The sequence below is a fragment of the Callorhinus ursinus genome, unplaced genomic scaffold (assembly GCF_003265705.2).
Source record: "Callorhinus ursinus isolate GAN/ISIS: 27379988/994484 unplaced genomic scaffold, GSC_fseal_2.0 scaffold36, whole genome shotgun sequence".
NCBI lineage: Eukaryota > Metazoa > Chordata > Mammalia > Carnivora > Otariidae > Callorhinus > Callorhinus ursinus.
The window spans coordinates 11890139-11962227 of record NW_027397098.1 but is presented as its reverse complement, the minus strand read 5'-3'; the positions used below and the strand labels follow the sequence as shown (position 1 = coordinate 11962227).

The window sequence follows — 72089 nt, the reverse complement described above, 5'->3', positions numbered from 1 at the left end:
TCCATGCATCAGTGGCAATTCCAGTCTTCCTCACCAAGGACAAAAGATTTCACTCCTTAGAAACATGATATCCAAAATGGTAGGTTTTACAAGGAGAGCACTAGTTCACTGAAAAACCAGTATTGTCGAGCTAGAAGACACTGTAGGACTCCTATCAGCCTAACATCAGACTGAATGCTGGGGATGCCAGTGACTAGCCCAAGGATGCACACCTGGACCTACAACCCAGACCTTATTTGGAAGTCAGTCTTGCCCTGCCACAGTGTATTTCCCTGCAAACTACCCTTGGAGATTTTAGGACAACTGAGTGGAATAACACTATATGCTTAATATATATGTCTCAACATTATTTTGTTTGTTGGTGTGTTTATCAGCATATATCTTCCTCTATTTTTTGGTGCTAGAGAGTGTCTTGGGTTTTTTCCCTCTACTTTTGTATCATTTCTTTCCTTTATAGCACAACTTCTAATAGCCCTTGATTTCTACTACAGATGAAAATAAGGAGGACTTTAAGGTGCTCTTTTGTTACAGAATTTTAAATGACACTTTGAGGGACTGGTCTATATTATGAAGCCTAAATCACTCTTTGAATTGTTGGTTTCTGTAAACTGAGCTTGGTTTAGTTCCTTTTAACATAGAGTTACAGGTCTTAGTGGAGACATATGCTTTCTCTTCTCTTGGGAACATGCCTAGGAATGGAATGGCCTCATCATATGGTAGGTTTATGTTTAACTTCTAAGGGACTGCCACACGTTTTTCAAGGCAGATGTACCATTTTGTGTGCCCACCAGCAGCAGAGAGCTCCCACTGCCCACATCCTCATCAACATGTGGTGTGATCACTCTTGAATTTAGCCATTCCAGTGGGCATGTAGGGGCATGTTATTGTGGTTTTAACATGTATTTCCATAATGATGAAATGTGATGAACATTTTTCTTGTGTTAATTAGTCATCCCTGCACCATCTTTGTGAAGGGTCTTTTCAAATCTTTTTTTTTTCCAAGTTATTTTGTCTTCTGGTTATTGAGTTGTAAGAGTTCTTTATATATTCTAGATACAGATTTGCTCTTGAAAATCTAGTTCACTCATATTTTCTTCTACTAAGTGGCTTACCTTTTCATTTTCCTAAGTGTCATCTGAGGAGCAAAAGTGTCTTATTTTTGATAAGGAGACTTAATTGATATGTTTTCTTTCAAAATCCTTGATTTTTACTTATCATTAAGAAATATTTGCCAAATTAAAATTCACTAATTCTCCCCTATGTTTTCTTTTAGAATGTTTATGCTTTGAGCTCTTACATTTAGATCCTGAAGTGTTTGTAACAGCTTTACTTGTGAGAGCCCAACCTGTAACCACCCCCCCAAATGTCCATCAACAGATTAATACATAAATACATCCCATATCCATAAAATGAAATCCTATTCAGAAATGAAAATCACTGGTATACACAACAAAATAGATGAATCTCAGAATAATTATGTTGAGTGAAAGAAATGAGCCCGAGAAAGAGTACATGCTGTGTCATTGCATTTCTATAAACACAGGATGTGCAAGCTAATGCAAAGTGACAGGAAACAGTCTGGTGGCTATCTGAGGATGGGCACTCAAGGGGAGCAGGGAAGATTTTGGAGGCCACTACCGACAGGCACAAGGAAATCTGGGCGGAAGCCAGATATGCTCATTGTCTTGATTGTGAGGATGATTTCACACCTAAAATATGTGCAATTAGTGGAATATCAATTACGCTTCAATAAAGCTGTAAAACATAAATAATAAATACAAATCTAAATGAAAATAAAGAACAAACCAAGCCACAATGCTACCTTAAAAGTGAACTCGGTTCCTTTGTACTGCTGTTTTTTAAGGAAGAAAACAGATTTGGAGTCTCACTGGATGGCAGGCTTGGGACTCAATGCTTCATAGAATTTACGTTACTCTCCACAGCTATTCCATAAAATAGGCATTAATAGGACCAGAGAAATTAACACCAGAGAGGAGTTGTTGACAGTATGATGTCAGATAAGAGAGCCAGGAACGATCATAATAGAGTAAGAGAGCCTGTTTCACTAGTCACCTCCCACTCTCTGTACCTGGCATGAAGACCTAGGATGCAGGAGAGGTAAGAAACAAGGCATGGGGAACTCTGGTTTTGCAGATCTCACAGCTGTGCCCATGCTGGCTTGGGGAACCCAACTCTGTGTGTCTGCCTTCTCAAGAAACCAGACGTGCCTGGAGAACCAAGAGCTTCTGCAGGGCACATGCAGCTGCACTTTCATGTTAGTCCTATGTGTCAAGAAGGAAAGTTCTGGAGACAAGATGTGTCTGACAGGGCAGCTGCAGGCACAGCCAATGGGGACAGGCCATCCTTGTGCCCACAGTGGTCAAAAGGATCATCCAGGCAGTGGTTCCATTTTGGGCTTGCAGACTGCAGCCCTGGGATCCAGTATATTCCAGTGGCCTCTGGGAGGGCTGCATCCTGACAGGGTTTGGCTTCCAGATCCCTAGAGAGATTTTTACAGGGTTCCTGCCCCACAGCAGACTTGGGACCAGATGTCCAATTAAGGCAGAGCCTCCTGCCTGGACATCTGTCCTCATTCCAGAAATCTTGTCAGAACCTGCTGGGGGTGATATGCACTTGACGATGGCCCTTGGAATTAGACTGAAGTGTCTTCACATTGCCCTTGGATACAGAGTGGATGAACTTTCAAGTCAAGAGCAAATTAAATCTACTGGTCAGAATTAAATAGGTTCAAACGTAAGTTGAGGTGGGTGACAAGAGACAGTTTCCACAAATATTTCATATTTTGGCTGAAGGCACTTGAAAAACATCAGGTACAAGAAAGGTGCTCTGCCCTCCCCTTCTTCTCCTGGAAGCAGGAGGAAAGATCCCACATGGACAATGTACTCCTGTGCCTGGGGGGGGGGCAGGGGGGGCGGCGGGAGTAACATTCCCATCACCAAGGATGAGGAGTGGAAGCCGAGAGAGTTCTGTGCAAACAGACCTTGTTAAAAAAAAATCCCATCTTCCTTTAGCATCCTTTTATATTGCGTTATTTTTTCCAAAATTTCCTCTCTTTGTTCAGCCTGTTAGAAAAGCATTTAGTTTTGCTTCTTCTTTGGGTCTTCATTCCTTGTGAAGGCTGTGTCTCACTAAACCTTACACTAAATGGCCCTGTGTGCTTTTCTCCAGCCAATCTGTGTTGTGTCAACTTAGTTCTCAAGCCCTTTGAAGAGAGAGCTACAATTTTGCCTCCTCTATCACATGACAATTATTTTTTCTCACGTATAGTGCTATCTTTTAAGTATATCACTATATAAAACAAATTAATCAACAATAATATTGAGTATTTACTAGTAAATGTAGTTCTGTAGTTAGCTTTGTGGGAAAAAAAAATACATTTGTAAGCCACACCATGACTGAACTCTGGGGCCATATAGGGCCAGTTGGTGATCATTGCAAAAGGAAATGTGAAATAATATACATGCCATCCTTGAATAACTGCTACTCTCTAGATGAGAGATCATAGCAATTAAATGACCTGGAGGGATTTTGGAGGCCTTCAAGGAGGAGGTGAGCCTGGAGCGAGGCCATGATGGTGGGGCAGGATCCCCTGAGGCAGAGAGCCGTGTCTGCCACACAACGCAAATGAGAAGTGAGCCCCCGTTATTTTAGAATTAAGGCAGAGAACTCTGACATGGGTTAAATAAATGGTGTCTTGATTTCTGAGGAGCAGATAAATTATCTGTAGCAGATGGAATTTGAGACATTATGGATTACCATTTTAATTTAAATGTCAATCTTTTAAATTCCATCATTTCTTTGAACTACAAATCAGAACCATGTTATATTTGTACACAGGAGAGGCCATTGGTTTTCTGACCTTGAGTCTTACCAACTGCGTCTTAGTTATAGAGCTTTTGTAGTGCAAGGTAAGGGCTGGACAGAAGCATGGCACATGCACCAAAAACCAGCTTACATGTTGCAAAATCATTTTTTTCATCAAATTGCTATAATGAAATCAAATGTGTCCATTGCCAAAGGTAAACATATTATTTGTTATATCACACAGGCTGGCCTGAACCTCAAAAAGATAAAACCCATGAATTCTTGAAAGTATGTAAACACTTTAGCAAATGCTATATAAGAAGGCAAAAGGAAGAAAAAGAACAGAAAACTAACAATTCTTAATCAGGCGTTAGGGAGAGGTTAAAAAGATGTGATATCAAGTCTTCTGAACTTTTTTCCAGCTAGTAGTTATCCTAAACCATTCTTCCATGATGGGTGTTTCTGCTCCAAAAAGAAGGGGAAAATGTCCCCTGGGTAATATACCTTGGCTTTAGTAGGTGTTTTCCCAGAAATATATAAATGGTTTTAACCCTGGTGAGGAGTTGAAGGTGGAGGATGGGGAGGGAGGCTTTTTTTTTTGGAAGGAGGGCTGCCTATTTTTGTTTTCTTCTCATGAGCCTACCCCCTTGGAATTCCCAAAAAGAAAATACAAAACAAGAAACAGACTTGGTTTCAAATACATCACCAGTGTGCTGGGAGTTGAAAACATTTAAGCATTCTGGAGGCTTGGCAGGGGAGCTAGGGCACCAACCACTGCAATCCATGCTCGGTGCAGTTCAGAATCCGAGCGCATGCCTGATCAACACAGACAGAGAATGAGCTACCTTCTGGTACACAATGCACTTTGTGGATGTTACTGAAAACAGGAGGCTGAGCTCCTTTATTAAAAAATAATAATAATTACCCAGGGCCAGATGGCTTCCCAGGGGAATTCTATCAGACATTTCAAGAAGAATTAATACCTATTCTCCTGAAACTGTTCCAAAAAATAGAAATGGAAGGAAAACTTCCAAACTCATTTTATGAGGCCAGCATTACCTTGATCCCAAAACCAGACAAAGACCCCATCAAAAAGGAGAATTACAGACCAATATCCTTGATGAACATGGATGCAAAAATTCTCACCAAAATACTAGCCAATAGGATCCAACAGTACATTAAAAGGATTATTCACCACGACAAAGTGGGATTTATCCCTGGGCTGCAAGGCTGGTTCAACATCCGCAAATCAATCAACGTGATACAATACATTAACAAAAGAAAGAACAAGAATCATATGATCCTCTCAATAGATGCAGAAAAAGCATTTGACTAAGTACAGCATCCTTTCTTGATCAAAACTCTTCAGAGTATAGGGATAGAGGGTACATACCTCAATATCATAAAAGCCATCTATGAAAAACCTACAGCGAATAACATTCTCAATGGGGGAAAGCTGAGAGCTTTTCCCCTAAGGTCAGGAACGTGGCAGGGATGTCCACTCTCACCACTGCTATTCAACACAGTATTAGAAGTCCTAGCCACAGCAATCAGACAACAAAAAGAAATCAAAGGCATCCAAATCGGCAAAGAGGAAGTCAAACTCTCACTCTTTGCAGATGATATGATACTGTATGTGGAATACCCAAAAGACTCCACCCCAAAACTGCTAGAACTCATACAGGAATTCAGTAAGGTAGCAGGCTATAAAATCAATGCACAGTAATCAGTGGCATTCCTATACACCAACAAGACAGAAGAGAGACAAATCAAGGAGTCGATCCCATTTACAATTGCACCCAAAACCATAAGATACCTAGGAATAAATTTAACCAAAGAGGCAAAGGATCTGTACTCAGAAAACTATAAAATACTCATGAAAGAAATGGAAGAAGACACAAAGAAATGGAAAAATGTTCCATGCTCATGGATTGGAAGAACCAACATTGTGAAGATGTCAATGCTACCTAGAGCAATCTACACATTCAGTGCAATCCCCATCAAAATACCATCCACTTTTTTCAAAGAAATGGAACAAATAATCCTAAAATGTGTATGGAACCAGAAGAGACCCCGAATAGCCAGAGGAATCTTGAAAAAGAAAAGCGAAGCTGGCGGCATCACAATTCCGGACTTCCAGCTCTATTACAAAGCCGTCATCATCAAGACAGTATGGTACTGGCACAAAAACAGACACATAGATCAATGGAACAGAATCGAGAGCCCAGAAATGGACCCTCAACTCTATGGTCAACTTATCTTTGACAAAGCAGGAAAGAATGTCCAATGGAAAAAAGACAGTCTCTTCAACAAATGGTGTTGGGAAAATTGGACAGCCACATGCAGAAGAATGAAACTGGACCATTTCCTTACACCACACACAAGAATAGACTCCAAATGGTTGAAAGACCTAAACGTGAGACAGGAGTCCATCAAAATCCTAAAGGACAACACAGGTAGCAACCTCTTCGACCTCAGCCGCAGCAACTTCTTCCTAGAAACATCGCCAAAGGCACAGGAAGCCAGGGCAAAAATGAACTCTTGGGATTTCATCAAGATAAAAAGCTTTTGCACAGCAAAAGAAACAGTCCACAAAACCAAAAGACAACCGACAGAATGGGAGAAAATATTTGCAAATGACAGATCAGATAAAGGGCTAGTATCCAAAATCTATGAAGAACTTATCAAACTCAACACCCAAAGAACAAATAATCCAATCAAGAAATGGGCAGACACAAACACTACTGAAGGTGGGCTGCAAGGGGCTGGCGCTGGGTAGCTACAAAATTGCTGCAAACTGAAATGTTTTCTTAAACAGATAATGTAATCTAATAATCTGAAAATCCAAACTCTGATAAAGTCCAGGGGGTTCAGATGTCCACCTGTTGTCTCAGAGCAACCCCTTCCACTGTGAAAAGTGTGCTCAGCATCCCACAGAGAAGACTCAGAAGGGGTGCTGCCACAGACTGAATGTTTGCGTCCCCCTCAATTCATATTCAAACCTTAGCCCCCAAGGTGATGGTTAGGAGGTGGGGCCTTTGGGATGCAATTAAGTCATGAGGGTAGAGCCCCCATGATGGGATTAGTGTCCTTATAATAGACCCCAGAGAGCCCCCTCACCCCATCCCTCATGTGAGGACACAGAGAGAAGACTCCATTTGTGAGCAAATGGCCCTCAGCAGACACTATGTGAGCTGGCAACTTGATCTTGTACTTCCAGCCTCCAGAGCTAAGAGAAATTAATGTCTGTTGTCTATAAGCTGCCCATTCTGTGGTGTTCTGCTACAACAGCCTGATCAGACTAAGCCAGGTGGGCAGGAGTGACATATTTAGAGGGAAAGATTATCAGGCAGGGGATCAGTGTAAGGCAAGTTGTGAGGATTGGCTGAGGGACAGTGACTAGACCACTTCTGTTGGAACAGAACACATACATGGGGCACAGGGGGTGGGCATTATGAGGGCTTGCTGGGTTCCTGAAAGTCAAGTAAGAAATCTGAATTTATCCTTGTGGCAAGCAGAGCGCCAATGAAAAATTTTGTTGTGGAGCAAAATCTTAGCAAAAAATATGGAAGTGTATTCCTCTTGCAGTGACGGGTCCCTGGGGAAAGGAGACAGGAAGAATGAAGGGTCTGCCTTCATTCTCAGCTGGTGTTAGTCTTGACCCCTGTTGTTTGCATAAAAACAAATGAAAATTACTTTAATTTCCTTCTTTTAGCAGCTTTGGTGGCAGCAAGTGGATGCAGAGTTTGGGTAGTTGCAAAAAAAGATATGAAATATCATTCTAAAATATTATTATAAAGTCAATGATATGATTCAAGATAAATTAGAAGTAATATTGGAATTTTTAATTCGCTTGGAAGCCTGGTTGGAACACATGTTCATTTGATGAAAAATCCTTCCTGGAGTCTAGGGACTTTCACCTGAGTGTAGAAACTTAAGTGTGTCTCCCAAAACAGCACTGGTGGCGAAATTGAACATCCAAAACAATGACGTGATCGTGATAATAACTGACAACTTTTATAGCATAATGTAAACAAGGCAGGAGCAGACGGTATAGCATGCCCATTGATCACAAATGAAATCTGGTTGTGGGGGCTGTGGGGAAAAATGCCACCATGAGACACAAATTTAAATGTGTTATAATTTAATCAATTTATCTACTGTCCTTAATAGGTTATGTTTTGGAAAAAAAATGAACAAGTTCTCTTTCAGTGGAAGTTGACAAGAAGATTGGAGGAACTTAGATTCATTGGCATGAAGAAATGATAATTATTTTGTGAATTCCAAGAACATCATAGATGTACCTTTAACAGACTACTAGTGAATGCTGCCACACCAATAAAGCATGATAAGTTCTTCTGGAATGGAAGGACTGGAAGCATTGTAATAGCCGTGCTTTGAAATTCTTACAGCTGCTTCGTGTCACCTTACCTTCAGTTCTGTTTGATTTGTCTACGCTTAAGTCCTGAAATGCACAATCTATGATGCCTCACTCTTTATGTTACTGCAAACACTGCCGGTGCTGATGAGATTATAAATACCATTCTCAAATTTCTACCAGTGATCAGAGGGCATGACAGAAGCTGTGCCCTTGAATGAGCTGAGTGCAATCTTTATTTTTCCATTAAGTTATTATACAGATTCTTTCCCATCTGTGCTCTGAATGCTTGTTCCCAGAGTTGGCTGCCAGCCGTCACTAGTGACAATGTACAAATGACTTGATTACGTACATCTCATTATCTGACTGTATTAACCATGAGCTGTAGAGGGTTTTAATGAACATTGGGGCTTATGTAAAAATAAAAGAAATACTTTAAAATGCTAATAGAATTCAGGTGAACCTCGGGTGGTTGTAATTAGTAAAAGTAAGGCACAGGTAATAGCTCCTTGCACTGAAACAAACATAATTGCTTAAATACTGAAAACAACTCAAGAAAAAAACACCAAAATAAAGAATTAAAAAGACAAAAACAGAGGAAGCCCTGTAGTTTAGACTCAATCACTTTATATCCCAACTCTTGTAGTTTCTTCTAATCCGTCTGAAAGCATGTTACTCTTCCAGAATTTTATTCTTTAAATATCTGTCTATTACTAGATATTTTTCTAGAATAGGCCTTGAAAATCACATGCCTTTCCTGCTTACAATTTTTCCAAGACTTTTTATTTTCAATGATGTTGGAAAGTGCATTCTCTAATTTGAAATTCCAGGCCATCTATGTCTGGGGTCATGGTGGGTCCACCAGCCTCCGTTCCTGCCCTGGATGCCTGCACTATGGCTAGCAAATGTCTTATGTCTCCTGGTGCCTCTGTCTTCAGGGATGCCTGGGCTTCTATTCCTCGTTCATGTGCAGCACAGCAGGAGTCAGCCAAAACTCTTCCCCCTAGATGCAGAAGAAGCAGGTCATGCTGCCAGGACACACAGGGAACATCCATGTAGCAGTGTCACCTTCAACCAAGAGTGACAGGAGATGGAAGAAGAAGGCTATAGTGGCCAGAGTTCTGCAAAGAAATAGAACCAATAGGATAGAGAAGAGAGAGTGAGAGGAGGAAGGGGGAGAGATTTATTATGGAGAATTAGCTCACATGATGGTGTAGGTTGAGAAGTCCCATGATCTGCCAACCTAGGAAAGCTGGTGGTGTTGTTTGGCCCAAACCCAAAGGCCCGAGAACAGGGAGCACTGATGTCCTAGGGCAGGAGAAGATGGACATCTCAGTTCAAGCACAGAGAGCAAAGTTAACCTTTCTCTGCCTTTTTGTTGTACTTGGGTCCTCAAAGGGTTGGATGATGCCTAACCACTTTGGAGAAGACCTTTTCTATAAATCCACCAACTTTATTGCTAATCTCTTCCAGAAACATTCTCACAGACACCCAGAAGTAATGTCGTACCAGTGATCGGTGCATCCCTTAGCCCAGTCAGATTGATGAAGAGAACAACCATCACAAGGCAGACAGATTTGTTTGGCCCTTCCTTGCTCCCCAACCTGGGGATTTTTACCAAATAAGAGACATTGGAGGATACTGACCCTACCTTTTTTTCACTATTTCACTATCTCCCAGATTGCAGCCCCTTAGTTAAAAATATGAGTACTTCCGTGTAAATGGATTCATCTTTAAATAGCTTCTTGTGGAAACCATATAGCTGGAGTATACCGGTGACTTCCATCCAGTAACAAAGGTAAAAAAAGAGAGAGAGAGAGAAAGAAAGACAGTCATTGCTCTAAACAATCCTTGTCCTCATCCATTATTAAATATAAAATGATTCTTACTTCCTTGATCTGTTGGTTAAAGAAGTACAATGATTAAGGCGAGAAGATCACAGTCTTTGCTGCGAAGTCCTTCAGAACGTTTGACAACTTTGGCCAATGACTGAGCTAGATGATGTTCCTTCATTAGATTCCCGGTCCATGTAGACCTGGGACCAGGGCCAGCTCCATAATCTGCATGGCCCTGCACAAAAGGAAAATTGAGAACTCATTGTTCAAAATGCAGGAAATATGTGCCATTAAAGAGGTTACAATATAGGCTGTTCTTTTCCTATGTGGTCACTCAACTTGTCATGGTGTCTTTCGTGTGTTATTTAATGTCATTCTGAGAAATAAAATACATGAACTTAAAGTGTTAACATGGAATTTACCATTCATCTTTTGTGCAATGCCAATTTTAGATACAAATATAAGACATTTAATTTGTAGGCTCTTTAACTGTGTCTTTGGAATCATGGCAGTTGTATAATTTGTAGTTCAGACACATGTATGTATTTTCTCTTACCAGAAGAGTGTCAGCACCGCAGAAAACAAACTCAGAGCCTTCATTTCCATTCGTGACATGCACACAGTCTACCAGCACTCTCTGTGTTCCACTGACTGCCACAGAAGGAAGGACAGACAGGTGGGAGACAGTAGGTTACCACTTTCTCTTTCTTTCCGTGCTGTCATTGTCCGAGGACGTGGTTGGCGAAAAGAGGGAAAAGACATGGTCGTTCAGAAAGGCTATGACATGGCTCCTTGGCCACATGCATTTCTTAGGTTTCTTTGCCTTCTTTGAGCATTCTAAGTTCTAGTTTGAATGGTGAACAGGCCTCCTGGAGCTGTCAGTGCCCCCACTTCCTCAATGTCGGGGTCTTGCTGAACTCCCACTCCTGCAGGTGCACCAGGATTCTGTGCATAGGGGCCTTGCAAACTCTACAGGCATTTGGGGACATACATCTTGTATGCTTATCTCCTCAGCTCAGGTGCAGGCTCCAGTGTCCCATCAAACTACACTTAAAAAACCCCATTCAAAGATAAAATGACTATGAATTTCAAGACGACAAAAGCAGAACATTAAACCAAGCACAGGACCTTCTGAGAGCAGGGTCCTACACCACAGCACACATTGCAGATGCCCACAGCTCTGAATGGCTGCATCCCCTTAGCACCCAGCTTACTGTGGGTGTGCATCAAGAGCTTGGTGGGCTAGTGAACCCCATGTGACCGTGCGACACAGCATCCAGAGCCCTCCATCCCTCTGTTCTTGCTCTGTGCCTCTCTTCCTCACTCCCTCATTCCACCCCTTTGTTTGTTCTTCACTTTCCTCTTTCGGCTTCGGGATTTTCAGTGTGTATTGTCATTGCAATCAGATAGATGGGGAATTTGAATAAGTTCTAAAACTTCCTGATATAATTCAATTTTTTATCTAATGCTTAAGCACCAGGGCATTGGAAATTTTATTATAGGTCTTGAAATTAGCCATGTTCAGCATTTGCATCTGGTTGCAAATTATAACCATGACCAAAATGAGAGACATCTAATCATTCATGCCTCGGAATGAAATTTATAAGCCTGCTAAACCCTTAACAGGTGCTCACTGCCAACATGAGGTCACTGAAAGCAGGGCTGATTTGGTATTTCCTGAAAGAAAAAGTGAACAAAGTCAAGAAAGGAAGAAAGAAAGAAAAAAAGAAAGGAAGGAAGGAAGGGAAAAGAAAAGAAAAAAGAAAGCAAAACAAAACAACCTTTGCCTAAAATCATGCCCACGTCTTTGAACATGCTTTTCCCTTTCTCTAGACTCTCCCCACTGGGAAGAGAGCCTGGCCTCTCAGGGGTGAGGTCACATGTATTTTTCTCCTTGCTGCACGTTGCATCCTGTCTCGGCCAGGCTCTACTCATTCACTCTCCACACTGCAGTGTATGACCTGCTGCTACAGAGAGCTCACTTGGGAACATCAGAAGCTCCACTCTCTTGTTTTACCTGCATCTCCAAACAATAAGCAAAATGTCTGTCACAATGAAGATGTTCAGTAAATTTGCCCTGAAATGAAAGGACACATACTGCCTTCCCCTAAATCCACACGGAAAGGAAAATGTGTTCTCACTGGCAGGGAAGGGAATCCAATGGCTCAGACAGGCACTCAGCCTCTCTTTCCTTCTTCTGGTACGAATCTGCTTGCTGTGGGTTAGGGCCCCAGCTGTCCTGCTGCTTCTTCCCAACTCCTGCTTGGAACATGAGAACTGAACAGTGCAAGGACCAGGTGCAAGGAAGGCAGTAAAACTGACAGCAGCAAACATAACTTGGTTTACTGAAAATCAGCATTTTGCAACAAAAATGCATAAATCTACAAAACTTCTTTAGCAATTTTACTTACTTTGAGGTTTAGGGGATCTTTCTTGTGCCATAACCTTCCAACTGCTGTTGCCTTTTAAACCTAAATATTTGGGGAAAATGAATTTTAACTAATATAGCTCCATACCCAAAAGGTCAAGAAAGATCTCAAAAAAATGGAGTAGGCACAGTTTTCCCTCTACATCTTGCTAAGGTACAGCTAAAGACTGTGGACGTTTTAAGAAACAAATGTAAGGAGATTCTGAAAAATGGAGAGAAGAAGGCAGAATCCCTAAGGACGGGGGGAAAGATGGCTTTGAGCTCCCTCGCGCATCCTGGAAAATGTGATGGAGAATTTGGCATTCTGGAGACACCAGCAGGTGCAGACAAAAAGCCCCAAGGAAAGCATACTCTCCTCAGCAGAGGGCGAGGAAATGGGCAGCCATGCAAGAAAACATGTAGATACTAACTGGTCCACTCCAACCAAAGAGGAAAAGGAGTCAGGATTTGTACCGCTGTGCATGACACAAAGTCTCCCTTGTCTTGTAATGTCACTGAAACCACATGGGGGACAGGAGGGGGGCACCCACCACCACCCAACAAAACAAACGCCCTTCACCCTGGCCATGTCCCCCAGAGCTATGAGGCAGGACCCCCCCTCCTCCCAAAGCTGTAGGAGGAGGCCTGCTAACAGAATATTTAAGTAAGATCCACAGCCTCATGACACAATGAGTTTTAGACCTGAAAATACAAACACTGAAATAAAAAATTCAGCGGATGTATTCAACAACAGAATGGAGAGGACAGAAGAGAGAATCAGTGAGTTTCCAGACCAAACAATAGAAATTCCCCAGTCTGAATGACAGAGAGAAAACAGACTGAAAAGCAAATGGACTGAGCTCCTGGGACCTTCAGGGACTCAACAAATGATCTGACACTCGCTTGTTGGGGCTCCAGAACACGAGGAAGAAGGAAGCCCTGGGAAGGAGCTCAAAGAAATAATGGCTGAAAATTCCCCAAATTTGGCCAAAGACCAGTAAACTAAAACAGGACGCACCAAGGAAATCTATGCCACCACACATCCTATTTAAATTTCTGAAAACTAAAGACAAAGGGAAAAATCTTGAAGGCAGTAAGAGAAAAAAGATGCCTCATTCTAGATGAAATACAGTCAGAATAATCAGACTTTTCTCACTAGAAACTGAAGGGAGGGACACATTTCTCATGAGCTGGAAGAAATGCACAGTCAGCCTGCAGTCCCACACCCAGCGAAAATCTCTTTCCAGCCCAAAGGGGAAGGAAGTCCTGGGGTCCTCAGACAAAGACCATGAAGACAGTTGTCACCAGCATACCTCCACTAACATTATGACTGAAAGGAAGTTCTCTAAACAGAAAGAAGATAAGAGAAGGAAACTTGGAACATCAAAGAGGAAGAAAGAAAAACTATGGGTAGATGCAATTGCCTTTCCTTCTCCTGTTATGCTTTCAAAATCATGCCTGACAGGTGGAGCACAACTTGCAACTGTCTGTAGATAGAGGAAATATTGAAGACAATTATATTATAAACGGGAGGGTAAATGGATATACTTTTTTCTATGCTTCCCTCAAACTGATTCAGTCACTCTGGAATTTTTTTTCTGAAACTAAGTATATACTTAGCATACAACCCATTGATCCCACCCCTGGGCATTTGTCCCAGAGAAATGAAAACCTTTGTCCACGTAGAAACCTGTACATAGATCTTCAAAGAAGCTCTGTTTGAAATAATCCAAAAATCTGGAAACAACTAAAATGTCCTGCAATAGCTGAATGGAAAAAAAAATACCATTACTTTGTTCCATGGAATACTACCGAGCTATAAAAAGGAACACACTTGTGACACACATAACAATTCTTATGGATTTCAAGGCATTGTGCTGAGTAGAAAATGTCAATCTCAGGAGGTCATATATCATATGTTTCCATTTATGTAACATTCTTAAAATGGCAAAAATTATACAGATGGGGAGAAAATTAATGTTTACTAGGGGTTAAGGAAGGTGGAGATGGGTGAGAGGTTATGACTATGGAGGCATAGCACAGGGGAAGATATTTGTAGGGATAGAACATTCTGTATTTTGACTGCAGGGGTGGTCACACAAACTATGTGTGTTATAATATGACACAGAGCTACACATACACAACAGCAAACTCCTGGTTTTGATATTACACTATGATTATGGAGGGAAACTGAACAGAAGTACACAGGACCTCAGTGTACTATCTTTGCAACTTCCTGTGAATCTATGATTATTTTAAAAAGAAAAGTGCTTTAGTTAAATTAAAAACCAAGATAATTTTATTAACAACTACCCTGTAACACAAATCCAGTATAACATATAGCTAACATACTGAATAAATAGCCCAAATTTATGTCAACACCCAATAATAATGGGAAAATATCACTTTCCCAACAATACTAGAATGATAAACTACATAAGATTAGCATAACTAAAATATCAATATCCTTATGAAAAAAGCCATTCAAACTATTGAAGGACAGAAAAATGACAAACATATCAATTGATCAACAATGTTCTCAAATAAAAAGATCCAACATCACAGAGATTTCTGTCTTAATTCAATGTGGAAATTTAAGATTATCCCTTCTCCTTAAATAACAACAGATTTTTAGCGAGAATTAGCTAACCTTACATGAAAGTTCATGGAGAGAGAAACAAAAGGAAAACAAAAAACTAAAATAAGGAGGACTGATTCAAAAACCATAGAACAGTAGAAAGGGATCATCCTTACAGGTATCAGAACATGTTATACAGCTTCAGTGAATAAAACAGTGAGTTGCTGCCACATGTATAGACAGAAAAACTTATGGAACAGAAAGGAAAATCTAAAAATTGGGTTAAGTTTATATAACAATGTCATAAATTTTAAAAGATGGCATTTGAAGTAGGCAGAAAAAGGCCATTCTGTTTCTGGTGGTGGTGGGCCCAGATATTCAGGGCAACTCTTCCAATGAACAGAACAGCAAAGCCAGATAAAACATCTTAGAAATCAGATTGAAGCCGTCAGAGATCTATGAAAAATTATGATGCCAAGATCTGAGAAGATAAGGCATCTCCAGGAAGTGATCAGGGATTGGGAGCAATTTTACAGCTAGAAGCATCTTCTGACAAGCAGAATATGCACCCAGGAGAGAGAGGCAGGTACATTGGCTCACCACAGAATGGTGGAGTGGGACCCCGACAATGGAGGTCATATCTGGTAAATCCTGGCTTTGAATCCAGACCCCAGAGATTACACCTGAGAAATGAGAGTTACTAAGAAAAATACCAAGCTAGCTTGAGGTCATGCCTCTCCTTCAAATTGCAAAATGTGACCCAGGATTTTGTTGAGTCACCAGCCTTCTATAAGAAGTTAAGAACCATCCTCTCCAAAGGAGATAACAAATTATTCTACATGTTTCCACTGAGTTTCACCACACCTAATTCACAATAATCAGGCAGTTGAAAAGAAAATACACATGCATACGACAAGAAACAACAGAGAACAGAAACAGAGAATACAGATAAGAGATGTAACCTTCACGGACCTGGAAATAATTAGTCTTAATATGTTCAGAGAAATGAAAGACGAGATGAAGAACTTCGCCAAAAAAGTTGGCTTTATAAAAAGCAGCAAGTGGTGATCTAAAAATGAAAAAATATAGCAACTGAAATTAAGGACTCACTGGATGGGTAAAAGTAGGTGAGACAGGAAAAAATGAGAATTAAAAAAACTGCTAGATAGATCTGCAGAAATGTGGAGAATACAACACAGAAGAGAAAGAATGGCACAGAAGCAATACTTGAAAAAACAAAGACTAGTAATTTTCCAAAAATGAGAAAGAGGATCAAGCTACCCATTCATTAAAGGAGTATATGACCAACAAGCAAATAAATATGTAATTTTCAGGAAGTGCTTTATGACATCATGATGACACGATCAAAACCAAGGGGACAAGAAACCCTACAAGCAACCAGAGAAAAAATACAGACTACTTTCAAATAAATAGCTGGCTTCTGAGAACAAGCAGTAGAGTCAAGAACACAATATATTTGAAGTACTGCTGAAAGACACTCCCAATCCAGAATCGTATATCCAACCAAGATACCCTTCAAAAGTGAAGGTAAAATAATAATTGTTTTTTAGACAAACCTAACAGGGTTCATCCCCCTTAAATTTGCACAAAAGGAAATAGTGAGGAATGTCCTTCTGGCAGAAGGAAAAATGTCCCAGATGAAGGTGTAGAGTTGCAGGAAGGTGTGAGGAAGGAAAGGTAAAGATTTGAGCAAGCCAAATAAATACCAACTACATAAAACTTTAAAAAATAATATCTTCTGGAATGTAAAATGAATTTAGACACAAAAGGAGAAACAAAAATAGTTTAAGAGTTTGGGAGAGAGTCAAATGAAGTAAGAGTTATGAGATCTTTGTCTTGTGTTGAATGAGGTGAAAGTGCCCCGCTTATGTTCGGTGTTCATAAATCAAGAATGCATACCATAGCGTCTCTGATAAACTTTAAAATGATAATAAAAATGGTTCAATTAAAAAGCTGAGGGGGGATAGAATAATAGAAATAACCCAAAATATTTACTCTGAGGGAGAAGAAAGAGCATAAAAATAGAAAGTGAATAGTCTACTTGGTGGTAAATCTAAACACAAATAAATTAGCTGTTACTTTAAATATAAAAGGTCTCTAAGAAACACGCCAAAAATTGTCAGACTAAATTAAAACACACACACTACACACTCACGCCCACACAAAAATTCTGACTCGCCATGAGATTATGTAAAGGTTCTACAAACGATTACATGAGATCAAATAAGGGTTAAAGTAAAACACTAGCGAAAGATCTATCACGGCAACACTGAACAAAAGAAAGGCCATGTAGCTAGATGCATCTCAGACCAAGTAGACCTCAAGGCAATGAGTGGTACAAGAGAGAAAGGGGGACATTTCACGTGAGAAGGTGCAATTCACTAAGAAGAGGCAACAGTTACTAAATTAAATTCATGTCCTAGCATAGCCTCAAAATACAGGATACAAATAAAGAACTTTATAAAAGAGGACAGAGACAAATCCACATCACAGAAAATGTTAACACACCCTTCAACATCAATGGTAGAATAACCAGACCCAAAATGATGACCCAGAAGGACCTAAAAGATGTGAGCCAAGGAGACCCAACTGACATACCTAAAATATTCTTTCCAATGTCTGCAAAAATACATGCTATTTTCTAGTATACATAAAACATTTACAAAAATAGAGTATATTCTGGGCCACAAATCAAGTTTCCAACTATTTCCAAGGATTAAAATAATACAAAACATGCTTTGTGAAGACAGTTGAATTAAGTTAGAAATCAGACAATGAAACAATCCCCAAACATTTGGAAAATACACACTATCCTTCTAAATAACCCACAGATCAAAGAAGAAATTACAATGAAATTTGGAAAATGTTTTGAACTGAATGCAATTTTAAAATGATCCAACCATTTCAAAACTTGTGGATACAGTTAAAGACATGCTTACAGGGTTTTGTTTTCTTTTTCAAATTGTGAATGCATATATTAGAGGGGGGAAAAAAGAAAGGCTTGCGATCAGTGAGCTAAAGACTCACTTTAAGAAAGTAGTTAAACAATGGCAGGCAAAACTCAAAAGATAGAACAACGAAAAACAGGAAAAGTAAAAGAATAATTAATAAAACAGAAAATGAATGGACCACAGAGAGGATCACCAGAGCCAAAAATGTGTTTGTTTTAGAAAGTCCTTGTGAAGCAGATCAGGAAAAAAACTGGAGATGACTCGGATAACCATCATCAGTGATGGACAAGGAGATAATGCACAAGTTCATTCAAATTGTATTAGGACAACCAGTTGCTATCTGAAAAAAAAAAAAAAAAGTAAACGTGATGTGTATCTCCAAATGCACACCAGATTAAGTTTCTGATGGACAAAGACTTAATTCTTAAAAAATGCAACCATGAAAACAACGTATAAAAACAAATAGGGCTTCTTTATATATGTGAAGTAGGTCTTTTCTAAAATCTGAAATTCAGTGCACATAAATAAAAGTGGATAAAGTTGATTACATTTAAAAACCTACTACATTGGGGGGCCTGGGTGGCTCAGTTGTTAAGCGTCTGCCTTCGGCTCAGGTCATGACCCCAGGGTCCTGGGATCAAGCCCCACATCGGGCTCTCTGTTCCGAGGGAAGCCTGCTTCTCCCTCTCCCACTCCCCCTGCTTGTGTTCCCTCTCTCGCCGTGTCTCTCTCTGTCAAAAAATAAATAAAATCTTTAAAAAAATTAAAATAAAAAAATAAAAACCTACTACATTAAAAAGGAAGTTCTTCGTAACCAAAGTTAAAACAACCCAAGAGACGAACCATGAGAGACGATGGACTCTGAAAAACAAACTGAGGGTTCTAGAGGGGAGGGGGGTGGGGGGATGGGTTAACCTGGTGATGGGTATTAGAGGGCACGTTCTGCATGGAGCACTGGGTGTTATACACAAACAATGAATCATGGAACACTACATCAAAAAACTAATGATGTAATGTATGGGGATTAACATAACATAATAAAAAAAAAAACCCAAGAACTGAAAAAAAAAATTGTTCGGGTTCATATTTCAGAAAAAAAGAATAGTTATCCCCCTAATGAGTTAAAGATGAACACGTCTAAACAAAAGTGAGGAAAGGCCATGAATGAAGAAGTCCATGGGAAGGGAACAACAGGGGCCTTTAAATAGAAGAAAAGATGCTGATCTCCCCAGATACCATGAGCAAAGGAAAGTCATGGTTATCTGGAACCCTGTTTTTCACTCTTGGCACAGTTCCAAGTGTGAGCTAAGTCCTGATGGTAAGGTTCAGTGGAAGGAATGTGTGCGTCCCTGCCTTTGCGTCTGCAAGCACATTCAACCCCCTAGGCAGGCACTTGGACAACACCGTGGAAATCACAAACACATAACTGTCTTTGAACCCACAGTGTAGCTCTTAGGATTTCCATTTATGAGTTGAAATACGTGCCCTGTGACATGCAAGCAAAGTCACGCAAAACATTGTCAACAACCTCAACTTTCATTAACAGGAGGTTGGCGAAGTCAGTTACGATGAATCCATGCAGTGCTGAACTATAGAGTGGAAAGTCTGAAAGAATAAAAAAGGACTCAGTATTATAAGGGAAAACCTCTAAGATGCCTACTTCTAGGTGAATAAAAAACAAGGGACCAGACAATGTGTCTTTTATGAAAACATTTTTTTCAAGGCCTCCTTTTAAATGTAGCACGGCACATTCATACCTGCTTGAACAAGAACCTGTTCCTAAAGAGGCACAGAAGGGGGACTAGAGGGCTAGCCTGGGAGTGCTCAGAGGAAGAGCCAGATGGCTTGGGGACAGTGACCATAAGACTTCCCTTAATGCATCTTTAAACATAAATATCAAAGGCATAACAGATATGCATGTACTTAATTATTTTTGAACAGCGTCGTGCATTGTGCAATTCCAGCCCCTCTTTGCAGATTCTGAGTGGACAGCACCCCGGAGCAAAACTGGAAGGGGAGTCATCCCCTTAGAACTCCATGTGACCAGGATCTGAAAGAGCACCCTCAGCTCACGCACTGGCAGCAAGCCTGTTTTAGAACCATGTGATATATTACATAATAAAAAAAAAATCACATGGGAATAGAAAATAATCATAAAATGAGTTCAAAACATAAGGATTGGAAAGGCAGGACAAGGCAATCATTATTCGTAAGAGATATAATTGCCTCTATTGAAAAGGCCAAAGAATCTGCAAATATTGAATTAATGTTCTTTCAATTTGCTATCAGTGCAAACAGGAATATGTTTAATGCCATGTTTTTCATTAAACCAATAAAAGCTAATTTAGTCCACACTGAATTCTGAAGAGGGAATAATTCATTCATTTTAACCCTTGGCTGTGTGTGCTTCCTTGAAGTATTCTGGAATGGTTTTCTATCTTAGCTTGTTCTATCTACTTGGACTGCAAAACCCCAGTAAACAGGGACTCTGTCTTATGCTGGTTTTTAACCCCCCTGGACCATCTCGGCATGCAGGCAAACAGTTCATGTTCAATAAACCTACCCATTTGTAAAGAATACTTGGACAAATGCAACCGGACATCAGCCTTCTAGGAGCCGGGAGGCATCAAGATCATGCAGTCGTCTGGGGCACAGCGTGGTCCCCAGACCAGCAGCCTCAGCATCACTTGGGAGCTTAGAAGCACAAATTCTACTTACCTGGAAGCTCTGGGCATGGGTTTTACCAAGCTCTCCAGCTACTCCCATGCACACTAAGGTGTGAGGGCTGCTGGTCCAGGAGCCGGAGTCCGCGTCCTCACCTGAAGAGGCAAGACAACAGAGTTATCTTTAAAAAAGTTAATGATCAGGTAGCTTGTCTCAGGCAGTAATTGTTAGCACCAGTATTCTTTGACAGCCTTGTACTCACTTGACTATTTTGTGAACAGTTGCCCTTGACCCCCACGCTTAACACTCAAGGTCACACAAAGGTACAGCTGCAGCCTGTGCAGAGTCCCCTTTGGAGCAGGGCTTCTCAATCCTCAGTGTGCAGAGACTTTCACGTGCTTGGCTTGCTCAAAACTTGGCTCTCACTTGGAATTTAGCTCCACAGGGTCTGGGGTGATCTCTAACATTCCGCATTGATTGTATTTTTTAAAAAGATTTATTCATTTATTTGAGGGGGAGTGGAGGGGAGCAGAGGGAGAGAGAGAGAGAACCTCAAGCAGACTCCGTGCTGAGCCTGAAGCTGGATGGGAGGCTCGATCTCACAACCTTGAGATCACTGCCTGAGCCAAAACCAAGAGTCAGCCGCTCAACCGAATGCGGCACCCCCCATGGGCCCCCATTCTGCATTTATTTTAAACAAGCTATCTAATTAATCTTGCTTGCCACCGAGAGACCACAGTTGAGGCCTATCACCCTGTTGACCCTGCTACCCAAACTGTGATTGTAAGCCCGTGGTTGGCATCATTTGGGAGATTATTAAAAATCCAGACTCAAAAGTCCCATCCCAGACCTACAGAATCCAGAAGATTTTGGTAAGATACCCCCAGTCATTTGTTCTGCCTGTGGAAGTTTGAGAAGCACCATTCCTTGCAGGCAGTTCATGAGGACACCAGGGGCCAAACCTCTGACAGAACATTGGCCAAAGGGAAAGTAAAACAATTTGCAAACAACTTCGCTTGATTGCCGTTCCCAACACTGTTGAATTATACCATGTTTATTCTACTTCTTGATTTCTGATTGCTTTTTTCTCCTTCATGACTGCAGTTCTGGAAAAAAAAAACCAATATGTAATATGTTTATAATAGTACACATATAAATAGCTCTGATTAAAGTGCAATGGAAAATATACAGCATTAGAGATGAAATTGAGGTAATTAACAATAATTTATGTGGAGCCCTTTATGTTTTAGTATATCGAAATAAATTAGTTGATTGTAGGAAGTTAATAATTAGAGATGTTTATGGTAAGATATTGACCCAATAATGTATTCTGTTTTCTTACTAGATTTTAATATTTATATAATTTGGAAGTTGGCTTTAAAAAGGGGGGTATTTTAAACTCTTATAATTGGATCTATTTCTATTAATTTATAGTCAAGAGGAGTACCTTTATTTAAAATAGGGAAATACCATTTGCATTGAATTAACATTTACTAAGAGGGACAAAATGTTGGTACTTATGGCTTTGAACTGATTTTTGTATAAGCAAAACTTTTTTATTATGGTTATTTGGATACTTAGCCATTTTTCTTACTCCTTGTCTTTGGAGTTATTTTTCTTCAACTATGCTCTTTTTTTTTTTTTGCTTGTGATTTTCATAATTTATTCATCCTTTTTTTCTATGTTGATCCTTACAGACAGTCCTGTAGCCCTTAGTAGTACTTAATGACTAAAAGTATCTAGATGCCTCATAATTAGTGATGTCCTTAAGTCTCTAACAGTTGTAGAAAGCTTGCTTAAACCTGGGCAGCAGCTATGGGCTGTGGGATGTCCACAGAGGAAACAAGATGGGACATAAACAAACATTTGAATAAATGTCTGGGGCCTAATGGCAGAAGCTAGAGGCAGGACGCTTTGTCTAAATTACAAACATGACCATCTCACACTGCATCACTGTAGAGATATTCCTTGAGGAAGATTGCATCCTCAGAATTGCAAATGCCCTTGAGAGGTACACAACTTAAGTTCCTTTGAGTGATCTGTAGATTTCAGAGTGCATGAGAATAAGACATCACTGGAAATGGGTCAGGGACCAGACCAGGGAGCCATGGGTATGCCGCACACCAATTATGCCTCTGTATTAGATTTTCCAACTCAAGAGTTTTTACAGTAAAAGACAGATTTTTATCAACAGGCCTTGTATTAACAGAGAAATTTGCATTTTTAAAATTTACATTTATGTTGAGAGAAAAGCACGACTAAAGAACCATAAAGTGGGGGAAAGATGAGTACTGGCTGGGATTCAGGGCCTACTCTAGACTGGAAGGCCTTCCGTCCACTCTGCCACTGATCTGCTTCATTTTAGATAATTCACTTCATCTCTCTGGGCGTAAATTTGCTCATCACTACAGTAAATTAGACCAGATGATCCCTAATATCCCCTCATTGCCTTTGTTTTCCAAAGAACAATAACAAGAGAAAAAGAAAATGAGTAATTTAAATTTTCCCTTCAACTAGTTTTAAAATTACTACCTTAGGCTTACAGATCTGGGGTTATTTTCTATGATTCAGTGAATTAAAAAAATAAAATACAAAAAAAATTGGAGAAAAGGGAAAAATGGTTTAGGCAAAGCAATAAAATCATTATTTAATATTGAAGCTCCAGGCTTTGTGGTTTTTTATAGAATTTGAAGCTGGATGAGATTTTATTTCTTACCACATATTAACCCATTCTTTAAAAGAGGTAACTTCTTGCCTTCCAACGGACTGTAGTAATTTCTGACATCTTTCAGACACTGTACTAATTACCCTATTAACTGCGTATGAATTTCATTTTTAAAAGTAGGAAATGAAATAATTGTTAACTTTTTGCCTGAAGACTTGAGAACATTCTACATAAATTTTTGAGTCCCATCAGAATGAATTTCACTATGAAAGCACACATGAATAATAATTATTGATTTAGCAATAAAATAAATCCACCTAGTTTAAAAGTGCCAGGTGGTAGTACTGAGTGACTACAGTTACACCTCGATGAAATTAGAAAGAAAGATGATTACAAATTGTTTATAAATGTAGGTTTTAGAAAGAATTTCACCCATCAGATAATTTTCTTGGAACAAATTATATTTCTTTAAATAATCCCCAGTATCGATACTTTGCTCCTTCACCATTTTAACGCTCAAAGATGATCATAGTGTTTGGTGTTTAGTCATAATACAAGGTGAGTGAATGCTACTGTATGAGATAAAAGCAAAAAATTATAGGAAACAAGATGATAAGAAGCCACTTTTGCACAGATGGGGAGTGCCCTAAAGGGGCTCTCTATCTCAGCATCAGAATGCCCTTTATCAATTTGCCAATCAACAGTTCATTACTACAGGATTCCATCACTAAATCCATAACTAATAATGTAAGACTTGAAATGAATTTATAGGTCCGCTGTTCTAGGATTTGGCAAAATTGAGAAGCTTCCTCACAGATTGACCAGCAGTGTCTCTGAGAAGGGTGTTTCAGGATACCAAGAGACAAAGAGTCAGTTCCATAGTTTGTTAAATGGTGCCTCTTTAAGGCAGTTGTGGTAACTTTTAGGTGTTATTCCTGCTGCTTTCTCTCCTCACCTCAGGAGAGCTGCTCCTTACCCCCACCCACAAACCTGTGTACTCATTCAGTCAATGGGGTAGGTGCAGGGATTTGCCCACAACTCACAGCTCAGTTTTATGGAGAAGACCAGATGACCGCTCTTACAAAAGTGTGTGCTGGGGGAAGGACACCTGACCCCATTCAACACCATTAATCTCATTGATCAGTCATGGGAGCCAACCATTCACTCCCTTATTTAATCTGAGACACATACAAAGATAACATCTGATTGAAGCTCTCTTAATGAGGCACCAAGAGACTGTATTTTTCACTGTTCTCTAATAAAAACATAGAATAGAGGCTTCTATGGTCTCCTAAAAAAGAGATTCTACAGACTTTACATTTCTTTCTTTTTATAGAAAACCTCTGGGAAAGAGGTACATCTTGGAATAATGTACTAAAGAGCAATAGACAATACTCAAAACCTATTAATTCTGATCCCACATTTTTTAGAAAAGAGACATTATAAAATGATGAATGCCAGGTTTGTGTTGTTATCATTTTAATGACAACAAAATGTATTTGGCCTGCCTTCATAACAATATCCTAGAAATATTAGCATATTACAGTGAGATCTTATATTTTATATATGTGTGATTTGCATAAGTCAGTGTTTATTAAAAATTTCTGGCCAATTTGCCCCATTCTGACATGTCAGAAGAGCAGAAATTATGGCTGGTGATTAAAAAACACTTTTTCCGTGCTATACCTAACATAGACCATGAACAATTGTGTCACACTGGTTTGTTTGGGTTTTTTTGCTTTCTTTTATATTATATTGGATGACTATTGTCAGGGAGGAAGAACTCCCTCTACCCCTCAAGGTCCTTCTAGCTGGACTAAGAATCAAATTGACATGAGACAGATTAACAGGAGAAAATGCAATTTAATTTCATACGTATGGGGAATTCACACAGACATGGAAAAATTCCAAAGACAGGCAAAATGGGCATATATGTCATTCTGGACTAAGGAGAAGGGGGTAGGGGTCTGGGACTTGAAAGGGAAGGAATGTAATTCACAGGAAAAAGAAAAAGAGCAAGAATTTAGTAAACACATGTTTGCTGGGCCACTCAGAAATCATGGGACAAAGAGAGAACTTCGATTGAACAGGCCTCGCTAGATTCCTCCCTATCTACCATACCTGCTTCCTAGATATCACCTATCTATGGTGATAGCTCTCTTCCTGGAGTAGGTCCTCTACCTAAATTCTTTTTAGCCAGTTGTGGAGGAGGTAAAGAGCTTTTCCTGAATCTGCCAGATTTTGATTGCTTCTAATTCAAAATAATCTTTATACCAAAATGACCCATCTTGGGATGGCCTGCACTTGGCCTTTACATTACTTGTGAGAATATCTAACTTATGGTTTGGAACCAGTGACTTACTAGAAATTGGTATCTCCCACTCCCGACTTTTTCATTTTTACAATGAAATTTCCAGAAACCGCCTCATAAGACCAAAAGAATAGATTTGCAGTTCAAGACAAATTGTGGGCCATTATTTTTCCAGTGGGGAAAGAAAGGAAAAATGAAGAATGTCATCTATTAACTTTATTGTACAGAGCAGCAGGAATACTAAGAAATAACCTCTGAACTTAATTTATTGATAAGGACATTCTTCTGAGTTTAAAGAATTTAGAGATATAGAATGGCTACAGAAATCAGAGCTCAAAAGAATCTTACAATCTGATAAAAATTGAACACATTTCTTTTGCTGAATTGGCAGGATCATGAATCAGCTGGTTGAGAGTGTTCATAATATGACTTTTTTTTCAACAGGTGGGTTCTGGAGGTTGGCTTGGCAGTTAATACAATTTGATCTGGAGATGAGGCACAGAAACTGTAAAAGTCAGATGGAATTCTTTGGCACATTCCAAACTGCTGGAAAATCCTACCATTTCTCCCAATCATCTCCCTGTGCCCTGTTTATAAGCTTCTCGGCTTGTGGGCAGGTATAATTGGGGCAGGGATAGTTGCGCCTGCCTCATTATTTCTTGGAGCATCTGGTTCTTTCCACTCATCCCCTGCTGTCACTTTCTGAAACCACTTTCACAGACCCATTAGCCTGTGGGCAGCCGTTTACTGCTGAGCCATTCTCCGCTAAAAGCCATCAGCAGCCCCATTCCAACTGAGAACCAAAGAAGGTTATAATAGAGAATTTCACTCTAACCAAAGTGGGAGACCATGGATTTATAGCAATGTCAGTGTGCGTGTTCTCAAGGGGGGGTTCCCATTAGAAATGCACAGAGAGCCTTAGAGCAGGGTCCCTAGCACGCATGTTCATTGACATTAGTTGACTATGTTGAATCCTTTAAAGGACACTGTCCCTTGAGCCCTCCTCGACCACATGTTTTCAAGTCCAAATTGTTTCTAAGTGATTTAGAACTGAAAGGCCATAATAGTATTAAAAACAATTTCGTAAATTACGTAGCCATCTTCTGATTGCAAAATGCTTTCAACCCCTTATCTCCCTTATTTAACAAAGCATAAAAGATGTTGGTTGTCATGTGATGGAAATAACACAATTTGCTGTGTTCTAACAGTGCCAGCCAGTCATGATATCCCAGTGACTCTCAAAATTCATATGAAGTGTATTCATTCTTCAAACACATGAAGGCCTAGAGGAAAGATGAAGGATAGATTTTTGGTGAATGGTTTTGCAGCAAACTTATATAAAAGTGGGTGGCATCTATTTTTGACCTGAGACCAGTAACCCCTGGAATCACAGGCTTAAAAGATTTCACTTGCTGTGCAATGAAAAAATTGTCACCAAACGAACATACTAACATGGGTATTTGACCTTTCCACCTGTCTTGGAAGCTTTGAGAAACAATTTTAAGTGAATAGGAAAGCACATTTATAATAACACTTTTCTTTATCTTATAAGCTTATTATGTATTTTAGAAATGAAGGAATTTCTTGTAACATATTCCCACAAGTAAAGTCACTCTCAAATTCATACAACATTTATATAATTTTGTTCGGAAGAATATATTATGGCTTATTTTAAACTGCCTAACTGTTGGAATAGTATTTGGGCATAAATATGGACAGGACAAAGTGCATAGAATATACTAAAATTTAGTCATGTAAATATTTTCTATCCAATTCCATTGGACAGAAAAGATAGAATTGTTATCCATTTATAGAATAGAAAAATAAAGCATAAAATAAGTTGGACGCCCTTCAGCAGCTTTGACCAAACTACACAGATGAGTTAAACAAGTTTTTTTTTTATATATATACTTGATACTTGGGTAACGTTACTTCCTCACAATTTTTAAAATATATTTTGCAGCTTCCTGCACTAAAAATTACAGAAGCTATGACTAAAGTAAAATAAAATTTAGAATTAAATAAAAACTCAAGAAAAGTTTTGATTTGGTTTCCTAGGCTCCTTGAAATTGAGTACCTCACCATTTTAATTAAACAAATAAATTTCAACATACTGAACTTAATTCTCTTCGCCCAGCCAGGGAAGGAGATTTTAGGACTGGATTCCCTCAATCACCCTGTTTGGTTGCGCCTTCACCCTCCCCCCACCACCCATGGGTGATCTGCTGATCAGCCAGGGGAAAACTCCAGCAGTGGAGAGAGTGGTTTAGCCTCACGAGCACTGTGTTTGGCATTGAGTTTTGTTAACAGCAGTTCTGATCTCTTATCTGTGCAGCCAAAGGGATGGAGATGCAGATACTTTAGGTGGTGAGGACATAGGTCTCCATCCTCTGCTACTGTTCTGTTATTTCTCGAGAGATTTTCAACAGCCTTTGCACATCCTCACTTGCTCAATATCTCTTACATTATCCAAGGTCAGAAAAACCATACGGCTTTATAAAGATCAAAGAGTAGAGTCAGGAACCCACACTTTTAAAAAGTAAAGAACTCCCCCACTACCTATTTTAGAATCAAATGCACATGACCCACTAACTGCAAAAAATTTATGTGGCCAAGTTAACCTACTTAGAAGAAGAATAATGTGTCCATGAGGGCCAAAAGAAGAAGCCCATCTTCCAGTGGAAAAGTAGTAGAGGGTAGACATTAAAGGAAATGAAATTAAAGACACTGGATGGAGAGACTCTGAATGGTAGGTACAAATGACAGAAAATGGAGAAATTAAATGAGAAATTAACCCCTCAGCCTCTGAGGTCATTCTTTGTGTTGAAATTCAGTTGTTTTAAAGAGTCTTTATTGCCGGAGACATGATTTTCTCATAGCCGAGGGGAAAGTTCAATTACTGTGCCCAACTAATCGTCCGTTTTAAATCATTTTTTCTGTAAAGATTGAGTGTATTGGATGGATTTGTCATACTCAGAATGAAACTGGTACAGATGAAATGCCTGTTAAGGGGCATTAACTTCACTATTTTCTCATTTGCTATAAAAGCCTAATAAGTACCAAGATTTGGGATAGACTGGGGCTTATTATCAGCCAAGTAAGGGAGGGAAGAGCTTCCTGATGGGTTTAAAAACAAGTAGCTTTTGGTTTAGAGTATAAGGAAATTAAAAAAAAAAAAGGTCTCTATCTTGTTTTCTAGGGTTAATGAGATATCTCTCTTTTGCTGTTATAACTCACTTGTTTTCTACATCCTACCGCCACAAATATTTTAATGGGTTTCTCTACATCAACTCCATTTTTCCAGTCATTACCACACATGTGCTAATCAAACAATTATCTTGTCATTCCTTTTATAAGACCTTCTGTAAAGACCCACAGAATACTTTCAGAATTATGGAGATCCAGTAATGTTCAGATCATAAACATTGTCTTATTGAATGTTTCATGGATAATTTGAGTAAAGAAACAAATGCCAAACTAGTAAATATTCTATGTAAGTAAAGAGAGTGTTTAAAAATTATTGTAATTTATTAAAAGCTGACATATGTTGTTTTTATGGTTTTTAGAGATTCTTGACAAAGGGAGCTTCTGAGCAATTTTAATTGATGTATTTCAACAGTTGTCCAGTATGAGTTCATAGCAACAAACGGAGGACATGCTGGAGCACAGTAACCAAAACTGGCTTCTTGATGATGTAGCTCAAATTATGGTTTTATGCTTGTGAAATGTGATTCCGTGTTTGACTTTGGAACTGGTTGTCATAATGCAGACGTTGACAGTCCTCATGGACACATATAGTACTGGCTAAATTTGGAAAGCTGAAGAGACAAAAAAAGGTGGGATGTTACAAACTACAAACTTATTTCTGATTCTAAATATGTCCCTTGGTGCTCAGATGGCAAGTGGCTTTTAACAAGCTACGTGTCCTCCCGGGTTCCACGTTAACATCGGGTACAAGATTTGGCATTAACCTGGCTCTTCTTGCACAAGTATGTGCCATCAAATGCAGAAATATGACAGGTTCCTTGGCACCCATTTTTGGATGGACTGTTTCCAGCAAAAACAATGACTTACCAAGCAGTTCCAAGTGACATACCCAGTGAAGAACATAAAGCTGCAATGGCTTACAGATGTCTGGTTTTAGGAAATAAACCAATCACCAATTCTAAATTGCTTGAGGTGGAACCACCGCTGAACGTAAAATCACATCCAGGAAATGAAAAGCCTCTATTGAAAACAGCCCCTCAAAATTAAAGGAAACTTGAGGCTAAGAAACCTGAAGAGCAGGGCCTGAGAAGTGGCAAGAGGCCTGATTAGCCCCGCTCCTGGCCCACAGAGCATACCATGAAAGACTGCCACTCAGCCACCTCTTGAGAGCCTGAGACAGACAAACAGATCAAGAACCTAAGCAAGAAGCTCCAAGCAATCGAACAACTGAGAGAAGCAGCAGCGCCTGGAAAACAGAAAAACACCATTTGAAGAAAATGCAGCAAGAGAGAGCCTTTCTCCAGGAGCTGGAAGACACAGATTTGGGGATTTAAAGATTCAGGGAAAGCAAGTTCTCAGAAATCAAGACAAACACATCTGTTAAATCCACTGGCATCTATGGACTACCCATGTGCCCATTCTTAATGTTCATCTATAACTTTAACCATTTATCCAAGATTTAAAAAGAAAAATAAGACAAGAAACCATAAAATATGTAAGAATACATCTAATGGGGGATGTCCAAGAACCTGCAGATTTTCCCCCCGTTTCAGAATCACCAATTTAGAAGTTGACCTACACGTACATGGTAAGTTTATTTTTGACAAAGATACCAAAGCAATTCAATGAGAAGTAGAAAGTCATTTCACCAAGTGATGCCAGAACATTAGACATAGACCCTTTACTCATAACCACACTTTTAAAAACTTGGAAGAGATCACATATATTAATTAAAACTCTAATACTAAAATATCTGGAAGAATATGTAAAAGAGAATAAAAATTTTATGATTTTGGATAAACACACACAAACACAACACACACACACACCCCTGAATCTTATAAGAACAAATAATTAATAAAATGAACTTTATTAAAATTAAAACTATTTTTCTTCTAAGAATTAAGAAAATCACACAATCAAAATAAAAAGGGAATGAACAGCATGAGAAAATACTTTCAATACAAACATCAAATACAAGACTAGTTTCCAGATTATAGGAAGAATTCTTACAGTTCAGTAATAGGAAAACAAATGACCCAATAAAATGGACAAAATATTGAACAGTCCTTCACAAAATGAGATACAAAAGTCCCCCCAATACAAATGGCCAACAGACACATGAAAAAATGCTCAACATCATTCAGCATCAGGGAAATACAAATCAAAACCACATTGAGATACCACCTCACACCTGTCAGAATGGCTAAAATCAATAACACAAGAAACATCAGGTGTTGGTGAGGATGTGGAGAAAGGGGAACCCTCCTACACTATTGGTGGGAATACAAACTGGTACAGCCACCCTGGAGAACAGTATGGAGGTTCCTCAAAAAGTTAAAAATAGAGCTACCCTATGACGCAGCAATTGCACCATTGGGTATTTATCCAAAGGATACAAACATAACTGTTTGAAGGGGCACATGCACCCCAATGTTTATAACAGCAATGTCCACAAGAGCCAAACTTGTCCATTGACAGATGAATGGATAAAGAAGATGTGGTGTATATATATACAGTGGAATATTACTCAGCCATCAAAAAGAATGAAAGCTTGACATTTGCAACAATGTGGATGGAACTAGAGGGTATTGTGCTAAGTGAAATAAGTCAGTCAGAGAAGGACAATTATCATATAACTCCACTCATATGTGGAATTTAAGAAACAAAACAGATGAAAATAGGGAAATGGAAGAAAAAATAAGATGTAAATAGAGAGGGAGGCAAACCATAAGAGACATTGACCTCTAGGAAACAAACTGAGGGTTGCTGGAGGGGAGGCAAGTGGGGGGAAGGGATAATTGGGTGATTAAGGAGGGTAAGTGATGTGATGAGCACTGGGTGTTATATGCAACTGATCAATCAGTAAATTCTATCCCTGAAACTAATAATACAGAGTATGTTAACTAAATTGAATTTAAATAATTTTTTTAAAAATCCCCCCAATACACAAATTTCCCTCCAAAAAATACACAAAAGGATGCTCAACATCAACAGCAGGGAAATGCAAATTCAAACCACAATCAGATACCACCACCCACCTTCTAGAATGGCTAGAAGGACTGACCTAGGATATAGAACCACTGGACTCTCATACACTGTGAGTGAGATTAGAAACAGTTTGACATCTTCTTAAACAAAGTAAACATACACTTATCATAAGAAGCAGCCCTTCCACTACTGGGTATTTACTCAAGAGAGCAGTAAATGTATATAAAAAAATTTATTACATCAGTGTTCATAGCAGATTTATTTATAATAACCAAACACTGGAAGCATGCCAAATGTCCACCAATAGACTCAAACAAAATATAGCATATTTATTCAATTGAAAACCACTCAGTAATAATATGCAACAACTTTTTGATACATATAGCAACATGGAAGGATCTCAAAATAATCTTGCTAAATGGAAGAAGACACAGAACACCATCCCTGCTCTATGATTCCATTTTATGAGATTTCAGGAAATGCAATCTAATCCGTAATGGTGGAGAATAGATCACTGATTGCTGGGACAGGGTTGGAGGGAGGGAAAGACGGCCTGAAGTAACTTTTGGGGGAGATGGAAGTAGTCAGTGTCTTGATTATGGTGATGGTTTCACAAAGCTCACATATGTCAAAATTCTTCAAACTGTTTAACTTAAATATATGTAGTTTACTGTGAATTAATTATATCTCAACAGAATGGAAAAAATAAAGTTAAACTTGACATACAATTTAACCCACTGAGGCAAATTGTGGTTTTAGTCTCTAGCTTTATTTTTTAACAAAGCTCAGATCATGAAATAATCTCAAGAATAAGATTATTCCTGAATGTTATACATTCCTTGAGGTTACTTTTGGGATTCTTTCCCATCATGTAGTATCATTTAGGATTCTAATATAGTCAATTGCTGCTCATAGAGGTCATGTGGTTTCCCAAAATTCCTATCACAGTTTCTAAAATTAAAACATCTGGTTAAAAAAATATCTTTTGGAATGTCACTAGCAGGCTTTAAAAAAATGTTAAAGGAGAAATATAAGAATACACACATTTTTCGGTTAAAAAAATTCAAAGAGAGTAGTTGCTAAATGCAGAAATCTAAGTAGAAATTAGTTCATTGTCATCTGATATTTGGTATTGTTCTTCATTCCCACATTAAAAGCCTTTTCTAAGGGCTGAAGATTACACCTGAAAGATATTAGCTAAGTCAAATGATATTAAAATGAATGAAATAAAGACTATTTTTAAAGTATGGTAACATGTGCTGGACATGAATTAAAACATGAAAAATGAAAATAAATTCTCAGAGATTTTTTTTAACAGAATCTCAGGAGGCAATAGATGTACCAGTCCCACATTTCAAAACAAAAAGTCTTGACCATGATGAAAGCAAATGTCAAGTTCCATCTTACAGAAACTCTTCTGTAGGATAAATATGTTCATTGCATAAATTGGAGACAATTTGATAAGTATTCTGGAATTTGGTGGGAAAAACAAATCATACTAACATCTAGGGAACTTTACTAAGATGCAAATATTTATGCATAATACCCTCTGCAAGACACATCTGACATCTGCGATCTTGGAGCAGCACTAGCTTCTAGAAAAGATGACTGAGTTACCAACGTGGCAGGGGGATCAAAACCCATAATATGAATCACCAAATTTTCCAGCAAGTACACACACACACACACACACACACACACACACACACACCCTTCAATAACACTAATAACTTGTTAGAATGAATGAGGATTCTTCTGAGGTGAAATTTTGAGGTAGATAAGATATAAGTACATAAGTTATCCACTGCAAAATGATGCTGCAGTAACAAACCACCTCAAAACCATAATAAGCTTTTTTATTTTTTATTGTTATGTTGATCACCGTACATTACATCATTAGTTTTGATGCGGTGTTCCATGATTCATTGTTTGTGCTTAACACCCAGTGCTCCATGCAGAATGTGCCCTCCTTAATATCCATCACCAGGCTAACCCATCCCCCCACCCCCCTCCCTCTAGAACCCTCAGTTTGTTTTTCAGAGTCCATCGTCTCTCATGGTTCTTCTCCCCCTCCGATTTACCCCCCTTCATTCTTCCCTTCCTGCTATCTTCTTTTTTTTTTCTTAACATATATTGCATTATTTGTTCCAGAAGTACAGATCTGTGATTCAACAGTCTTGCACAATTCACAGCGCTCACCATAGCACATACCCTCCCCAATGTCTATCACCCAGCTACCCCATCCCTCCCACCCCACCCCCACTCCAGCAACCCTCAGGTTGTTTCCTGAGATGAAGAATGCCTCATATCAGTGAGGTCATATGATACATGTCTTTCTCTGATTGACTTATTTCACTCAGCATAACACCCTCCAGTTCCATCCACATCGTTGCAAATGGCAAGATCTCATTCCTTTTGATGGCTGCATAATATTCCATTGTGTATATATACCACCTCTTCTTTATCCATTCATCTGTTGATGGACATCTTGGCTCTTTCCACAGTTTGGCTATTGTGGACATTGCTGCTATAAACATTGGGGTGCATGTACCCCTTCGGGTCCCTACATTTCTATCTTTGTGGTAAATACCCAGTAGTGCAATTGCTGGATTGTATGGTAGCTCTAGTTTCAACTGTTTGAGGAACCTCCATACTGTTTTCCAGAGTGGTTGCACCAGCTTGCATTCCCACCAACAGTGTAGGAGGGTTCCCCTTTCTCCGCATCCCCGCCAACATCTGTCGTTTCCTGACTTGTTCAATTTAGCTATTCTGACTGGTGTGAGGTGGTATCTCATTGAGGTTTTGATTTGGATTTCCCTGATGCCGAGTGATGTTGAGCATTTTTCATGTGTCTGTTGGCCATTTGGATGTCTTCTTTGGAAAAATGTCTGTTCGTGTATTCTGCCCATTTCTTGATTGGATTGTTCTTTGGGTGTTGAGTTTCATAAGTTCTTTATAGATTTTGGATACTAGCCCTTTATCTGATCTGTCATTTGCAAATATTTTCTCCCATTCTGTCGGTTGTCTTTTGATTTTGTGGACTGTTTCTTTTGCTGTGCAAAAGCTTTTTATCTTGATGAAATCCCAATAGTTCATTTTTGCCCTGGCTTCCCTTGCTTTTGACGATGTTTCTAGGAAGAAGGTGCTGCAGCTGAGGTCGAAGAGGTTGCTGCCTGTGTTCTCCTTTAGGATTTTGTTGGACTCCTGTCTCACATTAGGTCTTTCAACCATTTGGAGTCTATTTTTGTGTGTGGTGTAAGGAAATGGTCCAGTTTCATTCTTCTGCATGTGGCTGTCCAATTTTCCCAACACCATTTGTTGAAGAGACTGTCTTTTTGCCATTGGACATTCGTTCCTGCTTTGTCAAAGATGAGTTGACCATAGAGTTGAGGGTCCATTTCTGGGCTCTCTGTTCTGTTCCATTGATCTATGTGTCTGTTTTTGTGCCAGTACCACACTGTCTTGATGATGACAGCTTTGTAATAGAGCTGGAAGTCCAGAATTGTGATGCCGCCAGCTTTGCTTTTCTTTTTCAACATTCCTCTGGCTATTCGGGGTCTCTTCTGTTTCCATACAAATTTTGGGATTATTTGTTCCATTTCTTTGAAAAAAGTGGATGGTATATTGATGGGGATTGCACTGAATGTGTAGATTGCTCTAGGTAGCACTGACATCTTCACAATGTTTGTTCTTCCAATCCATGAGCATGGCGGTCTTTCCATTTCTTTGTGTCTTCCTCAATTTCTTTCATGAGTATTTTATAGTTTTCTGAGTACAGATCCTTTGCCTCTTTGGTTAGATTTATTCCTCGGTATCTTATGATTTTGGGTGCAATTGTAAATGGGATCGACTCCTTAATTTGTCTCTCTTCTTCTATCTTGTTGTTGGTGTATAGGAATGCCACTGATTTCTGTGCATTTTTATATCCTGCCACTTTCCTGAATTCCTGTATGAGTTCTAGCAGTTTTGGGGTGGAGTCTTTTGGGTTTTCCACATAAAGGATCATATCATCTGCAAAGAGTGAGAGTTTGACTTCCTCTTGGCCGATTTGGATGCCTTTGATTTCTTTTTGTTGTCTGATTGCTGTGGCTAGGATTTCTAATACTATGTTGAATAGTAGTGGTGATAGTGGACATCCCTGCCGCATTCCTGACCTTAGGGGAAAAGCTCTCAACTTTTCCCCATTGAGAATGATATTCGCTATAGGTTTTTCATAGATGGCTTTTATAATAGTGAGGTATGTACCCTCTATCCCTATACTCTGAAGAGTTTTGATCAAGAAAGGATGCTGTACTTTGTCAAATGCTTTTTCTGCATCTATTGAGAGGATCATATGATTCTTGTTCTTTCTTTTGTTAATGTATTGTATCACGTTGATTGATTTGCGGATGTTGAACCAGCCTTGCAACCCAGGGATAAATCCCACTTGGTCATGGTGAATAATCCTTTTAATGTACTGTGGGATCCTACTGGCTAGTATTTTGGTGAGAATTTTTGCATCCATGTTCATCAAGGATATTGGTCTGTAATTCTCCTTTTTGATGGGGTCTTTGTCTGGTTTGGGGATCAAGGTAATGGTGGCCTCATAAAATGAGTTTGGAAGTTTTCCTTCCATTTCTATTTTTTGGAACAGTTTCAGGAGAATAGGTATTAATTCTTCTTGAAATGCTTGGTAGAATTCCCCCGGGAAGCCATCTGACCCTGGGCTTTTGTTTGTTGGGAGATTTTTGATGACTGCTTCAATTTCCTTAGTGGTTATAGGTCTGTTCAAGTTTTCTATTTCTTCCTGGTTCAATTTTGGTAGTTGATACATCTCTAGGAATGCATCCAATTTTTCCAGGTTATCTAATTTGCTGGCTTAGATTTGCGCATAATATGTTCTTATAATTGTTAGTATTTCTTTGGTGTTGGTTGTGATCTCTCCCTTTCATTCATGATTTTGTTGATTTGGGTCATTTCTCTTTTCCTTTTGATAAGTCTGGGCAAGGGTTTATCCATCTTGTTAATTCTTTCAAAGAACCATCTCCTAGTTTCGTTGATCTGTTCTATTGTTCTTTTGGTTTCTATTTCATTGATTTCTGCTCTGATCTTTCCTATTTCTCTTCTCCCACTGGGTTTAGGCTTTATTTCCTGTTTTTTCTCTAGCTCCTTTAGGTGTAGGGTTAGGTTGTGTATTTGAGACCTTTCTTGTTTCTTGAGAAAGGCTTTTATTGCTATATACTTTCCTCTCAGGATTGCCTTTGCTGCATCCCAAAGATTTTGAACAGTTCTGTTTTCATTTTCATTGGTTTCCATGAATTTTTTTAATTCTTCTTTAATTTCCTCATGATCCATTCATTCTTTAGTAGGATGCTCTTTAGCCTCCATGTATTTGAGTTCGTTCCGACTTTCCTCTTGTGATTGAGTTCTAGTTTCAAAGCATTGGGGTCTGAAAATATGCAGGGAATAATCTCAATCTTTTGGTACCGGTTGAGACCTGATTTGTGACCTAGGATGTGATCAATTCTGGAGAATGTTCCATTCTCTAGTGCTCTAGTGCTAGTGCTCTAGTTCCAGGCACTAGAGAAGAATGTGTATTCCATTGCTTTCAGATGGAATGTTCTGAATATGTCTATAAAGTCCATTTGGTCCAGTGTGTCACTTAAAGTCTTTATTTCCTTGTTGATCTTTTGCTTAGATGATCTGTCCATTTCAGTGAGGGCGGTGTTAAAGTCCCCCACTATTATTGTATTGTTGTCAATGTGTTTCTTTGCTTTTGTTATTAATTGCCTTATATAATTGGCTGCTCCCAAGTTAGGGGCATAGATATTTACAATTGTTAGATCTTCTTGTTGGATAGACCCTTTAAGTAGGATAGAGTGTCCTTCCTCATCTCTTATTACAGTGTTTGTTTTCAAATCTAATTTGTCTGATATAAGGATTGCCACCCCAGCTTTCTTTTGGTGTCCATTAGCATGGTAAATGGTTTTCCACCCCCTCACTTTCAATGTGGGGGTGTCTTTGGGTCTAAAATGAGTCTCTTGCAGACAGCATATCGATGGGTCTTGTTTTTTAATCCAATCTGATAGCCTTTGTCTTTTGATTGGGGCAGTTAGCCCATTTACATTCAGGGTAACTATTGAAAGATAGGTTTTAGTGCCATTGTATTGCCTGTAAGGTGACTGTTATTATATATTGTCTGTGTTCCTTTCTGGTCTATGTTACTTTTGGCTCTCTCTTTGCTTAGAGGACCCCTTTCAATACTTCCTTTAGGGCTGGTTTCATGTTTGCAAATTCCTTTAGTTTTTGTTTGTCCTGGAAGCTTTTGATCTCTCCTTCTATTTTCAATGACAGCCTAGCTGGATATAGTATTCTTGGCTGCACATTTTTCTCGTTTAGTGCTCTGAAGATATCATGCCAGTTCTTTCTGGCCTGCCAGGTCTTTGTGGATAGGTCTGTTGCCAGTCTAAGGTTTCTACCATTATAGGTTACAGATCTCTTCTCCCGAGCTGCTATCAGGATTTTCTCTTTGTCTCTGAGACTCATAAGTTTTACTATTAGATGTCGGGGTGTTGACCTATTTTATTGATTTTGAGAGGGGTTCTCTGTGCCTCCTGGATTTTGATGCCTGTTCCCTTCCCCACATTAGGGAAGTTCTCTGCTATAATTTGCTCCAATATACCTTCTGCCCCTCTCTCCCTTTCTTCTTCCTCTGGGATCCCAATTATTCCAATGTTGTTTCGTCTTATCGTATCACTTATCTCTCAAATTCTGCCCTTGTGATCCAGTAGTTGTTTGTTTCTCTTTTTCTCAGCTTCTTTATTTTCCATCATTTGGTCTTCTATATCGCTGGTTCTCTCTTCTGCCTCATTTATCCTAGCAGTAGCGCCCCCATTTTTGATTGCACCTCATTTTTAGCCTTTTGATTTCGACTGGGTTAGATTTTAGTTCTTTTATTTCTCCAGAAAGGGTTACTCTAATAGCTCCATGCTTTTTTCAAGCCCAGCTAGTATCTTTAAAATCATGATTCTGAACTCTAGGTCCGATATCGCACTAATGTCCTTATTGAGTAGGTCCCTGGCAGATGGTACTACCTCTTGTTCTCTTTGGTGAGGTGATTTTTTTCGTCTTGTCATTTTGTCCAGAGGAGAATAGATGAATGAGAGAACAAAATGCTAACAGGTTAACAACGCCCCCAGAAAATATACTCTAAACAAATCAGAAAAGACCTGAAACCAGGGGAAAGAAAGGGAAAGAAAGAAAAAAGAAAGAGAGAAAAAAAAAGAAAAAGATAAAAACAAACAAAAACAGAACAAAACAAAAAAAACAGAATATGATCAAATATGTTCAGGCTGGTGTATAGATCAGTGCCACACACTAGATTTTGGGTGTATTTTGGTCTGTTAGAAGAAAGTGCCTCCTAAAATTTTAAAGAAAGAAAGACTTATATATGTACAAAATAAGGGTTGATATGATGAAGGGATGGAATATGACTGTAAAGATGAAAATTATAAAAAATTTTTAAAAAGGAATTCATATCAAGGTGTTTGAAAAAATAAAGAAGAGGATTTTTAAAAAGGAAAGAAAAAAAGAAAAAAAAGGGGGAGAGAATGTGATCAGGCAGGAAATTGGAACAAAGCCATACACTAGAGATTTAGGGTATACTTTGATATGTTAGAAGAAACTGTATCTCAAAATTTTAAAGAGAGAACAACTTATATATATATGCCAAAAATAAGGGTAACTACTATGAAGGGATAGAATATGCCTCTATAAATGAAAAATAGAAGTGTTTTTTTAAAAAAAGGGATGGATAAGATGCTGATTGAAAAAGGGAAAAAGAAAAATTCAAAAAAAAAACAGTTAAAAAAATTAACTTTGAAAGACTAATGAATCATGGTTAAAAAGCCATGAATTCTTTGTGCAGTATTCCCCTAGCACTGGAGTCCTCCCATTCTCCTTGATCGGTAAACTTGGTCTTGGCTTGCTGGCTGTTCGTGCTGATCTTCTGGGGGAGGGGCCTGTTGGCGTGGTTCCCAAATGTCCGCCGGAGGCGGAATTGCCCCGCCCTTGCCTGTCTGGGCTAAGTAATCAGCTTGGGTTTGCTCTCGGGAGGTTTTGTTCCCTGCAAGCTTTCCATACGGCTTTGGAGGACAAGAGTGAAAATGGAGGCTTCCCAATCTCCACCCGGAGGAGCCAAGAACTCGGGGCCCTGCTCCTCAGTGCGCCCCCAGAGAAAAGCAGGCAGTCACTCCCGTCTCCCCGGTCTCCGGCCGCACTCCGTGCTCACCCGGCCTGTGACCGAGCATTGCTATCTCTGGCACCCAACCCCGTGTGGAGTCTCCAAAACCAGCAGATCCCTGTGGTGCACTCCCACGCCACTCCTCCCGGGGGAGGAAGGGGAGTCTCCCCGGATCTGCTGCTCGTTGGGTCCCTGCTGGAGGAGCAGTGGCCCAACTGTCACCAATCACAGTTTGTGGCAATCCCGGGCTGAGAGTCCACGCCTCGGCTCCATCTCTGCAGCCAGCTTCCCCGCTCCGATACCTGGGAGCTCTGCCACACTCAGGCACCCCCGGTCTTTCTGTGACCTCGAGGGTCCTGAGACCATACTGTCCCAGCGAGGGTTCCACCCCCCGCTTAGCCACTGGAGCGATGTCCCTCCTCGGAGCCGACTTCTAAAAGTTCCGGTTTTGTGCTCTGCTGCTCTATCACTTGCCAAAAGCGGCCAACGGAGGCCCCCTCCCCCACCGTCTATCCTCCTGAATATCGCCTCGGATTTACTTCCCTGCACGTCCTACCTTCCAGAAAGTGGTCGCTTTTCTGTTCAGAGTTGTTGCTATTCTTTTCTTCGATCTCCTGTTGAGTTCGTAGGTGTTCAGAATGGTTTGATCCCTATCCAGCTGAATTCCTGAGACCGGATGAAATCCAGGTCTCCTACTCCTCCGCCATCTTGCTCAGCCCATAAGCTTTTATAGAAGTCATGGCTTTGTGGGTTTGCAATTTCGACTGGTCTCAGCTGAGCTGTTTTCTTAGTTGGCTCACCACATGTCCAGCTGTGGGCTGGCTCTGGGACAGGGCAGTGGGAGTATCTGGGCCCCATGTCCCTCATTCTCTCTCAAACTAGCTTGAGCATGTTCTTGTGGTCAGGGTAGACGTGCCACGGTGAGCAAGCTTCTTTGGCATGTACCTTTCCTCTGTTAGCATCACATTCTAACTTCCCATTGGCTAAAGCAAGTCACAGGACTGAGTCCAAGGTCACAGTTGGAGGAAACCTCACAGTTAGACAACAGAACCATAAGTGGGGGTCATCTTCTGGATGACCTATTTTGTTCCATCGATCTATTTGCCTATTTTTCCTATGCTGTCTTAATTATTGTTATACTTGGTAATCATGTGCCATGAGTTCTCTGACTTTTCTTCATTTTCAAAAATGTTTTAGCTTGTTTTTTGCATTTCCACATAATATCAAATCAGCTTGTCAATTTTTACAAAAATTCCTGCTAAGATTCTGGTTAGGGTTGCACTGAACTCATAGATAAATTTGGGGGAAATTAAAATCTTAAGGTTATTGAACCTTATAGTCAATGAACATGGTATATCTCTCCACTTACTTAGTCCTCCTTAGTTTCTTTCAGAAATGCTTTCTTGAATACATCTTGTATATCTTTTATTATTAAATTAATTTCTAAATATTTTGATTTTTGCTGGTATAATGAATGAATTTTTTTTTATTTCTGAAACTCGTTGCTAACACATATACTTTGTTATTATATTGATTTTTTTCTTGTGATCTTGCTAAATTATTTTTTCTAATGGCTTTGTAATATTTTTCTTAGGATTATATATATATGTATATATATATAATCATATCATATGTGAGTGAAAATTGTATTTCACTCCCCCATTTTTTTTTAAGATTTTATTTATTTATTTGACAGAGAGAGACACACAGCAAGACAGGGAACACAAGCAGAGGGAGTGGGAGAGGGAGAAGCGGGCTTCCCTTCAGAGCAGGGAGCCCGATGCAGGGCTTGATCCCAGGACCCTGGGATCACGACGTGAGCCGAAGGCAGATGCCTAACGACTGAGCCACCCAGGCACCCCCTTCCCTCCCCCATCTTATGATTCTTGTTTCTTTTGCTTGCTTTGTTATAGTGACTAAGATTCCTAGTACAATGATGAACAGAAGTTCTGGGAGTAAAAAATCTTTGCCTTATCTCTGTTCTTCTATAGGAAGCATCCAGTTTGTCACCATTAGCTGTGATATAAGGTATGCATTTTTCCCAGATGCCCTTTACTACTTCTATTCTTATTAAGCAGAGAGTTTTTAACACTAATGAAAGTTGAATTATGTTAATGCATTTACTGAGATTTCATAGGATTTTTTTACTTTATTTTGTCAATGGAGAAAACTAATATTGGCTATTTTTTAATGTTAGACCAATCTTTCATTCTTGAGATAAACTCTACCAGTCACAGCATATAATCCTTTCCACATCCTGCGGTTTATATTTGTTAACGTTTTATTAAAAGTGTTGCCTCTATATATATGCATTGGACAGAGTTTAAGGTGGCCCCATTATCCCACACTATTCATCTTTGTGAATCTGACCATCTTTGTGAATCCTTTGTGTCTCATCCCCTCACCTATAGGTGTGTCCTGTGATTTGCCGTTATAAGCAAGAGAGTGCAGCAAAGGGGAGGGATCCCCTGATTACGTGTGTGTGATTGTGTTTCAAAGGATTATGGCTTCCATCTTGCTGGAGGACTCTTTGCCTTGAACACTTTTAAGAAACAAGCTGTAGGTTAGGGGCTGGTATATGGAGAGGGCTTCATAAAAAAGACACTACAGCAGCCTCTGTCCTGTAGGCAACAAAACCAGAGGCCCTCACACTGATATTTGTGTGGAACAGAATGTGACCACCACCAAGCTTGGACGCAGATCTCCCCCACCCCACATCTGTCCAGCCTCAGATGAGGCCACAGCTCCAGCTGACACTTTGATCATAATCTCCTAAGACTCTGGAGCAGACAAGCCAGACACACCAAGAGAGGACCAGGATGAAAATGACTGGCAAGGCAGACATTTGTCTTTAATTCTGAGACCAACATATCAGTACACTGGGGCACCAAGTACCTCGTGTTCCCTTTCATTTTGAAAAAAAGAAGACAACACATCACTTTTAGTGGTTTTACAATTTTTCCTGCAGTTTTTTCAGGTACTTCTTTTCTTGTTAGTGAATCAGTAGCCTAAATTGATTTGATTTTTTGCCCTTTGCCTTCACTTCTGCCATGCTTACCTTTGGGATTTGTCTTTACTCATTGCTTGTATGTTTACTAATGCTGTGGTTAGAGTTCCACATTGGATTTTGGTTTTATTTTTACATCTATAGTTCCTTCTCTGGCTGTCAATAAGTGGTCTGGATCTTTCGCTTCTTCTGAAGCCCTTGTGTAGAACTGGATTCAAGCATACTTAGTGTCCTTCCACACGGTCACACCTAAGAGAATTTTATGTTACTTAAAGTAGAATTTTAAAAATAATAATAACAAAATGGTAGCCTAAAAAAACATTATTTTTTGTTTTCCACTTTTCAATTTCCAGAAAATGTCCCTCCCAACTTAGATCTCCACCTTGAGAAACGGACCACACTTCTGTTTTTTTCCAAAAAGTTCAGTCCTGATTGTGTGAGTCCTGACTAGCTTAACTCACCATTTTTCTCAAGAGACTAAAAGCTCCAAGTATGTGGACCTCCAGTGATTGGCCATGGTCTCTAAAAGTTTTAGGGTGGCCCAATAGGCTTTTACTCCAGATTTTTGCTGAAATAAAAATAATTTTTAGCACAGCTTTTGAGATATCATTACTTTTACAAACGTGGAGATACTTGCTGAACTACTTGGCAGTATCTTTTACAGCAAACATTTTGAAAAAAAAAATTGACATTAAGGACTGGCAACCTTTCCAATCTGGGCTTCTAATCCCACACTCAACACTGGGGATGGGGAGCGGTGGGGTGGCTAATGCTCATGATTCAGTTTGGGCAGCATGGAAACAGTAGTAATAGAGAGGATCAATGACCCGCCTTCAGGCATAACACCACCAGTAGCTGATCCCAGTCATCAGTGAGAATGGGTGGTGATTTCTGTTATTTTAGAATATACCCTTTTGAAAGTCACAATATTAAACTTTTACAAGCTTTTTGCGGTCTTAATGTTGAGCATTTAATGCTTCCAAATAATCTCAGCTTTTTAATTGGTTTTGACAGGAATCCTTTCTCCGTCACATCAAAAGAGGTGGGAATATGTTGTCAAAACCTGACCTCTGTGCTTCGGAGCCAAAATATAACACAAAGGCAGAGTTTGGGATAAAGAGGAACAATAGCTTTGTGGCTTTGCTGGGCAAAGGAGGCTGCAGCAGGCTCTGGCTCTGACCTTCAAAAACTGCAAGCCTGACCCAGAAGAAGACTGGAGGGACAGGTGGAGGGTAACAGGGAAATGCAGGATCTAGCTGGTTTCTACAGGAATTGTGTCTGTGCTGTGAGCCTCCTTCCTCGATTTCGGGGTGGTGCCAGGTTCCTGAAACAACAGGCTAAGAAAGGAAGAAGGGAGATTTGTGGAAGAGAGGAAATAGATGACTTTAAAGTCAAGCTTCCCTGAGGCATTAGTGCAGTCATTTTGATTTTTGTCCAAATTTGTGCGTTTAAGCGACAAATAGACATCAAAAGTGATTGTTTAGATTCATAAAATCTAATTCTAGGCTAGTTAAAACACATAGATCAGCCTTCAGCACTACACTGTTTTCAATTTCCACTATCAGCCCTTTACAAAGATTAATGGTACTTCCAAAACATTATCGTCATTATTATAAAACGTCCACATTTTGCTAAAAATAAACCCTTCTCTGACCGGTTATTGGGCTTGATTTTACCCTTCTTTCCTGCCTAATTACTTTTATAGTTTGTTGCCCTCATTAATTTAATGATGGGAGTCCTTTTGCTTAATATAGCTGAGTCAATACGGTGAGAATTGGTCTGTATCCAATCTAAGTCTACTAGAAACGTACCAGAAGTGATGTCGCTGTGAATTCCAGGGCCATACATTTCTGCAAGCTTGCACCTGTTCCACGTTTTCTCTCTCTTTCTATTTTTAATTCCACAGTAGCTGAGAAAATTTTACCAGTGGTGGAAGAAATGTGATGCCACCTTCAGAATAGGTACATGGAAGAGCTCAACGGTTCTCCTCACTGAATTCTGTCCCAGTACGTCCTCCCACGAGCATCCCCCAGAAAATGTCTACTTCGTTCTAGGACCACAGCATCTTACTTATCTCAACCTTGTGGACATTTTCATTCAGTGGCCTGATGTGCCCAGAAACTGAGAGACAAGTCTGTAGTCAAGGGTCTCCCGCCTGGGCTGCAGATTAGAGCTGCTTTTCAGATTCTTAACAATGTAACCTTGCAGAGTCCCCATCTCAGAGGACCAATCAAGTCAGATTCTAAGGGGGAAGGGGTCTAGGGATCTGTATTTTTGAGCTCCCTAAACATTTTAATCTGCAACTGTGGTTGAGAGGCACTGACATAAACTAGGAATATCCATGATCAGGAATGCATTTCAGTCACATACGTATGACCGGTACGTGTCTCCCCTTTTGTTTTATTGTTAACTTTAATGTTCTTGTTGTAGTTTATACATTTTTACAACCTGCCTTATACAGTTTTCATAATCAGATAAACAACACAGAATGACGGCTATGAACAGAGAAGAAATTTGACTTTGGACCTTGAACTAGGAATACAGAACACAAAATTGTCTGTGCTACCTTATCTGTCAATAAATTAATGTAGAAGGGAAATAATTATATGGTTATTTGAAATGTATGTGTCTTTTATATTTTTAATAGTTTAAATGTTTGTTAAAATCTAAAATAGGAATTATATATGCCATAGGGTGCTTCCTAATAAAGATCGTACTTCTAAAATGTAACAAAATGGAATTGATCAAGGCAAAAGTGTCTTGCACTTAATAACTGATACAAATGAAACTAGAGCTCAAAAAATATCCATTATATGTTATCTCCTATAATAATAATATTTTTTGTACTGATAAGGCCATAGATGTACCTGCTTTATCCCAAGTAGCAACAGTAAGTCAAGAATGTTAAAACTGACAGTGTGTTAGATTCATGAGGGCAGAATTTTGGTTTAACTTTTATTGGAATATCCCCCAAATCTAGAGTATTGCTTGACAAAGTAGTTGCTCCATAAATATTTGCTAAATGTATGAATTCCCTCCATATGCACAGGTATATATTTAATGTAAATATTCATGCTTAGATGTAAAATAAACATAAGCATATGGATACTTATACTCAGATTAAAATCTAAAATATATAAAATATATCTAAAAAAGCTAAAATATATAAAGTAAAAAAGCATGTAAAATCTAAACATGAAATGTTTACACTTAGATGTGACTTTTACGTAAAATATGCAGACCTACATGTACCTATACACATGGACACACAGAATGAACAACAATGTTCACCCAAATTGGAAAGACATGTCATATATTTAAAAGCGATTGATTATATAACTTGGAGAAAAGGGGGGAAATGTGATTCTATCTTTTCGTAGGTCTCAAAGTTACTATTCTGCTTTTGAATAATAGAAAAACATTTTCTGCGACAGAGTATGAATTATGTTGCATAACTTATCATTTTGCCACGAAGAGTCACGGTAAAATAGCTGAAGAATCACATCCATCCACTGACGGTATTACTCAAACAATCTTCGCATGAAAGCAGGTAGGGAAATGTTGAGACTGTATTTCTGGCCAGAAGCCTATTTTGTATTTAACGGCCACTTCCTGGAGTGGCCTTGCACCAGGAAAGCAGAGAGCATTTGGCACTGGTCACATTTCACTCTGTCATCGGCCTGGAATGCCAAGCATCTTTTACTCTGTACTTGGGAAGTTTCCAAAGGGGCGATTCACTCCAGCTTCACTTCAAATGAAATTCTGCCCTCGCTTAAACTCAACTGCTCAGTGAGTTGTAAAGAACAGGCCCCAAAACAGAAAAAGAAAGGAAACCAGAAAAACAGAAATGAGACAGTCTGAGTTCTTTTTACTTTTGTAGTTTTTAGCTAACTGCTCCTTTATTAAAAAGTTTGACATTTATCTTGTGTGTCAGCTTTGTGCATGTGATGGAGATGCCCAGAACATGAAATCTAAAAACAGGAAAATCTTACTGGGTTTATCAACTCAGACAAATCAACCTCACCACACTTGGTCTGTCCCCGGAGAGTTCATGCATGTCCTCAGAGAATCTGAAATTCGTATGGAAGCCTGTGATAAGTAATGAAGGTGCATATTTGCTCTAAAGTGGGAACTCTGCTATTTATGCTAAATAGAAAGTCAGGCAAAACCCCTTTTGTTCCTGGTCAAATTTCATGGGTCAGCCCGCAGAGCTGCCTGGCACTATGGAGCTCCTCCACAGCCCACATGAGAGACACGGGGTCCAGACGTGGGCTTCCCTAGCCAATAATTGTACAACTAGTTACAAATTCTAGGCAAATACCTTTTTTTTTCCCCATCCACAAGGTTGGGCTCTGAAGCCATCCCGTGCACAGACACCATGGTCGGGGGTGACCAAGACTGTCTTCCATGTGGAATGTTAATCTTTGAGTTTATCTCCCCATGCTAGGCAAACCAAAGCAATTTGTGGTTCAGTCCATTCAGTAAAAACCCCATCTAGCCAGACATGGGAAAGAATCAAGCTATAATTAGGATTTGTATTTTCACAAAAGTTTTCTCCCTAGTACAAACTTAGGGTAACACCATATATTCCAATGATTCATAAAAGTAAGCATTTTAGGGATGGCAGGCCCCTTAGATGGGGTCCCTTTTCCAATATAGTATATGTTTAGTTTTTTGACCAGTGGCCTAGAAGTCCAGATCCAGGAAATGGTTTACTCACGGTCCTAATTTGGTCTCTGACTGAGCCGGCGCTACAGCTTGGAATGAAATTCGCAGCTCATTGCCTCTTTCCCCTGGAACGTGCCACAGTGCCAAAAACCTCAGTAATTCCTTTGTAGCAAAACTGACACTTTAATTTAATTAGAACTTTACACTTTACTCTTTCTTTTGCATAATATTTCTTTAAGCTTTTGATAGACTTGAAGAATGTAAAGTCATCTCCAGGAGATGGACTCGGTTTTTCAAATCTTTACCCATGTGGCATAAGCACAGCACAAAACAAACAAGACTGTGTAGCTGCACAAATGCACCCTCCGTAGCCCTCCCAAGCACGCGGAACTCACCCAGAGGAGGTGATAAAAACCATCTTGTCAGGATATAGCCATTTGTCTAACGATCAGAATTAAAGATGTCAACTGTTGAACATAGAATTTGAAAGGCCAGAATTTGTCATAGATTTTATTTTATACTTTTTTTAAAGATTTTATTTATTTATTTGAGAGAGCGAGCACAAGGTAGGGGGAAGGGCAGAGGGATAAGCGCACGCACACACACACACACACACACACACACACACACACACACCCCGGCTGAGCAGGGAGCCCGATGCAGGGCTCGATCCCAGGATCCTGAGATCATGACCTGAGCCAAAGGCAGAGGCTTAACTGACTGAGCCACCCAGGTGCCCCCTGTTACACATTTTAAATGATGATCAGAAAAGCACTCTATATAAAGTTTTGAAACACTTCCCAACCCTAGTTCGTGTGGCGACATTCAGCAATGGGTCATAAACAGACGATGGTCAGTAATGCACACTGCCACATGTCTACATCAGAAGGCTGGATCAGAGTGAGACACGTCTGGGAGTAATCTGGGGCGGTTGCCACACGCTGAGAAGCTGGCGTACTTTGCGCATCACTTTTGAACTTGGAGACCTGAGCAGGTGTCTCTCAACCGCACTGCTAGGAAGAAGCTACGATGGAGATGATACCTGTGTTACAAGTAGGAGGCACCTGCTCTGTGACTAGGGCTCTGCTCCGTGGAACTCAGGACTGGAGCTGAGCCACACTGCTGCGGATGTGCCGGGGACAGGTCTTCATCCGTCACACACACGTGAGGTGTGAAACAGTGCAACTGTTGTGGGTGAGTGACACACGACCAAGATGAAAGAATCAGGAAAAAAAATGGTTTTGAGGGTTTCATGGAAGATGAAGAACTGGAGGTAGTGAGTTTCCCTGATGTCAGAAGAAGGGTCTAGTGATCAAACGGACATTCTGAACATCAGGGTGGGCCCTGCGCCCCAGAACCTCGTAAACCCAGCCTGCTCTGAGCGCAGTCCCTAGATGAGGGTTTCCTTCTCAATAACCACTTGCTACTTTGCCCTTTTTTATGCAGCCTGCTACATCACATCTCCCCTCAGACTAGAGCTCTGCTCTAGACTCCAGGAAGCCATCTCACCTAATTTAGTTCTAAATGCTTCCTTCCTCCAAAGGGCTAAATTTACTTCCCCATTTATTACACAGGTGATACCACACAGGACCTACTATGAATAAATTGCTCTCCTATAAACACAAATCAACTTTGCCTGACCTCCACTTGAAATCTCTGCATTGCACGTTATTAGATAAACATTCTGGTAATTATGCTTGCCTGAATAATTCGGGGGTTAACACTCTAGGTATCTGCCATTTCTTCCATCTGCCTCGCCAGTGAGGTAACTTTTTCACAGATGGTGTGCACCAGAACGGGAGGGGGCTTTTAAAAATGCAGACTTGGGGGAGCAGCCATTGCGTATTCTGATTGGTTGGTCGGATACGGGCCCCAGGAATCTGCAGCTTTAATGAACATTCCAGGTAATTCTAATGCACTTACCATCATTATTAACTTCAGTACTAGGGAATTATGGGCTCTCTACACTGAAGTCATTTGCCTTATCTTAGAGTATATTTTGATATCAGATGTGAGCATGACAACTCTCAGAAATGGAAAAGGAGAGACTGGAGCTCCATGATACGAGGTGTTGCAACATGCTGTGAGCCAAGCAAGGGCATACAGTAATGATTCCTCCAGTGCTTCTTCAGAGGAATTGACATCCATAGCCATGCATAACGGGAACATTACAGGGCGTAGCCAGACATGCTGGGAGCCATGGCAGAGGGTCCAGGTTGCCTCCATACCTGACGACCTGAAGCCTTGCCATGGAGTCCTCTTAGATAGGGGGACATCAGAGTCAGCACCCCCCCCACTGGGTCCCTTGAGTCCATGGACCTATTCAGGAGTCATTTCTCTACCCCAGGTGTGTATAGAAGCAGCATTCTTGACATCTTAATGACACTGAATCTTCCAATCCCTGAATATGGTATAACTTTCATTTTACGTAGGTCCTTATCTCTTATATCTCTTCAAAGTCTTGTTGTTTCGAGTGTAGAGGTCTTGTATACCTTTTGTTAAGTTTGCCCCAAATACTTTATGATTTTTATGCTACTCTAACTGGCGTTTTTTTTTTAATCCCTTCATATCTACATTTTTTCCCCAAGGCTTTGCTGCTACACTGTAGAATTACAATTGTTTTTGTTTCTTAACCAGGCACCCTGCCACCATACTATTTTTGCTTACTAGTCTGCTAAATGTTTTGTAGGATTCTAAGCATTTTATATAGAAGTAATAATGACCCCAGAGAATAAAGACAATTTTACCCCTTTGTTTTCTATTGTTATGATGTTTTCACTTTATTAAGGCTCGTGACATTGCCCTCCAGTACAATGCTGACGAGCAGTGGTGAGAGCCCACATCCTTGCCTTGTTTCTGATTTTACATAGGATGTTAGCTGAACAATTTGGTAGGTGCCCTTTATAAGTTGAGAAGTTTCACATCTATCCCTCTTTTGCTGACAGTGTTCATCATGAATTTTTTTGAGTTTTGGCAAGTGATTTTTCTGCATCTTTTTAGATCATCATATAGATCTCTTTTGTTCTAACAAGATGGTGATTTTGTGTTTTGTGGCTTTTACATCAGGAAAATAAAATGCATTTTATTTTTACTTTTTTGCTGGATTTGATTTACCAATATTATGTTAAGATCTTGCTCATTTATATTCATGAGAGATATTAGTCTATAATTTTTTTAAAAATGTCTTTGTCAGGGTTTGATATCAGACTGGTACTAACCCCATAGGATGAGTAGAAACTGTTATGTCTTCTTCTAAATATCTTAAAGAACTTGAGTAAGTTTAGTATATTTCTTTTTGAAATGGTTGATGAAATTTACCAGTGAAACTATCTGAATGTAAAGTTTTCTTTGTGGGAAGATTTTTAATTAAGAATTTCATTTTCCTTATAAACATGGTGCTGTTAAGTGAAACTACATACCCCAGTCCTCAGCCCCACGAATTCTGACTATGTTAGCAGCCTTGAATTTCAGTTTCTGTCTCCTAAGTTCAAGTGCTTTCCTGGGGCTCCTTCCCCTCCAACATCCCAGTTTCATAGTCACCTCTGGTGGAAAGGTCTTCCACCATCATCCAGGATTATTTTAAGTGCCACTGCAAAGTGATTTTCTATCTAATGGAAACAAGTCACCTCTTTTCTTCTCCACCACCTCATAAATAAACTCCTTAAAAGACTGTCCTGTTCACCACCATGAACAAGAGATTATAGCATCAAGCATACGACCTAGTAGTTCCTCAGTCAACATCCCTAGACAGAGGCAGAGTAGCGGAGAAGAAGGTGGACAGTAATCAGGACAACAGGAGAGAAAGAGAGAGAGAGAGAGAGAGAGAGAGAGAAAGTAGGGCTGGGTTTGGGGAAAGAGCAGAAGACGAAGGAGCCAAAAAATTTTACCAGAATGATGAAAAGAAGAGAAACCTTCGTAGTCACTGAATATTCAAGAAGACATTCACAAGATGTTTAATCTTTCTAAAAGGACACTTATTTTAAGTGCTTGGAAAGTTTGTGTGCCCTCTGTCAGTGACAGCTTCACGCTCTGTAAAATACATGGACTGGGCTTTAGTAATGACATCCCCCAAGCAGATTTTCTTTTACAGTTTGTTTGAATGCACTTTTTCTTGTCGTTTCTAACCGTTTCAAATGAATTTGTTTGAACCACATAAACTTATATGATCAATATTTGATCACTATTGACCTACCAAAAGAGCCATGACTATAAAATGTGCATAGAGTATCTGTTTCATGGGTTCAACTGGATCGCGAACCATAGGGTTCAACTGAATACATTAATGCCAGGACTTTATTTTAGGAAATGTCTTTCTTCCGTGACGACAGAAGGTAACTTTATGCACTTTTTTTTGCCATCTCAGCCAGAGTAAAACAGTGGTAACATATATATATATATATATATATACTGGTTTAGTAATCTTGTGCATGTGACCTTATGAGTTAGTTTCTTTGACTATAAAATGTGGATAGAGTATCTGTTTCATGGATCATTTGGAGAATACAAAGTGCTTGGCACAGTGCCTTACACATACACTCACAGCAAATGTTAACTGTTACTAACATTATCACTATTATTATTAAGTGGCTTTCTCCTTTACAATACTCTGGACCAGATGGTTAAAATGGGTTATGCATTCATTTTTCAGGTATTTTTCAAGGACAAGGATTTTTTTCAAAAAGAATCTTAAAAAAAAATCTTTGAATTTTTATCCCAGTTACTTGCAAATGGGCTCTACTGACCATATATCCTGACCATTGGTATATATAATTTGTCCCTGAGTTAATGCTCACAACGTGTGCAAAGGTTAATATAAAACAAGTCTACGATGTTCACAATGCAAAGTGTCAGCTTTCTTCCTCTATTTAACTCCCGTAAAAGTCATGTGAAAAATGTCAACACTACAATAGAAAAATGGGCAAAGCATGAACATAAAAGGAGAAGCAAATGACAAGTAAACACGTAAAACATTCTAGTGTTTTAGCAATAAAAGTTGCAAATTAAAACAGCAGTAAAACATGACTTTCACTGGCAAACCAATATGATATGTTCATACCCCACATTTGTAAGAATGCAGGATAATGGACATCTACTCTGATGGCCAAGCTGCAAATTAACACAACCTTGATGGATAGCAGTTGTCAGTATATATTGTAGCAATAAATATTCAGAACTTTTGACACAGAAACATCATTAGGAATATACTTGAAGGTAATAATAAGAAGTAAGGATAATTGTATTTATTTTATACTTATTTTGGTTTATATCAAAAGTTTATCACCACATTATATGAGTGCAAAATAAACAATAACGTAAATGTCTAACAGTAAAATACTGGTCATATAAATGATGATAAAGTCAGAAAGGTGAGAATTTAGAAGACCATGTAATACATATTAGCAGGACAAATGTGAGGGTAATTGTAATCTAAAGTAGTAGAGAATCCTAGTTTTATTTTTTTATAGATTTTATTTATTTATTTGACAGAGAGAGAGCACAAGCAGGGGGAGGGGAAGCAGGCTCCCCACCGAGCAGGGAGCCTGATGTGGCGTTCGATCCCAGGACTCTGAGATCCCAGGACTCTGATATGATGACCTGAGCCCAAGGCAGACACTTAATCAACTGAGCCACCCAGGCGCCCCAAGAAGGATCCCAGTTTTAAAGTTCACCTGATTAATGGGTGGTGGAATTACAGAATGTTTTCCTCTTCCTCATACTTTCTAGCATTTCATACTAAACACACATTATTTTAATAATTGAGGAGCTCGTGCATGCACTTATTTTAAGAAGTGCACTACTATAGTAAGAATTCTGGTGGCTTTCAGATTCTCTTTCAGTGTAACAATTATTTTAATATAATATCATGATGAGGTATTTAAGGATGCCCACCACGCTAGTGTTCATCTAACTGAGGTAAAGGAAATGGTGCCCCCTATAGAGCAGTGCAGCATATAAAACCAGCAGGTGCAATGTCCACAATAGCCAAACTGTGGAAAGAGCCAAGATGCCCATTGACAGATGAATGGATAAAGAAGATGTGGTATATATACACAATGGACTATTATGCAGCCATTAAAGGAATGAAATCTTGCCATTTGCAACGTCGTGGTTGGAACTGGAGATTATTATGCTGAGCAAAACAAGTCAATCAGAGAAAGACATATATCATATGACCTCACTGATATGAGGAATTCTTAATCTCAGGAAACAAACTGAGGGTTGCTGGAGTGGTGGGGGTGGGAGGGATGGGGTGGCTGGGTGATAGACATTGAGTAGGGTATGTGCTATGGTGAGCGCTGTGAATTGTGCAAGACTGTTGAATCACAGATCTGTACCTCTGAAACAAATAATACATTATATGTTTAAAAAAAAGAAGAAGAAGAAGAAGAAAAAGATAGCAGGAGGGGAAGAATGAAGGGAGGAAATCAGAGGGGAGACAAACCATGAGAGAGGATGGACTCTGAGAAACAAACTGAGAGTTCTAGAGGGGAGGGGCGTGGGAGGATGGGTTAGCCTGGTGATGGGTATTAAAGAGGGCACGTTCTGCATGGAGCACTGGGTGTTATGCACAAACAATGAATCATGGAACACTACATCAAAAACTAATGATGTAATATATGGTGATTAACATAACATAATAATAAAAAAATAAAGCCAGCAGGTGCTCTGCTGGCCTTTCCATGTATTCAGTAGACCAGCAGAGTTTCTACTGAAGAATCATAGAATCCGTTGCAGAGAAAAACATAGCATTCAGTCAAATGACCCTCTGTTTCAAAAATGGATAGGAGTTAGTTTTGTACAGTAGCTGTGTAACCTAGTTCTACAGAAGGTCTTTTAATGTGTCCACAGAGTTCACCTCCTCGCATTGAATGTCTGTTAAGGTCAAGGATCTGGGACCCTGGTGTGTTCGCAGTTCATGTGATCTGCCTTGATACTGCATTTCATGGTGTATCTCTAAAAACAGGCCGAGAAATTGATAAGAATAAACATGTCCTTTTGGGCTGTATTACTCTTCTGATGCATGATTTTCATACTTTAATACTTCATATATTTCTTATATATTTATATATATATTCATGCTTATTCTAAAAATATTCAGATTTTCAAGAAAATTGTGTGCCTTCATACAACCAGATGATTTTTTTGCAAGTAATTGGTGGTAGAACTCATAACGTCCTATTTTCCTTATGTATAAAATAACGATAATTTTATCCTTACAAAATAATATGTAAGGATAATTAGATTATAGAGCAATTGTAAGAATTAAATATAATCATATATGTGTGTGTGTATATATATTAGCACAATGTCTCAACCAATTTTACAAGAATTATCAGCTCTTTTGAAGTCATTTAATTGGCATTTTATAGCAATAAATTATACTTTTATATCTTTAAAATTGCCCAAAGAAATATAGTAAAAATTATCCTCATGCAAAATTTGAGTCTCGATTCAACCATGCTGGTAGAAGAATGGATTTTCTTTTTTTTTTTTTTTTAGGATTTTATGTATTTATTTGAGAGAGAGAGAGTGCACACAGGAGAGAGCACAAGCAGGGGGAGCAGCAGAGGGAGAGGGGGAAGCAGACCCCCCATTGAGCACGGAGCCCAATGTGGCGCTCAATCTCAGGACCCCAAGATCATGACCTGAGCCGAAGGCAGCCGGTTAACTGACTGAGCCACCCAGGCATCCCTAGAAGAACGGATTTTCATAAGATAAGGAAGGATGACTCCATATGGTCATTAAGGGTGGGAGTCTCTCTCTCTCTCGCTCTCTCACACACACACACACACGCACACGCACACGCACACACACGACAGTGGGGCACCAATGCCCACTGCCCCCCCCCAAGATATTATAACGTCTATGTGAGTCCTCTTGTGGTCAGTGTGAAGTAGGGTGTTGGCACACACTGTGATTCCTACTGTGTCGATATTGGTATAAACCTTTGTCTGGAATTCTTTTAATGCATCTACTGAAGTTTAGAATATCATAAATTGATTGTTCTGTGTTCAGATTTTGATCTTAGATTGGAACATGTAAGAGAAAAGGGACCATTTGTACAGATTTGCCTCTTCTACTTTCTGATTTTGTTGTGTGTAAGTGACCATGCAAAAATTCTCAGAATTCAGCCAACCAGTAAGCATTTATTAAACATCTATTGCAGAAGTTTACAAACTGTGGCAAATATTATATTTACCAGGGAAATTTATTCAACATACAATTGCCAATGTACTACTTTAGAAACCTCCTATTGCAGTTGCTACAGGACATTATTTAGAACATTATCTACCACATCACACAGTGTCTGTGCTATAATTTTCCATATGAATGATGCATTTCAAAAGAGTTCTATTTTCTTTCATGCATGGGTAACCCCCTTCCCCCATTGGTTGTGGTACATAAGGATTGCCAAAGTGTTGCTAAAAAGAAAACCAGCAATACCCCGTATCATATCACTTGTAATCTGGATAAAGAGTCGTCTCTAGAGCACCATGAGTCGGAAACATGATCCTGATCCATTTCTTGTACACAGTGGTTCAGACAAGGAGCTCAGTGGGAAGCAAGCATGTGCATTGTTTGTGATAGCATTGTTTGCTGAAGTATGGTGGGATGGGGGAGGTGGGGAGAAAGGACAGAGGAACCAGCAGAACCAACACGTAGATCTGAGTTTCTGCCTTCATTGCCGCGAATGATGCAAGACCCTACATGGAACCGTGCGTTCCTTGGATCACATTACAATACATTTGAATAAGAGGCCTTTTATTCAACAAAAAATCATGGTTCCGTTTTTTAAAGTTCCATTTAGCAATAAGGCATGAGATATGACAATTGCTTAGAGAAATTTATGGTGCCTTTTTATTATTATTACTTTTGCAGCCTACTAGTGCTCTTTGATTCATGAGACAATTGCAAAAGTGGAAAAGAAAGTTGTCATTGTTTCCAGTTGCTGTGAATAAGATTATATGTAACAATTAAATAGTAGACTTAAGTGTCAGAATAAAAAGAAATAGCTCTTATTAGTTCCCAAAGTTCTTTGTGTGTATTTTCCTTTGTAACACAGAGCTGAGAGGAATGTAACTTCACCAAAAACCCATTTGCACATAGTTAAGGGCTACACGTCTAAAATTGCTGTGTCTTAATGCACTGACTTCCCTACGAGAGATGCAAATTTTGTGACTTGACTAAAAGATTCTTGTTTTAGTTGAGTTGTTTCTATTTTTACCAAAAAGCATTTATTTTAAATATATAGTCATACACTAATAATTCATTAGTGATATATTTTAGGGTGACATAGATTTTACTCAAGTGGAATGCCACACTTCTCAAAACATGTAGAGGAATATAGTGAATGTTTAATTCTTTATGAGCAAGTCCACCACAAGGCATTAGTTTTTCCTCCACTGTTTGAATAACCTCATAAAATCTCCTTGGTAATCCAGACCAAGTTAGTTGCAAAGCATTCTTTTAATCCTTGTCGGTCTTTACCATTTCTTCCCAAAATCATCAGGGACATGAAAATAAAAAGCTTGCACTCCATTTCTTTAAAACAGTCGGGATATGATACAAATTCTGGAAAGTAAGTCTTTATATCCATCTGTATGTGTCACCTTATAGAGGAAGCATGTCATTGTGTGTGTTCCTATGTGGGTGTGCTGTGTGAGTGTGTGTGTGTGTTCCTATGTGGGTGTGTGGGTGTGCTGTGTGAGTGTGTGTGTGTGTTCCTATGTGGGTGTGTGTGTGTGTTCCTATGTGGGTGGGTGTGCTGTGTGAGTGTGTGTGTGTGTTCCTATGTGGGTGTGGGTGTGCTGTGTGAGAGACAGAGAGGCGAGGAAGAGAGAGACGTAAGAGGAGAAATCATCTGCTTTGAAGTGACCTTTGACTTGAAAAATGATAGAACTTAATACATATTCAATTCATATATCCACTGACACAGTCCTCAAAAGCAAAGGTAAGAGTCTCCTACAGCCCAATATTGTGATCTTGCAGCTTCTTTTAGCTTCTCTAACACTGGGCACAATCATTCCTTTCATTCTTGACCTTGTTGAGAATTCACTGGTGAATTGTCTGAAACACAAAACCAAAATACTCCCGACAGAGCAGATACAGAAAGAGAAACCATAAAATAGCAATGCATCCCTCTCCTTCCTCTTTTTTCTTTTCCATTCTTCTTCTTCTTTTTTCCTTCAGATTCAAACACTTGTCACTTTATGCAAAGGAAAACTTTTGCAATAAGTAAGTTTTGGAGCCTTGAGGTAATGTAGTGATCCAGAACCTTACTGAATATGCATCAGGTTGAGCCAGGCTTGATCCTGTTCATTGCATAAATTATCTGCCCCCACAATAAAACAAATTTGGTATTATTTACCTGATTTTATTTCACGGTACTACAGGGCACTTCAGTAGGCCTAGTAAAGTGCTTTAATGTCTTCTTATTTAGCTATGTTTGTTTATATTTAAGAGCCTCACTCTTTCTAAGTAAATGTCCAAAGATAGGACACCAAAAACCCATCTACAATTAAAATACTTAGTTCCAACTTCAAATATTTTTCTTGATTTTTATTTCACATTTTTATGTCAACTTCTCATAGTTATCGGATTAGAAGACTGAGTGTATTCATATATTATTCCAGGCCTATACAAAATGTAATCTTCAAAGTGAAAAGTAAAACCAAACAACCCAGATGTAAATCCTGTAGTTAAAACTTCCTGATCTCGTGCTTGCTTTGGAGCTCCAAATTGATACTCTTATATTATGCTAAATTTGTCTTTACTGTCAGCGTTGCTGCATCAGACTAGACTAATTCGATGCTAACATTTCACTGAGTATTACTTGTTATTGAGTATCATTGGACACGATTTACAAAAGTCTATTTGCTAAATTTAAATATTTTATGTAAACTCTTTTTCCAATAGTAGGATATATATTTAAATAAGAAATAATACTCTAAGGTATTTTCAAATGTAATAATATTGAGGAGATAAAAGGAGGGATTGAAAAGCATGTTTTCTCCATGCTTTGTCTCTTTGTCCTAAAGGAGAAAGTCAGTGAAAGGGATTGATTTAAAAAAAAAAAAACCTCACTTAGAGGATATCCTATGAGAGATAACTTGACATTAAAAGTGATTGATAAGCTTATCTTTTAAAAGTTGAAGCGAAGAATAATTTCAAGTAGCTCAATGGATTATGGATTGTACCTAGTTCTCGGACAGACTAAATTCCCTAGCTGGGTATTGAAAGAGCTTTGCAACTCATGTGATTGAAAATGAGGATGACCAGATACTTCAGCATTCATAATTAGGACTCTTAGAGGAGTAAAAGAAAGACATACCTAATAATTACACAGAGATCCTAGGCATAAATGCAGATTGTTTCCATCTGAGCTACCTGAGATATTTCCCTCCAGGAGCAGAACACATTTTCCTTCGGATGTAAGTTACAACAATCCAAATAAAATGCTTAATCAAGATGAAGTAAAGAAAATACAAGGGACCAAGAATAGCCAAAACAATATTGGAAAAGAACAAAGTTGGAGGGCTCACTTTTTGACTTCAAACAAACTATAGGAATCAAGACTGTATGATCCTGGCATAAAGATAGCCACATACACCAGAGGAATAAATTTAAGAGTCCGTGAATAAATCCTTGCATTTATGGTTAAGTCATTTCAACAAGGGTACCAAGATAATGCAATGGGAAAGCAATTATCTTGTCAACAAATGGTGAAAGAAATGGACATCCACATGTAAAATAATGAAATAGGACCTCTGCCTCACACCATATTAAAAAATCAACTCAAAGTATACCAAACACCTAAATATAAGAACTAAAACAATGAAAATTTTTAAAAGAAAATTTAAAAACAGAGGTAAATTTTTGTGACTTTTGCTTAGTCATGGATTTCTTAGACATGACACTGACAGCATAAGCAACAAAAGAAAAATAGATTAATTCAACTTTATAAAAAATAGCAGTGTGTATATGTCAAAAAACGCTATCAAGAAAGTGAAAAGGCAACTCATAAAATGGAAGAAAATGCTAACAAATCCCAAAAGGGACCTGTATCTAGACTGTATAGTTCTTACAACTCAACAATAAAAAGACAATTCAATTTTGAAAAAAAATGAACAAAGGATTCAAATATACATTTTTCGAAGTAAATATTTAAATGGCCAATAAACACCTGAAAAAAATACTTAATATCACAATCTGTTGGGGAAATGCAAATCAAAAACACAATGAGATACTACTTTTACCCAGTAGATAGCTATGCAGGCATACCTTGGAGGTATTGTGGGATTGGTTCCAAACCACCACAGTAAAGCCAATGTCACAATAAAGCAAGTCAAATGAAATTTTTGGTTTCCCAGTACACAGAGAAGTTATGTTTACACTATAATGTAATCTATTAAGTGTGCCAATGGCATTATGTCTAAAAAAAAATGCATATACCTTAATTTGAAAATCCTTCATTGCTAAAAAATGCTAACCATCATCTGAGCTTTCAGTGAGTCATCACTACTGGTCATGGGTCACCATAACAAATACAATAATAGTGAAAAAGTTTGAAATATTGTGAGAATTACCAAAATATGACACAGAGACACAAAGTGAGCAAAAGCTGTTGGAAAAATAGCACTGATAGACTTGCTCAACACAGAGTTACCACAAAACTTTAATTTGTAAAAAAAAATGCACTATCTGCAAAGCACAATAAAGTAGAAGGCAATGACACATGGTGTGCTGGTAATTAAAAAGACAGTAACAAATTTTAGCAGGGATGTCAAAAAGTAGAAACCCCTCATACATTGCTGATGGGAGTGTAAAATGTTACTGCCATCTTGGAAAGCAGTTTTGCAGTTCTTCAAAAAAACATAGTTACCATAGGACCCGGCAATTCTAACCCTAGGTGCATGCCCAAGAGAATTGAAAACACATGTCTACACAACAATGTGCACGTGAATATTCAAAACAGCATTACCTGTAATAGCAAAAAGGTACAAATAGCTCAAATATCTATCAATTGATGAATGAATAAACAAAAGGTACTGTATATTCATAAAATGAAATATTATTTGACAATGAAAATAATTATTTGACAATACAGCATGGCTGATCCTTAAAATATGGTGGTAAGTGAAAGAAGCCAGGCACAACAGACCACATACTGGGTGAGTCTATTGATATGAAATATCCAGAATAGGTATAATGCATACGGACAGAAAGTAGATTAGTGTTTGCCTGGTCTAGGAGAGGTAGGGAATGGATAGTGACCGCTAATGGTATGGTAGTTTCTTTTGGAGGCGATGGAATGTTCTGGAGTTAGGAATGGGTAGTGACTGCTAATGGTATGTAGTGTCTTTTTGAGATGAGGGAATGTTCTGGAATTAGAAAGTAATTGTATTAATTTGCTAAGGCTGCCATGACATAGTACCACAGACTGAGGGGCTTAAACAGCCAGAATGTATTTTCTCCATAGTTCTGGAGGCCTGAGGTCAAGGTGTGGGCAGACTGGTTTCTTCTGAGCCCTTCTCCTTGGTGTGTAGATGGCCAGATGGCGTCTTCACTGGTCATTCCTCTGTGCCTGTCTGTGTCCTGATCTCCTCCTCCGGTAAGGACAGCCAGTCACATTGGATTAGGGCCCACTTAACCTTCTCATTTTCGTGTAATCACCTCTTAAAGACCCTGTCTCATCATCTGAGGTACCAAGGGTGATGATTTCAACATAGGAATTTGGAGGGACACAATTCAGCTCATAACAGTGCTGATGGTTCATAACTTTGTGAATATAGAAAAATCACTGAATTATGAGCTTAAGTAGGTGGATTGAATGCTATGTGAATGATATCTCGGTGAAGCCATTATGAAAATGAAGTAATGAAGTGTGTGCTTTGAACAATAACAACACCACCAACAATGGCAAAACTGACTACCTTTGCCCGTCTGCCCATGTCAGGCACCAGACTAAAAACAGCACACATTCAATGGCTAGAAAAAACCTAAGTTGTTATTGTTATACTCCAAATCACTCTTCTACGTGTGCTTGTGCTAGAGGTAAAAAACCCACTGCCCTCCTGGGATGGTAGGGGTCACTGTTCTCGGCTCACACTGGCCAATCTCTTCTCAGTGCTCACCATGCCCGTTGTACATAACATGGCACTCTATCCTTGTAATGACTAGAGCAGTGGATGTCATTCTCCTCGTTTCCTGCAGGAGCATGTTGGAGGACCACAGCCACTGACCAGTTCTCCTAAGGCCACACACTAGGAAGGGGTGGGTGTAGGATTCAAACTCGTGTCTTCTGGGGCTGGAACCATTACTTGAACCTCGGGCTATTAGTTTCAGAAGAACCAACATGATGGTCTGCTCTTTTTTTTAATCTTCTTTTTTTCTCTTTACCTTTCCTCCCCAGTCCCAGTGTTTGTCTCTCTCCTGGTCTTAATGTGAAGCTTTTCAGTTTACCCCTGGTAGGACACATCCACATATGAACATGTGTGACCCCCGCAGGGACGCATCCACATACGAACATAAACATATTTATATATTTATATGTATACACAAATGTTTAAAAGTAGGATTATATTAATATACAAAGTTTCCTTTGTTCCTCAACATTTTTTATTTAAGTTTTCATTTAAATTCCAGTTAGTTAACATACAGTGAAATATTCATTTCAGGTGTACAATATAGTGATTCAAAACTTCCATACAACACCCAATGCTCATCGCAGCAAGTGCACTCCTTAATCCCCATCTCCTATTTAACCTGCCCCCCCCACCTCCCCTCTGGTAGCCATCAATGTGTTCTCTAGAGTTAAGAGTCTATTTCTTGGTTTGCCTCACTCTCTTTATTTCTCCTTTGCTTGCTTACTTTGTTTCTTATTCCACATATGAGTGAAATCATACAGTATTTGTCTTTCTCTAACTTATTTCACTCAGCATAATACATTCCAGTTCCATCCATGTGGCTGCAAGCAGAAAGATTTCATTCATTTTATGGCTGAGTAATATTCCGTTATATATACCACATTTTCTTTATCCCTTCATCAACTGATGGACACTTGGGTTTTTTCCATTTCTTGGCTATTGTAGATAATGCTACTGTAAACATTAGGGTGCATATATTCCTTTGAATTAGTGTCTTTGTATTCTTTGGACAAATACCCAGTAGTGCAATGACTGGATTATAGGCTAGTTCTATTTTTAACTTTTTGAGGAAACTCCATACTGTTTTCCACAGTGGCTGCACCAGTTTGCATTTCCACCAACAGTGCAAGAGGGTTCCACTTTCTCCACATCCTCGCCAACACCTGTTGTTTCCTGTGTTGCTGATTTTAACCTTTCTTACAGGTGTGAGATGGTATCTCATTGTAGTTTTGATTTGTATTTCCCTGGTGATGAGTGATGCTGAGAATCTTTTCATGTGTCTCTTGGTCAGGTGTATGTCTTTGGAGAAATGTCTGTTCATTAATGTCCTCTGCTCATTTTTTAATTGGATTATTTGTTTTTTGGGTGTTGAGTTTTATAAGTTCTTTATATATTTTAGATATTAAGCCTTTATCAGAGATGTCATTGACAAATATCTTCTCCCATTCCGTAGGTTGCCTTTTAGCTTTGTTGATTGTTTCCTTCACTGTGCAGAAACTTTTTACTTTGATGTAGTCTCAATTGTTTATTTTTGGTTTTGCTTCCCTTGCCTCAGGAAACATCTAGAAAGATAGTGCTATGGCCAATGTCAAAGAAGTTACTACTACCTATGTTCTTTTCTAGGATTTTTATAATTTCAGGTCTCACATTTAGGTCTTTAACCATTTTGAGTTAATTTTTGTGTTTGGTGTAAGAAAGTGGTCCAGGTTCATTATTTTCCATGTTGCTGTCTGCTTTCTCCCCACACCATTTGTTGAAGAAACTGTCTTTTTCCCATCGCACAATCTTTCCTGTTTTGTTGAAGATTAGTTGACCATACAGTTGTGGATCCATTTCTGGGTTTTCTATTCTGTTCCATTGATCTGTGTGTCTGTTTTTGTGCCAGTACCATACTGTCTTGATCACTACAGCTTTGTAATAGAGCTTGAAGTCCAGAATCATGATGCCTCCAGCTTTGGTTTTCTTTTTCAGTATTACTTTGGCTATTTGGGATCTTTTGTGGTTCCATACAAATTGTAGAATTGTTTGTTCTAATTCTGTGAAAAATGCTTTTAGTATTTTGGTAGGGATTCCATTAAACGTGTAGATTGCTTTGAGTAGTATGGACATTTTAACAATATTTGTTCTTCCAATCCATGAGCATGGAGTATCTTTCCATTTCTTGGTGTCATCTTCAATTTCTTTCATCGATGTTTTCTACTTTTCAGAGTACAGGTCTTTCACCTCTTTGGTTAGGTTTATTCTTGGGTATCTTATCATTTTTGGTGCAGTTGTAAATGGGATTGTTTTCTTAATTTCTCTTTCTGTTGTTTCATTATTAGCATATAAAAATGCAACAGATTTCTGTACAGCGATTTTGTATCTTGTGATTTTACTGAATTCATTTATCAGTTCCAGGAGTGTTTTGGTGTTCTTTCAGGTTTTCCATAGATAGTATCATGTCATCTGCAAATAGTGAAAGTTTTACTTCTTCCTTGCCAATTTGGATGCTTTCATTTCTTTTGTTGTCTGATTGTTGTGGCTAGGACTTCCAGTACTATGTTGAATAAAAGTGGTGAGAGTGGACATTCCTGTCGTGTTCCTGACCTTAGAGGAAAAGCTCTCAGTTTTTCACCATTGAGTATGATGTTCGCTGTGGGTTAGTCACCTATGGCCTTCATTATGTTGAGGTATGTTCCTTCTAAACCTACTTTGTTAAGGGCTTTTCTCATGAATTGATGTTATACTTTGTCAAACGCTTTTCCTGAATTTCTTGAAATGATCATATGGTTTTTATCCTTTCTTTTATTAATGTGATATATCACATTGATTGATTTGTGAATATTGAAATACCCTTGCAACCCATGAATAAATTGATCATACTGAATGATTCTTTTAATATATTGCTAAATTCGGTTTGCTAGTATTTTGTTGAGGATTTTTGTATCTATATTCATCAGAAATATTGGCCTGTAGTTCTCTTTTTTAGTGGTGTCTTTATCTGATTTTGGTATCAGGGTAATTCTGGCCTCAGACAATGAATTTGGAAATTTTCCTTCCTCTTGTATTTTTTGGAATAGTTTGAGAAGAATAGATATTAACTCTTCTTTTAAATGTTTAGTAGAATTTGCATGTGAGTCCATCTGGTCCAGGACTTTTGCTTGTTGGGAGTTTTTTGATTACTGATTCAATTTTGTTCCTGCTTATGGGTCTGTTCAAATTTTCTGTTTCTTCCTGTTCAAGTTTTGGTAGTTTATGTTTCTAGGAATTTGTCCATTTCTTCTGGGTTGTCCAATTTATTGGCATAGTTTTTCATATTTTCTTATAAATGTTTGTATTTCTGTGGTGTTGGTGGTTATTTCTCCTCTCTCACTTGCAATTTTATTTATTTGGGTCCTTTCCCTTCTTTTTGATAAGTCTGGCTAGAGGGTTATCAATTTTATTAATTTTTCAAAGAACCACCTCCTGGTTTCATTGATCTGTTTTACTGTTTTGTGTTGATTTTTGGTTTTTGTTTTGTTTTATTTTAGTTTCTATGGCATTTATTTCTGCTGCAATCTTTATTATTTCCTTCCTTCTGCTGGCTCTCAGGTTCATTTGTTGTTCTTTTGCTAGCTCCTTTAGATGTAAGTTTAGATTGTTTATTTGAAATTTTTCTTGCTCCTTGAGGTAGGACTGTATTGCTATATACTTCCCTGTTAGAACTGCTTTTGCTGCATCCCAAAGGTTTTGGGCCATCGTGTTTTCATTTTCATTTGTTTCCATGTATTTTTTTAAATTTTTACATGTGGTTGACCCATTCATTGTTTAGTAGCATGTTTTTTAACTTCCATGTATTTGTGGTTTTTCCAGATTTTTCCCTGTGCTTGATTTCTAGTTTCATAGCATTGTGGTCAGAAAGGTATGTGGCATGACTTCAGTCTTCTTGAATTTCTTGAGGCCTCTTTGTGGCCTAATATGTGATCTATTCTGAAGAATGTTCCATGTGCACTTGAAAAGAATATGAATTCTGCTGTTTTAGGATGGGTTGTTTGAATGTATCCATTAAGTCCACCTATCTGGTCCAGTGTGTCATTCAATGCCATTGCTTCTTTATTGATTTTCTGTTCAGATGATCTGTCCAGTGATGTAAGTGGGGTGTTAAAGTCCCCTATTATTATTGCTTTACTACTATTGATTAGATCCTTTATGTTTGTTGTTAATTGTTTTATGTATTTCGGTGCTCCAGTGTCAGGTGCATAAATATTTACAATTGTTATATCTTCTTGTTGGATTGTCCTCTTTCTTATTATGTAGTCCCCTTCTTTGTCTCTTATTACAGTGTTTGTTTTAAAATGTAGTTTGTCCACTACGAATATTGCTACTCCAGGTTTCTTTTAGCGTCCATTTGCATGATAAATGTTTCTCCATCCCCTCATTTTTCATCTGCAGGTGACTTCAGGTCAAAAATGAGTCTTCTGTAGCCAGCATATAGATGGATCTTATTTTTCTATCCATTCTGACATGTTATGTCTTTTGATTGGAGCATTTAGTCCATTTACATTCAAAGTAATTATTGGTAGATATATATTTATTGCCATCTTATTACTTGTTTGATGGTTGTTTCTGGAGATTTTCTCTGATCCTTTCTTGTCTTTCTCTCTTTCATGTTTTGATGACTTTCTTTAGTGATATATTTGGATTTCTTTCTCTTTGTTCTTTGTATGTTCATTAGTAGTTTCTGATATATGGTTACCCTTAGGTATGTATATAATGTCTTCCGTATAGAGCAATCTATATTAAGTTGATGATCACTTAAGTTTGAACCCATTCTTTTTGCCTCTCCTCCCCACAGTTTAGGTGTATGTTGATATATTTTATATCCGGTTTTTGTTAGTTCCCCGACTGATTTTTTACAGAAATCTTTATTTCTACTGCAATTGTGTTTTCTACCTTTATACTGTCATTTTTGGCCTCTCCTTTCCACTCAAAGAATCCCCTTTAATATTTCTTGCAGGGCTGCTTTAGTGGTCACAGACTCTTTTAGTTTTTGTTTGTCTGGGAAACTCTTTATCTCTCCTTCTATCGTGAATAGAGTATTCTTGGCTGCAGATTTTTCCCATTTGGCACTTTGATATGTCATGCCACTCCCAGCAGGCTTGCAAAGTTTCTGTTGAAAAATCTCCAGCTAGTCTTATGGGTTTTCCCTTGTAAGTTAATGACTTCTTTTGTCTTGCTGCTTTTAAGAGTTTTTCTTTATCACTATATTTTGCAAATTCAATTACAATATGTCTTGATGTGCATCTGCTTTAGTTGATTTTGATGGGAGTTCTCTGTGCCTCCAGGATCTGGATGTCTGTTTCTTTCCCTAGATTAAGGAAGTTTCCAGCTATTATTTCTACAAATAAATTTTCTGCCTCTTTTTTTCTCTTCTTCTTCTAGGACTCTTATAATATGGTTGTTATTGTGTTTAATGGAGTCACCCAAGTCTATTAGGTTGCATAATTCTTTCTTTTCTTCAGCTTCATTACTTTCTATTACTTTGTCTTCTAGATCATTAATTTGTTCCTCTACTTTTCCCAACCTGCTGTTCATTGCACCGGGCGTGTTTCCAAACTCAATTATTGCACTCTTCATCTCTGGCTGATTGTTATTTAACTATATTAACTCTGTGGTAAGGGTCTCACTGATGTCTTCTATTCTTTTCTCAAGCCCAGTGAGTAGCCTTATGATTGTTACTTTAAATTCTCCGTCAGGCATGTTACTTATATCTGTTTCACTTAGATCTCTGGCCATGGCCTTATCTTGTTCTTTCATTTGGGATAAATCCTCTGTCTTTTCATTGTGTTGTTTTTCTTGCTGCCCTGCCTGCCGGTCTTTGCACCCTCAACATTGCTTTTAAGATTTAGACATATTTATTAATCCTGATCTTTCTACCAACGCCTGGTATTTTATTGTGTGAATATTATAACATTAATATATATTATTATAATATATATTATATATTTAAATATATAAATTTAAATATATATATAATATAATATAATTAATATTATAACAATCCTTTCATTCCCAACCGAAGGATGTTGCAATAGACATTCTTGTATATACCTATTTGGGTATATTTGCAAAACTTTTTTCAAGAGGAATAACCCAGCTGACCTTAAAATAAAGAGATTATTCTGGATTATCCAGCTGGGCCCAATGTAATCACAAGGGCACTTACATGAGGAAGATGCAGAAGAGTCAGTTCCAGAGAAATGGGATCCTTAGAAAGACCACAACAACTATTACTGACCTTGAAGGTGGAGAAAGTGCCCTGAAGCAAGAAACATGGATGGGCTCTAGAAATTTGAAAGACAAAAGGAATCACCCTTGGAGCTGGCACAAAGGAACATAGCCCTGCTAACATCTTCATTTTAGCCCAGGGACACCCCTTTTGAACTTCTGACCTTCAGAACTATAAGATAATAAATTGTATTCTTTTAGGCCACTGAATTTTTGGTACGTTGTCATAGAAGCAGAAGAAAATCAATACAATAGGTATTCCTTATATAATATGAACGATAAACTTTTTTCTTAATACAGAAGTATCAAACATATCTTCTTATCTGCTACTTGTTTTAAATTTATAAAACCATTTGAATTTCATATTTTCAGTCTTTAAAATATATCTTTTTCATCCTTTTCTACCACAAAGCTGTCAGGATCCTGTATATTTTTATTCTAATAGATTTAATGGATTTTTTTTACTTACAGGTTTTAATCCTAAATTACTGTTACTGGCTGAGTTCTTGCCTCCTTTGTACTGATCTTTCTGCCCTCTTCCTGTGTATCAGCTCTCTGCTTAAAATTAACTTTATGATAGCAATTAACAAGATATAATAATAATGATAATACTCACTGAATGCAAACACTTAAAATCCTCACAGTTATATATTTTATCCCCCTCCCCCACTGTGCTTTATTTTGTATTATATTTTTGTTTTGCTTAGTGTAAGTAATTGGATTTATTTGAGTACATATTTGCTCTATATTGAATCCTATATTCAATAAATGTGTTAGGGAAACTGTTTCACCAATTCTTTAAAAAACTTTCAATTTCTAGTTCATGTCTTATATGAAAATAAATTCCCAGAGATATAAGTATTAAACTTTTAGAAATAAACCTCCAAAGTTTTAGAAGAAAACATCTGTCTGGGGCACCTGAGTGGCTCAGTCAGTTAAGCATCTGCCTTCAGCTCAGGTCATGATCTCAGAGTCCTGGAATCGAGCTCCATGTCAGACTCCCTGCTCAGCAGGGAGCATGGTCCTCCCTCTCCCTCTGCCCTTCCCCCAGCTTGTGCTCTCTCTCTCTCTCACTCATTCACTCATTCTCAAATAAATAAATAAAACCTTTAGAAAGAAAGAAAGAAAGAGAGAGAGAGAGAGAAAGGAAGAAAACATCTATCTATAAACATGGAGTAGGGAAGCTCTTTCTAAGCTGGACATAAATACACATACCATAAATAAAATGTATATAACTTTAATTATACAAACATTTTAATTTAAAAATATGATAAAACCATAAGAAAAACACATTGCCAAAAAATGCAATGTAATTTTAAGGCAAATAGCTAATGTTTTTATTTTAAAAGTTAATGAGAAAGGGAAAACAAATCAGTGGAGGAAAAGGGCCCCGGACATGATCAAGGTTCACCAAAAAAAAAAAAAAAAAAAAAAAAATCAATCCAGTTGGATTTTACAGAAAAAGCATGAAATTTGCACTCTACCTTATGATTGAAACAACACGGTAGGACAGTGAAGGTTTTCAAGTGATAGAAGATACTGACTTCTGTTTACTCTTTGCCTTTCTCTGCTATAGCCAGCAATGCAGCAGGGTTTGTGGGTTCTCCTGAGAGAGTTAACTTCCTTTTGCTGCTTCATTTTTACTGCAAAAAGGTCCACCACCTGAACCAGCCCAGGCAGGCATGGGTTTTAAGAATGGTTAAAATGATGATGTAGGTTCTGTATCATTTTGTTTGCACTTTAGTATCAGAAACAAAAAATAAGCAAACAAAAAACCAAAAGAGGCACAAAGAACATACATCAAAGGGGTAAATAGCTCCAGCTGTCCAGTGATTTTCTAGATCCTCATGGATGCACACTGAAAATTCTGACCCTCATGAAGGAATCTACAGGATTTGGGAGTGTGGATCTTGGTCTTGCTGCCCTTTAAAGAATTAGGTCCATGCAGGAACCACCTCAAAATCTAAAGGTCTGCTTATGATAATTATAAATACTCCTTTTCAAGCCACATTGCATTCCTTCCTGTGGAATGAGGCCTTCAAGCAGGCATGACACTGACCTAGGCAACATCCTCACCAGCCTTGTGTGTGAGCACTGGTCCGCTAGGACTTCCCAGGTGTCAGTGCCTGCCAGGAAGCAGCAGAGGTGAGCCAGGTCAGTTGGGACCAGCTTGGCTCATGATGAAGCCTAAGACATGCACCTGTCCTCTAGGAGTGAAAGCTTCATGGGGAAATCCGAAACTCCCTCCCCACTTGCATGCAAAAATCTTCTGCTCACTCCCCTCCTCTAGATCCAAAGGAGTCTTTTCTGATTTCCCCTTGAATGGAGGAGGGAAATTAAATTTCATCCCTTATTAGCACATAGCAACGTTTTGCTCCTCATAAGCACCAAACCTTTGCTAATTGAAGTGGGCATTGTTTGAGCATTGAGCCACAGAAATAAATATTCCAGGACCGTTTTTTGACTTCACCAACAGCCACTGATTCTCAATTTTTGGCCTGTATTATAATTTCCTTGTGGACATAGCTGCCACTCAAAACCTTCCTCTTTATTACAGTAGCACATTCCAAAAAAAAAAAAAAACCCACTTTAACACAGAAGCTGATAGAAATGTGATTTGAATTTAGGATATTCTCTTGATTGCATATGATATGGCAGGCCTGATGTGTAATAACTAATGAAGAATTGAAGAAAATCATGATTAACTTCTGTAAGAAGTTATCAAGATGCTATCCTAGCCATTTTCTCGATCCTTTGTATTAATAGATATCTGTAGCTTATAAGCACTAGATTTATATGAGAGAATACTGAGTATTAACTATGGAATCCTTCTGTTTATTCCTAAATCAGTACCCATAAGGCATTGAAATAGTTTTCACGTTTTGCTGCCCTTGAGTTGACAATGTTGTTCACAGCTCTGTGAAAACATGGCACTTTTTGACATTTGTAGAAATAGCAATTACCCATAGTAAGAAACGAAAAGGCCCCCGTCAGCCTGTCTTACTTTCACTGTGTCCAATGACATGATCAAAATTGCTTCAGAAACACAGTTACTCAAGTGAATAACTATTAAAGTAATAAACCTGAGGAAGAAAATCCATCTCTGCTGAACCAAGTAGGAGTTAAACACTAGGCCAGCATCATTGCAAGTAAGCAGAGCATATATTTACCTTAAAACAAGACAAACCTGTTTGTTTTGTTTAAAATGAAGGTTTGCAGCATTTTGCCTGATTTCTCCAAATTGTCCATTCCTGAGACACAATGTAATTGGAATAACGCGGCCATATAGCTGGGGAAGCATGCTTGTGATTCCCAAGACCCAGTACAGTCCTCTGGGATGAAGCATGTTTCCAATTACTGTAGATGCTTAGAGCCCAGAGCTCGTCCCCCGAACATTAAAGCTGCCGGTCCAAGTCCCATGGTTCAGGCTCCGCTGCTGATTTCCAAAGCAGTTCTGGCCATTTCCTAGCCTGCTCTAACCCACTCTCCTCATCTGCAGGAAGGGTCAAAAAAGTTCCCTTGCGTTCATTCTTCTAATCTTAAAATGGGGTTAAAATGTTCCTCAGTCTCACAGGTATATTGCTAAAAGGATATTCTTCAACTTCACTAAAAGCGGGGAAAAAAATAAGATAAAAATCACTGCCACACCAGCGCGTTGACAATTGCCATGTTTAACCCCCTTGCAGATCTTGCAGTTATGAAAACAGAGTATAATTAGGTATTTTTAAAGCTTCAGAATCTATTATCAATAGGGCCTACCCTAATTTGTTCACCTTCTGCTCTCTCTCTCTCTCCGTCTCTCTCTCTCTCTCCCCACATTGCTACACAGAAAGACTGTGCAAATTTTCATTGCCAGGGGCAAGTTTCAGCAAGTCAGGCATTTCCACAGGGAACTCTTCCTCCATCTCGTGGGTCAGAACTGGACATCGTGCCCATTTCTCTACAAGAATGAGATTTCTTTTGATGG

At 38.8% G+C, this 72089-nt stretch overlaps 1 pseudogene; it reads left to right on the top strand.

The window, feature by feature from the left end:
• Positions 1-16442: 16442 nt before the first annotated feature.
• LOC112810103 (eukaryotic translation initiation factor 2A pseudogene) lies at positions 16443-30666 on the top strand (annotated as a pseudogene).
• The last annotated feature ends 41423 nt before the right edge of the window (positions 30667-72089 follow it).